Source organism: Ruditapes philippinarum, unplaced genomic scaffold, assembly GCF_026571515.1.
Source record: "Ruditapes philippinarum isolate M1 unplaced genomic scaffold, ASM2657151v2 ctg5775_1_1_1_1, whole genome shotgun sequence".
Taxonomy (NCBI): Eukaryota; Metazoa; Mollusca; class Bivalvia; order Venerida; family Veneridae; genus Ruditapes; species Ruditapes philippinarum.
This window is the reverse complement of record NW_026862971.1, coordinates 1-57,790: the sequence shown is the minus strand read 5'-3', so window position 1 is coordinate 57,790 and position 57,790 is coordinate 1. Positions and strand designations below refer to the sequence as shown.

Here is a 57,790-nt window from a genome sequence, read left to right as displayed (position 1 = left end):
GAAGTCTTTTCTTTTAGATAAAATTTCAAAAACATAAAAAATAGAAAAGAAAACATAGGACCCTTCCGATGAGGTCAATTTTGATACAAGCATCTTAATTTCAAACCATCTTGGACCTGGAGAGGTTTTTGATGATTTATGTCTTATATCTAAGCTTTCCTAAGCCATGTTGTTTCAGTTAAGATTTTACAAATTTTATTCTTTCTGTTTACATGATTGTTTTATTTTTGTTTTGTTTTTTGTAACCATGGACAATATGGACTACAGACACTGGGATCTAATAATACATTCACAGAGGAGCTAAAATATATATGTATAATCAAGTAAGATACACAATCAATTTATAATAATTAGGAACAAGAACGTGTTTGTTAAACACATAATTATGCCCCCAGCTCAGATTCTTGTCAGTAAAAAATATTTCAAAATATGTTAACCCAAGCACTCAGTTATGGGCAAAATTACTGCCAAAAAATTGTCAACACAGTTATACAACTTGATCGAGTCATGGCATTTTGTAATTGTGAAAAATATAAGTAGGCAAGTCATTGCTATGACTCGAGATGATACTGAAAAATATTCAACTTATATACAAATGAAAGACTCCAACTTGAACCCACTGACCCCAAATTCCATGTACAGTGTAACTTCCAAATTCCGGAAATTCTAAAATCCGGAAACTTCTGAAATCCGAACATTTTTAAGGGTCCCAAAATTTCTCCTGCTGTTTTCTATGTAATTAATACCTCTGAATTACAGAACTTCTAAATTCTGAATTCCGAACGATTTTTGAGTAAAATTTGGGTTTTTTTCATTCAAATTTACTTCCAAAATCCGGAAATTGAAAAATGTGTAAAGGAATATTATACGTGTGTTTGTAAGAAATTCTATTGAACAGTTTTAATTTTGCCTATATGTCTATATGAAAACTCCCGAAAACGTCCTTAACCTTAGTTATTATTTCTATTGCCTTTTTTGACATTTTAATTGGGTAATAACGCAAATACGCATGTTATCTGCAGCCCTGACTAGTAATTAGGAATATGCAGCTTCCAATACTCAGTTTGTGCATTCTATTATTACAAATCAGACATAATCAGTAAGAATTTCATAGATTCAATGAAAATATTGTACTCAAAGATGAGCTACTCTAGTAAGTATATCTTGAAAGGACCACCTTCGGTATGTTCCTTGTAAATATGAGACATTGTTAAGAAAAATACAGAGGCTGTATAAACCTAGAACTCCACGAGTCACGTGTGTCGCCTTGTCAACGGTATAGCTGTCAGTTAAGCATTTTCTTCTTAAATATTAATAAACACTGCTCTTGCAATGTACATTTACATTTAAATTTAGTGGCATTTGAACTGTATATATCAGTCCATAATTCTCGAATTGCAGGAGCTAGATCTCAGTACAAAAAGAAAGTATGAAAATTGATAAGGGTCAATAATTAAAACAAAAGGGCCGAGTCACTCACCAGAAACAACTGTTTTTCGGTGTTAGTAATTATTTTTCAAATGAACTTGCCTGAGGCAAGGTCAATTTTGACTCCAATGCTATATTTAAACAATCTTGGTAGAGGACCCCAAAAAGGCTCCTGAGAAGATTTTTTTTATTATCTTAACTACAGTATATAAACATACAAGAGGGCCATGATGGCCCTGAGGTCGCTCACCTGTATAAAGGCACCCGGAGCGGAGCCAGTTTAAACCCCAGGGCTTTTATTTGAACAAACTTGGAAGAAACCCATTAGAAGATGTTTCACGCTGTTAAGTTTTTACTACACACATATAATGAAAAACAACAATCTAACCCCCTCCTTCCGCCCCCCCCCCCTTGGCAGGGCCAATTTTAACCCAAGGCTTTTATTTGAACAAACTTGGTAGACACCCATAAGAAGATGTTTCATGCTAAACATCTAAGCTCTAGCTCATTGGGTTTTTTTAAAAGAAGATTTTTTAAGTTTTTACTATACACATATAGTTAAAAGCAATGACACTCCTAGGGCGGGGCCAATTTTGACCCCAGGTCTTTTATTTGAACAAACTCTGTAGACACTTACTAGAAGATGTTTCATGCTTAATATCTAAACTCTAGCTATTTGGGTTTTTTCAAAGAAGATTTTTAAGTGTTTGCTAAATACATGTAAGGAAAATCAATGACCCCCGGGGCGGGGCCAATTTTGACCCCAGGGCTTTTATTTGAACAAACTTGGTAGACACCAATTAGAACATGTTTCATGCCAAATATCTTAGCTCTAGCTCTTTGAGTTCTTTAAAAGAAGATTTTTAAGTTTTTGCTATACAAATATAAGGAAAATCAATAACACCCGGGGCGGGGCAATTTTGACTCCAGGGCTTTTATTTGAACAAACTTTGTAGACACTTACTAGAAGATATCTCATGCTTAATATCTAAACTCCAGCTATTTGTTTTTTTCAAAGAAGATTTTTTAAGTTTTTGCTAAACACATATAAGGAAAATCAATGACCCCCAGGGCGGGGCCAATTTTGACCCCAGGGCTTTTATTTGAACAAACTTGGTAGACACCAATTAGAACATGTTTCATGCCAAATATCTTAGCTCTATCTCTTTGAGTTCTTTAAAAGAAGAATTTTAAAGTTTTTACTATATGCATATAGGGAAATCAATGACCCCCTGGGGCGGGGCCAATTTTGACCCCCAGGGTTTAATTTGAACAAACTTTGTAGACACTCATTAGTAGATGTTTCATGCTTAATATCTAAACTCTAGCTATTTTGGGTTTTTTTCAAAGAAGATTTTTAAGTTTTTACTATATGGCATATAGGGAAAATAAATGACCCCCTGGGGGCGGGGCCAATTTTTGACCCCAGGGCTTTTATTTGAACAAACTTGGTAGACACCATTAGAACATGTTTCATGCCAAAATATCTTAGCTCTAGCTCTTTGGGTTCTTTAAAAGAAGAATTTTTTTAAGTTTTTACTATATGCATATAGGGAAAATCAAAGACCCCCTGGGGCGGGGCCAATTTTGACCCCTGGGCTTTTATTAGAAACAAACTTGGTAGACACTCACTAGAAGATGTTTCATGCTAAATATTTTAGCTCTAGCTCTTTGGGTTCTTTAAAAGAAAGATTATTTTAGTTTTTACTATATGGCATATAGGGAAAATCAAAGACCCCCTGGGGCGGGGCCAATTTTGGACCCCAGGGCTTTTAAATTTTGAACAAACTTGGTAGACACTTATTAGAAGATGTTTTGTGCCAAATACCTAAGCTCTAGCTCTTGGGGTTTTTAAAGAGAAGATATTTTTAAGTTTTTTCTTTCGGTTGCCATGGCAACAGCAGGTTCTGCATGGAATTTAATTTCTTGAACAATTTTTAAAAGTGTTGACCACCAAAGGAATTATTTCCTGTGAAGTTTGGATGAAATTGGCTTAGTGGTTTATGAGGAGATGTCATTTTGAAAGTAAAAAGTTTACGGGACGGACGGGGACGGCTGGACGAAAAAAAAACGATCACAAAAAAGCTCACCCTGTCACTTTGTGGACAGGTGAGCTAAAAAGTGAAACACCATGAAATTCCTGGGGCTGGGGCCACAGTGAACAGTGATTCATGCAAAACATCTTAGCTCTAGCCCTTGAAATTTTCAAGAGGTACATTAAATGTCACTATATATACATATTGGAAAACACATGACCCTCAGGGTTAGGATAAGTTTGACCCCAGGGCTTTAATTTGAAAATCTTGGTAAAGGCCTATAAGACAATGCCTTGTGCAAAATATATTGACTCTAGGCCATCTGGTTCTTGAGAAGATTTTTTAAAATTTTACTTTATACATATTAGAAAACATGACACCTGGGGCAGGGCCAATTTTGACCCCAGGGCTTTGATTTGCACAATCTTAGTATATTTTTTCAAGATAATGCCTTGTGCAAAAAAAATCCTTTACTTTTGTTTTCATTTTGGTTCTTTGAGAAAATAATTTTTAAAGTTTTACTTTATAATAAAAAACATAGCAAACAGACTTCCCTGGGGCAGGCCCAAAATTTTGGGACCTATTGTAAATTTTAATTTAAACCCCAATTTTTTGGTAAAGGTCCACAAAAGGACAAATTTTTTTTTCAATGGACCTCTAAGTTGTGACCCTGACCTTTGAATTAGGAAAGACCCGGTTCATTGCACGGCAACCATGGGCTTCTATAGTGTAAAAGTTTTTGATTAAGTTTCATTAGGATTAGATATGCTTTGGGACAAAATCTCGAAAATTTTATCTTTCCTTTAGGGGCCCCTGGGCCCTTTGGGCAAATTTTAAACCCTAAAAAACCAATTTTCACACCAGAAAGGTTAAATTAAAATAAAAATTTAAAACCTTTTTTGTTAAAAATTCCCTTAAATTTAAAATTGATAAACAAAAATGGTCCCAATCCATTTTTAAAAATTTTTTTTCTAAAACTTTGACCCAAATTTTTGGGGACCTTGAACCTTTGGGGCCCCCGGGCCCCCTAAATTTTTGCTAACTGGATTTTCCCCCCCTTCACTATAATTGTAAAAAATTTTTGCCAAGGCCTTTAATTAAAACCCCCCTCTATGAAATGAAAAGGAAATTTTTTGTCAGGCCCAAGCTTTTTTTCATAAACCTCTTTTGGGAGGGACCTTACCTTTTAACCTTTTAGAAAAAACAGGGGTTTCTTTAAAGGTAAAACATAAACTTTTTTAGTAGTGACCATTTGTATTTAAAGTTCATTAAGGGAACCCCCTCCTATGGTGAGGAATAATGCCTCTGGACAATATCTTTAATTTTATCTTTTTATTTGACCTTTGAACAATCATCTTTGGGGTGACTTTTGGACCCTTGCATAACATTAAAACCTTTTAAAATTACATGTTTCACACCCAAGTGGTCATGAATAATAACCATTAAAGTGTTTCCAAAACCCTAAAATTACAAAATTTTCATTATTTTAAAATCTTGAACTTTAAAAACCCCCAAATGTGTGACCTTGGACCGGCAGGGGAAACCTAAATTTTTTAAAACCGCAACACTCCCCCTCACAATAAGTTAACATTTGTGCCAAGTTTATATTTAGAAATCCTTTGGTGCATGTTAGAAGTTTTGCCTCCTGAGAAGCGTTTTCAATGACCTCTAATTGTGAAACCTTGCCTTTGACCTATAGGGCCTGTTTATGAGCGCGGGGACACGGGCTTCTTCATAGTGGGGGAAGTTTCATTAAAATTTCCCTTTTGCTTTTGTGCAGGAAGTTTGCTCGGAAAAAATCTCTAAAAATTTATTTTTCTTTTGTGCCCTTTGGGACCTTGCATTTTTAATCAAAATTTAAACATTTTTTCCCCACCAGTAGTCATGAAAATTTTACCATTTGTTATTTAAAATCCCTCAAAAAATTTGAGGACTAAATAATCTCAATACACATTTTAATTTTTTTTATCTGAGATTTTGTCCGAAAAAAAAATCAAAACGCCACTCCCCTTCCGGGGGGGAAAACTTTACTAAAACCCCTTTAAAAAACAGGTGAAATTTTCTGCTGTAAAAAAACCCTGACTTTTAAAGTTTTAAATGCTGTGCCAAAGGGGATTTTACAAATGTTTTTAAAAAGCATTACATGGTTGGTAAATGAAGAAAGAGCTTTTAGGTTTAATTTCTTTGGGTTAGAATTTTTCTTTGAAAGGAGGTCTGGTAGTTTAAAAAAAAGGGAAATAAAGATTTTAATCGAAAAAAAAAAGAAAACTTGTATGCTTTTGTTTTTGTTTATTAAGAAATGTTTAAAAATTAAAAAAAACAAATAAAAAATGCTTTAAAAATGTTACTTTTTTCTCTCCTTTCCCATTTTAAATTTTTCTCTTTTTTTGTGATTCTTCATTTTAAACTTGGAACTTTAAATTTTAAAATTTCGGGCAAATCAGGGGAAACCAATTATGCTAAAAATTTCACTGCCTGATTAGGGTGTTTCTACTTTTCATCTTAAAAAAATAAAGGTTTTTAAAGACAAAATGGGGCAAAATTTCTTTTTTTAGCACGGGTTCCCCTTGACCCATGATCCCTACCTCAATAAAAAGGATTAATATCAAGAAAAGTTATTGGTTTGAAACTTAGAAAATTTTATCATTTCTGAATCTTTTTTTAATTATTTTTCACACTATGCCCAAAATTTAAAATGGTTATCTGGCCTTTTAAAAAGGGGACAGGAGTCAAACCTTCCTTCATATATTTGCGGGGTTGGGTTGGGGTCTTTTAAAGAGTTTTTATCGACCTTCCCTTTTAAAACTGTAAAAAAAAACATTTTAAAAATTTTAAAATTTGATTTGTAGCCCTTTAAGGCCCCCAGAAAATTTTGGGAAAATTTCCTGCTTTAGGAGCATCAAAATATTTTTAGTTGGTCCTGAGCATAAGTATTTTTGTAATTAAAAGACAACCCCAAGTACTTAAAATTGTTTGGGTAGTAAGCTCAAGTTTTCACCAGTAGAAAAAAAAAAGCGGATTTTTTTCTTTTGCAAATTAAGATATCATTTTTCAAAATAAAAAAAAAGTACTGAATTTTTTGCGCTGGTTAAAAAAATAAAAGGGGAAATTAAACAATGGCCATCGGTCAATGAGTGCCTCTGCTTTTGCCCAAAAAAAGATAAGAAAGTTATTGTCTTAGCTAGAGCTTTGGTCTCGTTGTGGGGAAACTGACCCCAAGTCATTAACATTTTTATTTCTTGCTTGTTCTCCAGGACTTATATCTTTCAGGTTTAGAGTAAAAAAAACCTACTCCAATGTCGCAACTAATCTAAATGACATCTAAGGTACGCATGCCAAAACAATCCTTGTTACCTGAAATTCGAAGGCAAAGAACTCATGATTGCATTGTGAACAAAAGCTATGCCACCAACTTTTCCAGTTTTATTGGAAATTTAATTATTTAATTTAAACATAGTTCCTGCAAACGTAAAACTAATTGTGTAATAATTTAAACATGTTTAAAAGATAAATTACCAGCACATTTTTTTGTACCACAGTTTATTTTGCTGGTTATTTTCGATTGTACAATATTTTTAGGCCAGGTCATAATAGAAATTAGGGTTTAAAACTAATTCCTTCAGAAATGTTTTTACTCACATTAAATAAAAGATAAACATTATCTACATTTTGAGAAAAAAAGTTCCTTCAAAAAATTCCTTGCAGGGAATTCTGGAAAAATTTTGTCATAAAGATTAGGGAAAATCAATATTTAAATGTGGTCCTCTTAAAATTACACCATACTTTAATTTTATAACACGTTCGGTGACTCACGTTTATTTATATTTTCGTTGAAAGATTCTGAAGTTACTTCAATTCCACCATTTCCCTAGTGCAAAGGTGAGTAATTTTAGTCATTTTTATATTTCTTCTGTATAAAATTTTAGAGGAAAAATGTCAGTAAGATAGATTTAATTGACCAACCAATCAATCTCGATTATGCAGATGACAAAATGTGTCATATAATTTCGCGATTTTAAAAAACAAATTTTGAAAAAAAAATTTTTTTTTTTTTTTTTTATTTTTTTTTTAAAAGAGATTTTAAATCTTTTACTCACGGGTTCAAATTGTTTTCTTTTGTAAAAATTACTAAAAAGGACAAAATTTAAACCCAAAATCTTACTGAGTATTTAAAAAATGTGTATGCAAAAGTTATGAAATTTTTTTTCTCTGGGAACCCGTGTTGTGCCCAAAAATCACAAAAATTTTTGGGATTTTTTAAAAAAATTTTAAAATTTGATTATTTAAAAGGATTTGGGCTTTTTTTAAAATTGTAAAACCCAAAATTAAAATAAAAATATTTAAAATTGATGAAAACAAATTTTTTTTGAAATTTAAAAATGTTTTTGGGCAAAATGAAAATTTTCCCAGTATTTTTATAAAAAAATAGAAGCGTACCCAATGGGGTGTAATAAAGCAAAAAACAAATTCCTTTTAAATGGGGGAAGTTGTTACAAAACTTTATAACATTACTTTTTACTTCTTAACAGAAGACATGAATTTAAAAACCCAAAATAGAGGATGCTTTTGTAAAAAAGCGCATGTCTCCCCCACTGCTGAGAATAATGTGAATGGAAAACAGGAATGAAAATGGAGATAAAAAAGAACAGAGTATTAAAAAAACCAGACAACTTATATATCACTGATATATCAATAATAGTTAAATGTCCTCACTGATAAGAACTCTAGTTATCATCCGGGAAATGAGGAAAATGACCAATGGTCACTGTGACCTTTAACCTTTTGGACCTACTGACCCCATTAAACAAGAGGGATCAATCTGCTCAATAAAGACCCAATCATCCTATGAAGTTTTGAGGGTTGTATAGGTCTAAAGGAAACTCTAGTTATCATCCGAAAGGAGAAATTAAAAACCAACGGTGCTGTTTGGACCTTGACCTTTGACCTATGAACCATTAAAAACAATAGGGATCATTTGATTAATAAGACCAATCATCCTATGAAGTTGAGGGTTGTAGGTCAAAAGGAACTCTAGTTATCATCCGGAAAATGAGAAATTGACAACGGTCACTGTGACCTTGAACCTTTGACCTACTGACCCAAAAAACAATAGGGTCATCTGCTCTATAAGACCAATCATCCTATGAAGTTTGAGGGCTGTAGGTCAAAAAGGAACTCTAGTTATCATCCGGAAACGAGAAATTGGAACGCAACGGTCACTGTGACCTTGACCTTTGAACTACTGACCCCAAAAACAATAGGGAAATCATCTGCTCAATAAGACCATTCATCCTATGAAAGTTTGAGAGCTGAATAGGTCAAAAGGAACTCTAGTTATCGTCCGGAAACGAAGAATGGACGGACGGACTGACGGACGGACGGACTGACTGACGGACGGACGGACAGGGCAAAAACAATATGTCTCCCCCCGAGGTGGGGGAGACATAATTATTATGACAATTATTTGATTCTTTTGTAGGTTCAATCATATCATATGCATATGAGAGTATGGGGTTATAGCAAATCAAAAGATAATTGAGCGTGTTCACTTGAAGTATTGTAAAAGAATTGAAGTATTGTAAAAGAATTTTAAATGTAAGAGCCAATACAAGCAATGTTCGTATATACGGCGAACTCGGCCGTTACCCATTGTGTATAAATCGATACGTAAGAATAATTAAGTTTTGGTGCTGTAATTTTACGGAAAACATATGAATTAAGTTTATCTGATTGTTATATAGGTAAAAACTTGGTATCAAATGTTAAAGAAATGCTAGTTATACATTGTATATGGTTTATCCGAATACTTTTTTGAAAATAATATCGTAGATAGTAAATTATTTCCAAAAATATTTAAACAAAGAGTAATTGATTATTATATACAAATATGGCATTCATCTGTAGAAAATAATTCTGTTTTAGAACTTGATAAAAATTGTAAAGAATTATATTCATACGAAAACTATCTTAACATATTACCAAAGGATCTTAGATTTTACATCACAAGAATAAGAATGTTTGCACATACACTAAGAGTACAAACGGGTAGATAGGGTCAAAATAGAATCCCATGCAAGGAGTGAAAGATATTGTTTATGTTGTAATACTATAGATTTAGAAGACGAATACCATTTTGTTTTGATATGTCCATGCTATGTTGACATAAGGAAAAAAAAATATGTGAAACGATATTATTACAAATGTCCGTCAATGTGTAAATTTTGGACTGATTTTTCTAATAATAAAATTAAACCACAAAATTTAGAAAATTTTTGGAAAATCGTTAAAAAAAGGAAAAATTAAATTGTTTACTAAAAAACCCTAAAAAAAATTTTTTGATTTTTTTGTTAAAAATTTTTAAAACTAAAATTCAAATTGATTTGTTGTATTTTGCGTAAAAAATTTTTTTTAAAAATGGAAATAGTTTCCCCTTTTAAATTCCATTTTTTTTTCCATTCTCCAGTTTTAAACATAAAATTCAAAAATATATATTAAACCCTATATTTTTTGTTAAAAAAGAAGGGGGAATTTTTTCAAAATTTTGTGAAATTTATATTGAAAGTGAGGGTTTTGCATTTTGAAACAAATCCAAAATAAAATTTTTTTCTGTTCTTTTTTTTAAAAGTTTTATTCTTATTTTTAAAACTATTTTTATTCTTTTCATTTTTAAAAATTTTTTGGAAAAGTCTAAATAATGTAATGTCAAAATGGCAATAGATTTCACTTATCAAAATGGTTTTAAAAACACAAAATTTACTTAAATACTAAGATGACATATTCAAAGAGAAAATTAAAATGAGGTGTTAACAGACCAGACTTTCAAAATTGCATTTGATATAGATTTTAATCATATCTTTTCCGATTCTAAACCATTTTATTCTTAATATTATAACATAATAAATTTGCTCCAATTGTTTTCTTTTAAATGTTGTGTAGCTTGATAATCTACCCTCACGATACCAGTGCCAGTTGTATGTATGTTTTAAGTAATGTTTTGCATGTTGTTGTCAGCATTTATAGAACAGTTGTTGTATAATTAGTTAGAAGATGGATAGACACCTGACTTCTACACAAGGGGTAATGGGATGTGAGAGAAAAATGGCTTTTTACGTAGATATATCTTATTGAATGAATGAAAACAAAACAATTGGGTGTCTTTCAGGTTTGTTAATACAACAGAAAATTGATATATCAACACAAAATATACATTATTGTTTTACAGCATGGTTATAATAAATGCACATACAAAAGAGTTTGCTCATACCAACATTTTCTCAGGCGTAAATCAAAGAAAACCCCTCTATATTTTTAATACACAGTTGGTGTACCAGATTCAATTTTGTGCGCTACTGCATATATAACTGTTCTAAAGGGAATTCACATGTCAGATAATAGATTCCAAAACCCAGACAGGACTCATACCTACATCGTTAATGGTGCCCTCACACATAAACCATGACCTTACTGCGACCTGAAAACTAGTAAAATAGCATTTTTCTTTCGAAAATCGTTGGTTTTTCTTTCAAATTTCTCTCGCAGACGGTCCGGGGCTCTGCAGTCTTGTGTTCAGTACGTTTTCTCTATGTTTCAATACGACCTTTCTACGTCCATGGCGTTTCCACTGCGCACCTGTAATTGGGGTCCCCAAAGGCGACCAACGGCGATCATCGGGACCAGCTGCGGACTGTGGCTATTTCTCTGCGTCCTTTTACGGCGAATTACGACGAAATATTGCGTTTGTCCGGAGACCGTCCTGCGACTGTACGACGACCCTACTTACCGTTTTTGGGGCTACGTCTTAAAAAACAATACTTTTTACAGTTTAAATTTCAATTTGAGTTGACCTTTTAACGGCGGTCCTAGTCGGTGTAACTACGTCTATTGGCATTCTTATTGCGTCCTTATACGATGCTTGCTGGACTAAATGGCGACTCCACGGCGATTCCAACGGCGACCAAACCAGGATCGCAAAGAAACGCAGAGTTTCTGCGATGTTTTGTGGGCATGTTAAAATAGTCGCCGACGGTTGGACCTTGTGGTCCTTGGGGTTCCTCGTGACCTCGCTGTCGGTCCCTGCTGCGCCATGGCGACTGTGGCTTCGTTCTGGGTTTGTGAAGGGTCGCGTAAGGAAACTGTAAGGGTGCGGGTATGGTGGGGGCATTTTAAACTGTAAGAAGGCAAGTGTTTTGAAAGTCCGTGACCAAAACTTTCAATTTAGTTATCTGTATGAAAGTGGTAGGGGCCGTTTTTTGTTCAGTTTTCCCTATTATATGGCCCATTATGATGTTTTAAGTTAGCGTTTTTTCAGCGTAGGCCAATTTAACACTTTTAAATTTGTTATAACATTCATGAAACAATTTTTCTAAAGAAGAAATAGCACGTTTTTGCTGAGGCTAAACGTCCCTCATTAATGTATGAATTTTTATAGGATAATTCAAATATAAATCTAAAAGCACAATCCTATCTTGCTTTTCATAGTACCTACATTTTCAGTTTGACATAAAATTGTTTTATTTTAAAAGCAGAATGCAAAGTTCGCATTTTTTATTTATCATATTATGTTGTAACAATTTTACAGATGCGAAACAATGTGTCTCTGTGAAAAAGGCAGGCTAAAGGTTTCAACAGCACCGGCCGAAAAAGTGGAGATATAATTTCAGCATTGAACAAGGGCAGGGCAATATGTATATATACATGTGTAGCGTTGTCAGACTATATGGATAGTCGGGCCTCGGTGACAAAAATAATGAAATAACATCGTGTTTTTTCAGTGTCTTAACATTCAGAAGATTCATTTTATTTTAAAATGTCTTTTTACAATATTTTTTTACAAAACTTCCATGGTAAAGTAAGTGCAATTTGGCATTGGTAAGATATTTACTTGAAGGATTGATTTTCAGAAAAAGAAATGCAAATACAATGTATATTATAAATAATAATTATTTGTGTAAGATGTATTGCAATTTTGAATTATAATATGAATTCAGATAGATTCATACAACTTTAATCTTGGTAGAGCTAATTTGTAAGAATATTTAAATGGAATCTGACTTAAAGTAAAAAAAAAATTATCATTAGTGGGTGGGTAATGTTTATACCAGTCTAAATGATGATGTATAGATTATGCAGTGTGTTGCGACTTTTTGAATGTAATCAACATTGGTTGGAAGTGTTTTGGATTAAATAAAGCATGTTTGTGTATTAATGTTTTACTTTGTTAATGACCAAATTTTCGTAGAATATCTGGGTTATTTAATTTTTCTAATTGAAAACACATGATTTCAAAACATGACATTTTTAGCATTTTATACTTCGAATTTTTTTGAGGACTTTTTTCCTGTAGCTACACATATATAGTAGATAATAAATATGCAAATATCTTTTCTGAAGGAATTTGTTTGAGGTTGGGTCTTATTTTTGGCTAAAATGCCTAGCCTATTTAGACATATTCATAGTTCAAAATTTCTCTTGACATGTGAAATATTTGGCAATGTACCATGCATAAAAAATTAAACCAGCCTGCAAAATTAAAAAAAATAGTTTGCCAAATTTAAACTTTTGGAAAAAAAATCCATCTTTTATGAAAAGTTTTTCCATTTTTTTCTTTAAATTCCAAAGAATTCCTATTTTTTCCTTAAAAATTTTTTGTAATTTCAACAATTTTTAATGGTTAATGTCTGGGAAAATCATTTTAATCTAATTGTTTAAGGGCCACATTTTTTGCAAAATTTCTGAATAATTAAATTTCCCATTGTTTAAATCACTCTAAAACACGTAAACTTGTTACTAAAAGTTGTAAACTTTACACATGACCGCCATGTTAAAAGCTGCGTTATGGGATATTTCTGTCTGCATTCGCAAACCTGTGATTTAAGTGAGGTAGAGTTTGCTACCATTGCCTAGTATAAAAGCAGCGAATTTTTTGTCACAAAAAATATTTAAAATTTTTTAAAAAACTCTTAAGTGTAGGCTTCCGTTAATAATTCTGCTAAAATTAATTCAAAACTAAAGTTTAAATAGTTTTTCAAATAAATTTATATATAATTAATTAAAAATTAACTAAGTTAAAATTCAAAGCCAAGATAATAATTTTTTTATATAAATTTAATATTAAAAATTTTATGTAACTTTAACAGTCAAACACTTTTAAATAAGTATTTTAAAAAATAATTTACTACACTGCTATTTATTATAGTAAATCTAGTAACTGTTGTCATTTGGGTAAAATTATTGTGCAAAATTATTTCAAAATATTTTCAGCGGTTCAAAATGTATAACACGAAATTGTTACAGACTGACAGACCGCCAGACAGATGGAGGCATGATTCCTATAATCTCCACTCTGCTTTGCAGAAGGGAGTTAAAAGTCAATCTCTGCATGGATGATCATTTTTATTCCAAGAATAAAGCCGCAATTAGTATTAAGTCTGACTTACCAATTGACGTGTCACCAAAATAATCCAAGAAGTCATTCTCTGAATTCCAACAAGAGCATTTTCTTCCTTTATCGGATGCATTCTTATCCATGATAAAACTTTTTGACACTGACAGCTTTGAGAAGTAATGAGTAGCCAGTCTTATCATCACTTGTGTCTCATTCTCATCACTGTGATTTGCTATTAGACACTCCTGAGACTCTGGAATGCAAAAAGATACAACTATTACCCTGTTTATTTGCTGAAAACTATATTTACTGAGGATGTGACTTTGCCCCGTTTGCGCTACATAAATTCAAAATGGCACGACAAAAATTGTGTTATGGTTAGTGATTTTTCTCACTTAATTGGGAAGAGGCTTGATTTTGGGAACAATTATTGCTATAATTGCTAATTTGGGAAGAAAAAAAGCAGATTTAAGTTCAGATTTTTAGGAAAACTGCATGATTTTAAAGAAAATTTCAATTGGGAAAAGGCCTTTGTTCGGAGTCTGTTATATAAACAGGAAAAATCACTGAAGGCGTAAAAAAAATTGTTCGTTTCCAGTGTTCTGATATTTTGAATGTGGAGCCTAAACTTTTTGAGGAAAACAGGCCGCATTTTTGTCTGACGCAGCATAATAAACTTTGTGCCGCATAAAAATATTTCCGTCAAATACACTCCATAATAATGGGATCCAAGATGACAGAAATCGGAAGGTACTGGTAAAAACAAGAACGTGTTTGTAAACACAAATGCCCCTGGGTCAGATTCTTGTCAGTAACAATATTTCAAAACCTATTTACCCATTCACTCAGTTAAGGACAGAAAATAGTAAAAACTAGAACTTCGCGAGTCTGATGTGTCGCCTTGTTGATATAAAAGCTTTCAAATAGGCATTCTTATCTGAAGTACATGTATATAGGTTATTTATAAACCATGTTTTTTCTATGTACATGTATTTTTAACTTTATTGACATTTGAACTCTGTATTATCAGAAATAAATATACCACATGTGTAAAAGCTTAGATGGAGGAGTCTGTGATGGGTAATTTCACAATCCTTATGTAAAGGACAGATTTACTGTGGTTGTTTTTAATTATTATACATATCATGAACAAGAGCTGTCACCCAAGTGACGAATGCCCCTGAAAATATTTCTTAAGCATGCAGGTATGAAAAGAAAAGAGAATGAAAGTAACTAATTGATGAATATTGTTCTTTGTATTATTGTACCTGTAATCTCTAATTGTGATAGCATGAACCTTCAAAATATAAGTGTGACCTTGGCCTTTGAAGAAGGTACGTGGTTCCTGGACATGACAAAATGTTGTTATGAGATAGACATTTGTGCCAAATTATTTCAAAATCCCTCAATGCAAGAAAAAGTTAAATACTGGGCATGATTGTTGTGTAATTTGGGACACATGGACATGAGCCTTAGCCGTGTCTTGATGTGGTAGACATTTGTGCAAAGTTATTTTATAAATCCTTCCATGCATGACAAAGTAACAGTCCCAACATGAATGTGTATCTTCAAACTCTTCTAGAGTACCTTCAAACTATAAGTGTGACCTTGACCTTGAAGATAGGGACTTGGGTCTTTGTAGCCACACATTGTCTTGATGTGGTCGACTTTTATGCCTAGTTATTTTAAAATCCTTTGATACATGACAAAGTTACAGCCCGGACACAAATGTGTGTACCTATAAACTAATGTAAATTTGAATATAGAAATCAACTCCAGTTTCAATTAAAAAATGTCATTATTTTTTTTTAAACATAATACCACGTTTCGACTCAAATGTCTTCATCAGGTATACTTTGTTAACAGGAAATGACGTCAACGTCATATGACGTCTAAGGACAACAATGTCAAAATGTATTACATAATTTGGTGTATAATTTGTACCTATAAACTCTAATTGTGATAAAGTGAACTTCAAAATGGTAGTGTGACCTTGACCTTTGAGGTAGGAACGTGACTATTGGACGCTACATACCATCTTGATGTTGTAGACATTTTTGCCAAGTTATTTTAAAATCCTTACATGCATGACAAAGTTACAGCCCAGACACGATTTTGATAGTGTGACCTTGACCTTTGAGGAGGGACGTAATTCTTGGACGCGACACATCGTCTTAATGTAGTTGACATTTATGCCTAGTTATTTTAAAATCATTCAATGCATGACAAAGTTACAGTTCTCACACGAATGTGTGTACCTATTTACTCTAATTGCAATAATGTGAAACTTCAAAATGATAGTGTGACCTTGACCACAACCACTTTTCAATCATCCCTAGAAATTCTTTATTTTTGACCTTATTTGTCATGTAACCAAACTGTAAGCACATCTTGTATTTACCTTGACTACATTTATCAGCAGCAATGTCAATTATGGTGTTAAAAAAGAAAATAACAGTATTTTAGTTCAAAATATGTAAAATGTGTGTTTTCCACTAATCCTTTATTTACCCAGTTACAAATCACAATAATTTTCTAAAAATAATTGATTTACAGACTCAGTATTTTGTTAGTCTGCAGAAATAGATATTAAGTTGGACAACTGTTGCAATATCATTAAGTCATAATGTATACTGCACTTCAAAAGCTATAATTTTAATATGTACATATTTTACTATACAATTCTTAATTGGAAGGTAATACGTCAGTAAAGTTACAGTCACTTAACCAAGGAAAAGCATTCTCTGATAACTTTTCAGAAAGCAGTCACTAGAATGGGGTCAAATAGACCCTAAGACCTTAAAAAATTCAAAAGAACAGGCTTTTTCTGTTATGCACATTGAGATGTACATCCATACCCCAATTGTGACAGCTTTACTACTGCAATAGATATCTGTTAGCTGATCGGAAAGAGGCAGTACGGGGATATCAAGATTGAACAAGAGCCACCGCCGGGCGGGGGCAACGCCCGACTTTTTACTTTTTCTAAACGCAAACATAGAAAGGTTTGAACATATATTGATGTTTCCTTTTTACATGGGTGCAAGTTAAAAATTTTGAAAAACCTGAACTATTTGTTTGGGGTCCAGGGGGCCGCCAGGGCCCCCGGTGGGTCCAGGGCAACGCCCGGCTAGGGGTCCAGGGGGCCGGAGGCCCCCGGAAGCTCCTGCATTATAGCTAATTTGAAGGCCTAAAATGCAATTCCCTTGAATGATTACATGCCAGATAACATACATACTGTAGTATAGTATTTTCACTTAAATATTGCTCACATAATTATTTTTTTCTTTTCTCTCTCTTTTTCTTAATTATATAAACAAAAACATTTCAACACAAAAAGAAATGTGCATTCATATATTGGTTCCATTATTTAATATTGTGGTTCAAACAGTAAAGAGTGATAAAACAAACCAATATATAAATAAATTGAAAATTGAGTTGATTTGTACCGAGTTTACGTTTTAATTAGGGCTGAGCTGACCCTGATTCCATACAAACAATAAATTGTTTTCAAAAAAGATAATTAAAACAAGCCTGGTTATGTTTCACAGTAAGTTTGTTTTTCATATGGTTTGGATCGTCTGCGTGCATTTAATTCTTTTTTCCCCTGGATCCATACTTGATGGATTTTCTACCAGAGACATAGATCTATGTCTCTGTTTCTACAGTGCAGAAAGCTACGCCGGGAACGTCTGGCTTTTCCAGCCAGTTTCCGTAGTTATCCCCGTTTCGATCACATACAAACAACCATTCCCATCTCCATTTATTTTTATGAGGTCTTCTCGATATCTTTTGTATTAAATCCTTCGTGTAGAAACTTCATTTTGACTAACAAATTGTACAATTACTTTCTGTTTACATATTACTCTGTAGCCGAATCGGTAACGAAGCCGCTTTTTTATTGGATGATTATAATTAGCGCGCCAATCTAAATCGTTGTAATAAATTCACGGATAAAATTGCATGCCGGGATTAATAATACATGTTTTCGTAAACATCTCGTATATCTTCGGAAACTATCGGCAGTTTCCGCGAAAGTTTACTATTGACGCTTCGAGAACAACCGTGAGCATCCGTATGTTATATAGCGTTCTCGATTATGAACTTCTAATCGGTGGTACTTCTCAGTTTGAAAGAGTAGACCCGCACCATACCCCTCCAAATATCTCAACGGATTTACGTGATTTGCAAAAATGATCCCTCCGGCACGTGAAAAACCGGAACTTCCGGCACATGCCGGAAAACTTGCACCCATGTTTTTATAAATTTAGTTGGTCTGTCTTGTCACATTAGTTTTGTTTATATATTTTGTATATATATGAATAGAAACATTAAGCATATTTCTAAAAATAGCAACAGTACGCAATTTCTAAAAATAGTAACAATGACGCAATTTCTAAAAATAGCAACAATGACGCAATTTCTAAAAATAGAAAAAATGACGCAAATTATAAAAATAGAAAAAAATGACACAATTTCTAAAAATAGAAACAATGACGCAATTTCTAAAAATAGAAAAAAAATGACGCAATTTCTAAAAATAGCAACAATGACGCAATTTCTAAAAATAGAAAAAAATGACGCAGTTACTAAAAATAGCAACAATGACGCAATTTCTAAAAATAGAAAAAAATGACGCAATTTCTAAAAATAGAAAAAAATGACGCAATTACTAAAAATAGCAACAATGACGCAATTTCTAAAAATAGAAAAAATGACGCAATTTCTAAAAATAGAACAAAAATGACGCAATTTCTAAAAATAGAAAAAATGACGCAATTTCTAAAAATAGGAAAAAATGACGCAAATTCTAAAAATAGCAACAATGACGCAATTTCTAAAAATAGAAAAACATGACGCAATTTCTAAAAATAGAAAAAAAATGAAGCAATTTCTAAAAATAGAAAAAAAAATGACGCAATTTCTAAAAATAGAAAAAAATGACGCAATTTCTAAAAATAGAAAAACATGACGCAATTTCTAAAAATAGAAAAAAATGACGCAATTTCTAAAAATAGAAAAAAAATGACGCAATTTCTAAAAATAGAAACAATGACGCAATTTCTAAAAATAGAAACAATGACGCAATTTCTAAAAATACGAGGGATGTCCGGAAAGTTTATATACATCTTCATTTTTTTATTGTAAAACAATACATACGCTGTACAAATTTTGTCAGCATAAAAATACATATCTAGCGAACACATTTATCAAAAATTACTGAACTGTGACTAACGTTTGTATTTGAAAAGTATTTACATACAACATATATACATAATCATGGAGCACTTTGACAACGTCAACGGCGTCAAATTAAATTCATGTTTACCAACTATTTAATTTCTTCCGATTTCAAAAGCCATCATGGTACCTGTCTGACGTATACTTAATACATGTTATTGCTTCATACATTTCATATTAAAAAATTATTATTTAAAAATAAAGATTTCACTGGTTCCCATACTGTGTGTAAGATGTCTGCCTTTTTCAAAAAATGTTGTAACGCAATCTACGATATTTCAGCCATGCTACTTTTGGTCACTTCTGGAGCATTTCTTATACAATATCCTGTCATCACCGCTTCTTTATCTTGTTTGACATTTATTCATTTAAACACAAGTTGCCTTTAACATTTCATGGTTAATTTTGTTTTAAAGGTAAAGATTATAATCTCAGTTGGCGCCATATTAGCGTTGCTATGAAGTTAATATCATTATGTTGCTCCGTCCGTTAATTGACGTCATTTTTGCAACACAAAATGTACGCACCTTCATTGCCTATAATCTACGGAATGCCGTTAGGGCCATTGCCTATGAATGTGTTGATCTGAAACGCGATAGTCGATAGTACGATGGTGAAAACGCGAAATCACGAAACTACGATGGTGAAAACGCGAAAGTACGATGATGAAAACGCGAAAGTACGATGATGAAAACGCGACAGTACGATACTACGATGATGAAAACGCGATAAACTATCGTGTTTTCACCATCGTATTGTCGCGTTTTCACCATCGTAGTTTCGTCATTTCGCGTTTTCATCATCGTACTGTCGTGTTTTCATCATCGTACTATCGCGTTTTCACCATCGTACTATCGCGTTTTCATCATCGTACTGTCGTGTTTTCATCATCGTACTATCGCGTTTTCAACATCGTACCGTCGTGTTTTCATCATCGTACTATCGCATTTTCATCATCGTACTATCGCGTTTTCATCATCGTACTATCGTGTTTTCACCATCGTAGTTTCGTGATTTCGTGTTTTCACCATCGTACTATCGACTATCGAGTTTCAGATTAACACATTCATAGGCGATGGCCCTAACGGCATTCCGGAATGCCGTTAGGGCCATCGCCTATGAATGGTTTGATCTGAAACGCGATACTCGACAGTACGATGATGAAAACGCGAAATCACGAAACTACGATGGTGAAAACGCGACAGTACGATGGTGAAAACACGATAGTTTGTCGCGTTTTCATCATCGTAGTATCGTACTGTCGCGTTTTCATCATCGTACTATCGCGTTTTCATCATCGTACTTTCGCGTTTTCACCATCGTAGTTTCGTGATTTCGTGTTTTCACCATCGTACTATCGACTATCGCGTTTCAGATCAACACATTCATAGGCGATGGCCCTAACGGCATTCCGTAATAATCGCCGTAAACAAGCTGTTTATTTACGTATGACATCATAATTTACACTGAATATCATGTTATACTATCCTATGATGTCACAAAATTAAAACGAGAGATTGCAGTAAAATTACATCTTTTAGCAACTTTTTATTCGAGTAGCTATCATCATGAAATCAAAGTGCTCCGTGGTTCGTTGATCATGTTGCCATGGTGATCGACGCTTTGCGAATATTACTTTTATCATGTTTTTTAATTTAGAAATATGTAGCAGATAAATACTTAAGTAAAGTATTAAATCATCATATTGATATGTCTGCTTAAAATAATTTTATAGCCTTGTCTACGAACTTTCCGGACAGCCCTCGTAGAACAAAAATGACGAAATTTCTAAAAATAGAAAAAAATGACGCAATTTCTAAAAATAGCAACAATGACGCAATTTCTAAAATAGAAAAAAATGACGCAATTTTTCTAAAAATAGAAAAACATATATATATATATATATATATATATATATATATATATATATATATATATATATATATATATATATATATACCTGCATATATGTATATATATACACACACACATTTATATATATATTTATATATAATACATATACTATACATACACACACACCGATAAATACACAATCTGAGAAAATTCAGTAATATAACCTTCAAGGTCAAGGTCATTAAAGAGCCCAAGCAAATTTGGGTTTGATGAACAACAAGGTCTGGTCCTTAAGAATGTTCTGTTATAATATGAAGTTTATCCCTTCAAAAATAGCAAAGTTACAGTCAGTTACTGCCAAAACAATGAAAATTTCAATAATTTGACCTTCAAAGGCAATGTCATTAATGAGTGAAGGTCAAGGTCTTTCGGTATATTTTAACAGTTATCTTTTGAAGATTATTATGTTCAAGTTTGAAGACAATCCATTCAAAAATAACAAAGTTACAGCCAATAATAGCCAAAAAAATGAAAATTTCAATAATTTGACCTTCAAAAGTCAAGGTCATTGATGAGTGAATGTCAAGGTCTGACTGGTTATTTTTAAGGGATATCCTTGAAGATTATTATGTTCAAGTTTGAAGACAACCCATTCAAAAATAACAAAGTAACAGCCAATAACAGCATGAACAAGCAAAAATTGGACTTTTAACCTTGAAGGTCAAGGTCATTTATGGATGAAGGTCAAGGTTAGTGTGGTCTACTGAAAGGTCTTGTCCCAAGGGTTGTTGTGGCCAAGTATGAAGACAATACACCAAGAAATAAAAAAGTTATGATCCAGGTACAAGTTTTCGGACGGCAACGGCAATGGCAACGCCGACCTGACTATAACAATACCTCTCCTTTTTTTTTCAAAAAAAAAAAAGTCGAGCTAAAAATGGCATTATAAATAGGTTAAAATTGTTTATTACCATTTATCTGAGATTGAGTTTGTCAAAATTTCTTCAAAATACATAACTGGTTATATTTTAACATTGTATGACAATTTTTATGTGGTACAGTTTATATTTTGTTAATAACTGATTGAAAAGTGGTTGTGAAATTTTGAAGAACTAGAAAATGGGTGGTGAGTAATGATTTGTCCACGATTCATAATAATAATTCAGGTAAAATTTTAAAAAGTTTTTGCATTTATTAGCTGAAATGATAATATTTGCAGAAGTGTAAGAGAAATTTTATTTTTATAATTTCACTGTCAGTTATCATAGAAAAATCTGTTAGCTGATCGGAAAAAGGCAGTACTGGGATATTTCTTTTATTTAATAGAGGGCAATGGCCCCTTCTTCTATTGTTACGGGCGCAGTCTAAAACGCGGACGCCTTAAGCTGACAATATAAACATATAGGGAAAACGCTGACGATATAGACAAAGAGGAAAAAAGCGGACGATATAGATATATAGTGTAAAATGACTGAGCATAGTTAAATTCACATTAAAGGCTAATAATTGGCTTTTATAAAGTAATATCTGAAAGGTGTAATTATTATAATAATTAACAAGAGCTGTAAGTAAGACAGCACGCTCGACTATTCTAAGTGCTTGATAGTAAAAGAGCCTTGATAATGTTAAATTTTTTAAGTTCACAAAAGGGCTATTTTTTTTTTTATAAATTCATGATATAGGTAATGTCACAAGGGTGTTTTATTGAGTATAATAATACTAATTACCTATGAATACATAAAATTGACAGAAAAGGTACAAAGGCTTGTTATTTAGATGTTTTATCAAGTAAATCACTGCTTTATTATTATGAATACATAAAATTGTTCCAAAAAAAGCACAAACCCTTCAGTAGTTATTGAGATAACAGCTTACAAGCAAAACTTTACCATGAATTTTTAAGTTGAAAAAGGGGAGAAAAATCAGCCTAAATGCAAGATAGAATTATGGATCTTTGTCAGTGAAATACAATTATGACCCTAAATGCATATGTGAAGTTTTAAATAAATATCTTTAATAGTTATTGAGATATATAAAACTTGCATGTAAACATTAACCAAGAGACTAAGTAGAAAAGGGGATATGAATCAGCCTTAATGCAAGATAGAGTTATGGAACTTGGTCAGTGACATACAATTATGACCCTCCAATTATGACCCTAAGTGCATGTGTAAAGTTTCAAGTAAATATCTTTGAAGACCTTTAACCTTTAACCAAAATTTCTAAGTTTCAAAGGGGCAAATAATTTTGCAAATATTGCAGGCAGAGTTATGCAATTTTGCAAACTGATGTACATTGTTACTATAAAAAAGTGGTTTAAATTTCAATTGAATATCTCGAGCAATAATTGAGATATTTGACTTTACAAAAAAACTTTAACCAAAATTTCTAAGTTCCAAAGGGGCATAATTCTGTCAATATTGTAGGCAGGGTTATCCAACTTGTCAATCTGATGTACCTTGTTACTATAAATAAGTATTGTAAGTTTCAATTGAATATCTCAAGCAATAATTGAGATATTTGACTTTACAAAAAACTTTAACCAAAATTTCTAAGTTAAAAAGGGGCATAATTCTGTCAATATTGTAGGCAGAGTTATCCAACTTGTCAATCTGATGTACCTTGTTACTATAAATAAGTATTTGTAAGTTTCAATTGAATATCTCAAGCAATAATTGAGATATTTGACTTTACAAAAAACTTTAACCAAAATTTCTAAGTTAAAAAGGGGCATAATTCTGTCAATATTGTAGGCAGAGTTATCCAACTTGTCAATCTGATGTACCTTGTTACTATAAATAAGTATTGTAAGTTTCAATTGAATATCTCAAGTAATAATTGAGATATTTGACTTTACAAAAAACTTTAACCAACGCAGACGCCGACGCGGACGCTGACGCCGACGCCGACGCCGGGGCGACTACAATAGCTCTCATATTCTTCGAATAGTCGAGCTAAAAAAGACTTTAGTTTATTTATTTGTTCAAATTAATCAATGTTATTCCCCATTGTAATCTTTATCAACCTGAATAAGATATGAATTTTCTTGAACAATAATGTTATGTTCTACCAGACAATAAAACAGTAAGAAATGTATAAATTATATATTTATGTATATACTGATTCCATTTTTTTTTAATTTAAATAAAGTGTCCACGTGTCACTTGTATATTTGATATAATCCTGCACGTGTTTAATTTCATCATACACATGATACTTTATACCATATTTCATCAAGTCGAAATAGAAAACGCGGACAATATAGACATATAGTGAAAAAGCGGACGATATAGATATAGAAGGAAAACGCTGACGAAATAAATGTTTAAAACGGGAGAATAGAAAACTGTTATAAATAAAAAAATATCTGGCTTCTACCATGTATATAATCAATTTATATCAATTAACTTTCTTTAATTCATAATATTTTTTAGTTTTATTTACATTTTATCCATTAAGTAAATAAAAGAAACTTTCTGCTATAAATACCAATCAACTAATTAAAGTATCCACGTGTCACCTGTGTATTTGACTTAATCACGCACCGACACTTGTATATTTCAAGTAATCACACATCTCACCCTTGTACAATTAATAAAGTGGCTACAGAAAATGCGGACAATACATGTATAGACATATCGTGAAAAGGCGGACGATATAGATATAGAAGGAAAACGCTGACGAAATAAATGTATAAAACGGGAGAATAGAAAACTGTTATGAATAAAAATATATCTGGCTTCTACCATGTATATAATTAATTTATGTCAATTTACTTTCTTTAATTCATAATATTTTTTAGTTTTATTTATATTTTATCCATTAAGTAGATAAAAGAAACTTTCTGCTATGTGATAAATGTAATAAATGGTTCCATAAAAATTGTATTAATGCCCCCATTGATGTGTCATCCATTGATAATGACTTTGATTGTGGTTTATGTTCTTAAAGGAAAAACGAACTTTTTGATAATATATTTTACATTTATTAAGATTCACTTTAAGATCAATGTTATTTGCAGTCTGAAAATACAATTTTTGATTTTATAATTTTTAATTAAAAAAATTAAATTAATTTGATTAAAGTTATTATTTTAAAACAATACTTATTATAAATTAAATGTAATATATTTTTGGACAGCATTTTTTTCCGCTTTGTATATATTGCCATCGTTTTTCCTATAAACGTGTATTACATTGTCTTTTAATATTGTTGTCTTAAGTAAGGGATTTTGTTAAAATATGTGATTGTTATATTCTTTATAGCTATATACATATATTAAGTTGTTACATTGATATTATTATTTGTATGTGTAAAATAAATTCATGTACCAGAACAGAACAGAACATATCTCTTTATTTCTTTCCCAGGGTATATGGTAATACAATGTGTTATATTGCTTAAATAAAATTGCAATGAAGTTCATTCTTAATCTTCGTTTTTATTACTGCACAATATTACTATACACTATCATTATCTATTTTATTATAATTTTATCTCACACATCATTCTACACTATATCTATAGCGCCCGCTTTTTTCCTCTATATCTATATCGTCCGCTTTTTCTCTATATATTTATATTGTCCGCAAAAATAGGGCAAAGAGCGGACAGGTTCAATCAGGTAGCATGTTGTTGACACTTAATTGTCGTTAATTTGCAACACGTGTCCGTCACAAGAGTATACGTGCATGCCTTTTTCTTTTTATCAACGACCATTAAACTTTAAAATAACCTTAAAAACATGAATTTATAAATAAGCGTGTTTTTGTCCAAAAATCATTGTACAAATGTGAATGAAAGTTTTTATCCTTATTTTTTTTAATGTGGTCAATTTAGTATCATTCGTAATTTGAAAAAAATATATTATCTTATTTGCCATTAAGTTTTACGTATATGAATATATTATTTTATTATACAGCATTTCTATAAAGTTCATCGATTCCCACCTCATCATCAATAAGTCTACTCTAAATTTCATTATCGTCCGCTTTTTTCCTCTATATCTATATCCTCAGCGTTTTCCCTATATTGTCCGCAAAATGCGTATCATGTTATCTCTAGCTAAGTGCCGACACGATTAATCAGTAGCGTGTTGTTCACACTTATATAATTACCGTTAATTTGCAGCACGCTTCTGCTTATATTGTATCAATAAAAAACAACAGCATGTCATTACTTATTTATATCAATAATTTATGATTAAAAAATACTCTTACAAACTTTTGATTTTGAAAAATCAAGGCTTTCTTTATTTTGCTAACAAAAATTTTGTCCGCCTAATGCACATAAAGACAGACAAAAACAATGCCAAAATGAAATACATATCCTTAATTACATATCAGCTGTTGCCAATTTAGTACCATCATTGTAATTCTAAAGACATTCATTTGATCCATTTGTTTCATATATTAGTTTTCAATATTTAGAAATTCCGAAAATGTGTCATATAAATATAATATAAAATTCATTGACATTCAATCATAAATTACTTTAATATTTCTCCCAATTTGCTAATTTATTATACTTTTTTATATAGTAAAGTATAAATCCAATTACACATCATTTTTATAAACTTCATCAATGCCCAAAATCATCACCAATTAGTCTACACTATATATCTATATCGTCCGCTTTTTTCCTCTTTGTCTATATTGTCAGCGTTTTCCCTATATATTTATATTGTCCGCTTAAGGCGTCCGCGTTTTAGACAGGCCCTATTGTTACAGAATGAACTCTATATTGTTCTCTTTTGTTCTGTTTACAGTAAGATGGCCCCCTACTTCTCTTAAATAGCCTTGACTGACGGACGGACAGACGGCGAAGGCAAAAACAATATGTATCCCAGAAATTTGTTCCCATAGGCTCCTAAGTACCTATTTTTCCGGTCGGACAGACGATAGAGAAGTTATCCCACCAGTTAATCTAAAATAACTTGCACACCCGACTTGTTAAACTCTTGCAAAATAATGGTGTACTCTCGTTTTCGACAAAAATGGCCGGTCATCAACGTTATTTTGCAAGATTTTAATAAGTGTCGGGACAATATCACTGAATATTTAATTTGCTTACTTTCATCAAAGAGATATTTCAACAATGGAGTCAGCAGCTTTTGGCCTACATCTTCTTCATTGCAAGGCGTGTGATAATCATCTTTTAAAATGCTTTTTAAAGTTCTAACACCTCTTAGGAAGATACTTGCAAAGGGATAAAGCTCTTTAATAACTGGCTTTCCATGGCACGTTGCCCTAGAAAATGGCTTTCCAAATTCAGCAGCTGCATCGCAGTAGCTAATTTCAAGAGATACAAGAGAATTAATACGATCATCACAAAGTTGTCTAAACGACTTGCAAAGGAATGATTTATCAGCTGATGAATGGAACTTATTGAATATTGTGTCGTGTCGTGATTTTTTCCGCTGTGGTTCATCCCATCTTTCGGCCATCTTAATAATGTTTAGGATTTCGAGTCATTTCGGTAACAAAAGACGTTTCGGCGGGAAGTACTATTCGTCGGTCTCCTATCGGTAATTCCCGGTCTCTTCCGGTCTATTTTGACCGAGATTTACCAGAGACCGGCGAATAGTATCACACGTTTATTGTCCGGTCTCTCCCAGTTTTGGAGTAGATATTTTATTTGAAATCGTAACAAATAAATATGTTTTTCTCCCAAAAACGAATGTTTGTCACTTACTTTGGTAACAATGATTACTTAACACAGATCATCTCTAAAATTAATTAATTTATTATTATTATTATGAATACACAAACATACAATTCTAAAAAACAACAGCATGTTTCATTTTATTTATATGAGATTAAACAATAATCGTGTACAATAATTAGATAAAAAAGATATAGAGGATATTTGTTTGTTTGTGTGTAAGATATGAAATTTTATTTCATCGAGTGGGCTTTAAAAACAGTATTCTCACGAGTGGCGTAGCCACGAGTGAGAATACTGTTTTTAAAGTTCACTCGATGAAATAAAATTTCATCTTACACAACAAACAGACAAATTTTCTTTTTATTTTATGCTTAAAAACAAGTTAAAACGAAATTTCCATAATTTTAACGTTAATATTACAACTGTTTCCCCCCATTGAGAGCCCCATTTAGTCTGAATTTCTCATTAAAAACAAGAAGTCTTGAGCTGAAAAATAAGTCCGCCAATCAGCATTAAATGACGGTGATATTCATTTTATTAAAAAAATATGAATGATCGCTTGTTTAATAATAAAAAGTCCAACCAAAAAGAGAAAAAGTCCAACTATCCATCCATATTTCTGTTACTTACTGCGAATTTATATTAGACCTGGCTTTGTAAATTATAAGCGGCAGCCATTTTTAAAGTTGTGTATTTCATGGGATGAAAATAATTGTGTAAAATTCAGAGGGATATAATTTGGATTTGTTAGTCGTACACCTTTTTAAAAGAAAGAAAACTTATTTGAGGATTGTAACAGACAAAAATAAGTGTTGACAGATGTGAAAACATTCAGAAAAGGAGCTAGGAAACAGGAAAACTTGAAAGCTCAAGAACGCTGGGTTGTTTTACTTATTTTTCGAGTGATGGCTGTCAATGCTTTTCAATTTTTCATAAAGCATACGGCAGTTATTGCTCGTAGGATACTTTAATATGCCAAAATGTCATCAAGAGCATTTTAATTTGCATGGGGAAGGAATGTTTTTTTCAGACTGTAAAAATGAAACAAAAAAAAATTTAGAGACGAAATTTGGTGATTTGAATGAATAGATCTAGAAGTAAGTTTTCTTCTTTTTATTACTTTAGACATTAAGTTATTTATCAATTTCAGCTTTTCTTTTTCTTTAAATAGCCTGACATTGTCAGAATTGTCAGCAAAAATAAAATTGAGGTACCACATGGGTAAAATCTTAAAAAAGTAGTTTCGTCATTGAAAAAAGTGAAATTATATTTTGATAATTTTCACTGTGAAATTACCAAATATAATTTTCACGGATAAATCAGTAATCCACTGAAAAACATTAAAATTAACATTTTCATTGTATTAATATGACAAAATCAACTTTGAAACATTTTATTTAATTCGTTGTTCGTGTTTAGTAAAGATTCTGAGGAATTATTCTAAATTACATTTATGAATTATTCAATTGATTGATAATTTAAAAAAATAATAAAGTAAAATACTCATGGTTAAAGAATAATCGATATAATACACTTTACAAAAGTTATAACCGATCACTTTTAAAATTTTGATTATTTTATAACGGGTCAATAGATCCTTAAAAAAAATTGCAGAGGTGATTTGTGTGTCATTTTCTAGCGATGTGTGGAAAAAAAAAATTAATACGGTTCCATGCACTTACGCGGGAGACCGGGCGCGGTTTACACATTTTGGCACGAAATGTCCGTGCAGAAGGTGGTGAGTATTAAATTTTACATTGCATAAATCCCTGTTAACATTATAAGTGAAAAACATAAAACATGACACGAATGTCGATGCAGGATCGTGCCGTAGTAGTTGGAATGTTTAATGCTGGAGCCTCTATCTGACAGGGAAGTGGCTGTTCATATTTTTCTTTTAAATATCGATAAAGTATAATTTAAATAGAAAAATGTTATAATTTTATTATTCTCAATGTGTTCATTCTCTTCGAAATAAAATAAAAGTCGGATCTATTGGTATTATTCTTTTTCATATATAAGCGAAAATGCAGAGTGGTCGGTTAGAACTTTTGTTCAGTGTATATTAAAAAATTTACTATAATTTACTGACATTTTCCTGTTAATTTTAGAGTTGTATTCGTCGGTCAATATGACAATTGCATTTTCAAAATTTATTTTACAATATTTATAAAAAATAGTAAACATAATAACTCGGTATTAAAATGGCACATAAAACTCAAACAAGAAAATGGAAAACATTATTCATAAAGATGTAAAAAAAGTATTTAAGTAATAGAAAGAGCACCGAAACACGAGGCTATCTGATTTGTACGAGGGGGCGTAGCCCCCGAGTATTAATCAGATTGCCGAGTGTTTTCGTGTTCTTTCTCTTTTGTATCATAGTCAAACATAAAAGCACGTTCCCTGCTGTCACAATATGAAACCCCGGCAAAAATGAACCAATGAACGAACATCTGAATATGACATTTCTGTCGCTTTCCCTTTCTCTTTCGTCACAATATGTAAACCCCAGCAAAAATGAGCCAATCAATGGGAATGCTCTGGAGTGCGGGTAACTAATACCCGCACTCCAGTTAACGCACTGTGCATGTATATGTAAACGATTTAACCCTGACACATTTTCAACAGAAAGGTCTCCAAACTATGATACAAATATATATCATATTGAGTGATAACAGATGATCAACATGGTAATATATTCAATGTCATATTTTTTGTAAGTCTTAAGAGGGGGTCTTCGCTAATAGCGATTACATAATAAGGGACAATACACAAGTGTGCTGTTGACCATGCGTTACACAAATGGTTTATAAATGTTGGCATTGATAATCACGATATTACATTTATGACCATAAGAAACTAACTATTATAATATAACATTATACTGTATTACATGTATTTTATTATATATATAATGTAAATAAAAAAAGCCACGTAACTTGCAAATAGTAATTTACTATTCTTTTAACGAAATAGATATTTACAAAACAATATATTGCAATATAATAACCACAAAAAACAACAACAAAAACAACAAGATTAAAATCATACACGGTTCAAATTGTGTATTTACATAAAAATGACAAAAATTAAAACAATTGTAAAAGGTAGGGTGGTTAAGTACCATTATATAGAATACAATTTTATATCATGTAATTTTTTATTGATGTGCGTTTACTTGTACATCTTTGATTTAAATAAATTACCCTTTTTACAAATAATTATGAGAAGACCTGCACAGACCGGGTCAGTAAATGTGATACTATTCACCGGTCTCTAGTAAATCCCGGTCAAAACAGACCGGGGGAGACCGGAAGCGACCGGACTGGAGAATACAATCGCAACTACTCGGCCCTTTCCGTCAGTTATTACAGATAATCATTTGGAACTGCCTCGGCTATTATCTACAATATTTACTTCAATCGTAACAAGTCGGCAATCTCCGTCAAGTTCGGAGAGCGAATTCTTGAAGTCGCCCGAGGAGTTCCGATTGTATTAACTTATCCGAAGACTGACGGAAAGGACCGAGTAGTTGCGATTGACAGATAATAGCCCAATCGTAACAACTCGGCAATCTCCGTCAAGTTCGGAGATCGAATTCTTGAAGTCGCCCGAGGTGTTCCGAATGATAATAGCCGAGACAGTTCCGAATGCCGGAGAATAGTATTCCCGTTTCGGCTCCAAATAACCCCAGTCAAATCGGCCTCACTATCGTTTACTCTGAAATTAAATGGATAATGTCACCTTTTTGATTTAGAAATAATAGCCTTTGTATTATATGAACCACAAATATGCTAAAGAAAAAGATGTTATACCTTGTATTTTTTATTTTTATTTTCGTGGTGTTTTTGAGTCATTTTTCAAAAAAAGAAAAAAAAAAGAAAAGAAATGGAACATAATTGCATTGTAATTGATCACTTTTTACTACCAGTACTATAAAGAACAAGATATGTTTGTAAAACATATATGCCCCCTATCAGCAACCAATTAGTCATGTGATAAGGTTATTATGCATGACTCCTGGGCCAGTGATCAAACAATTAATAAGGGTTATCAAGTATCTACTGGTCATGACCTTAACCTTTGACCCCTTGACCCAAAACTCAATAGGGGTCATCTGCTGGTCACGATCAATCATCATACAAAGTTTGAAGTTCCTATGGCTAAGCGTTTTTAATTAATTGATCGGAAACCGTTTTTACCTTCAAGGTCAATGTGACCTTGACCTTTGACCCCTTGACCCCAAAATCAATAGGTCATCTGCTGGTCATGACCAATCACCATGCCAATTTTGAAGTTCCTAGGCCTAAGCATTCTTAAGTTATTGATCAGAAACCGTTTTTACTTACAAGGTCAATGTGACCTTGACCTTTGACCCCTTGACCCAAAACTCAATAGGGGTCATCTGCTGGTCACGACCAATCATCATACAAAGTTTGAAGTTCCTAGGCCTAAGCGTTTTTATTTAATTAATTGGAAACCGTTTTTACCTACGAGGTCAATGTGACCTTGACCTTTAACCCCTTGACCCCAAAATCAATAGGTCATATGCTGGTCATGACAAATCACCATACCAAGTTTGAAGTTCCTAGGCCTAAGCGTTTTTATTTAATTGATTGGAAACCGTTTTTACCTACAAGGTCAAGGTGACCTTGCCCTTTGACCCCTTGACCCCAAAATCAATAGGGGTCATCTGCTGGTCATGACAAATCACCATACCAAGTTTGAAGTTCCTAAGCCTTAGGGTTCTTTCGTTATTGATTAAAACCGTTTTTACCCAAGAGGTCAATGTGACCCTGACCTTTGACCCAAAAATCAATAGGGGTCATCTACTGATCATGACCAATCACCATATCAAGTTTGAAATCCCTAGGCCTAAGGGTTCTTTCGTTATTGATCGGAAACAGTTTTTACCTACAAGATCAATGTGACCTTGACCTTTGACCCCTTGACCCCAAAATCAATAGGGGTCATTTGCTGGTCATGACCAATCACCATACCAAGTTTGAAGTTCCTATGCCTTAGGGTTCTTCCGTTATTGATCAGAACTCGTTTTTACCCAAGAGGTCAATATGACCTTGACCTTTGACCCCATGACCCCAATATCAATAGGGGTCATCTACTGATCATGATCAATCACCATACCATGTTTGAAGTTCCTAGGCCTTCAAGTTCTTTAGTTATTGATCTGAAACCGTTTTTGCTTACAATGTCATTGTGACCTTGACCTTTGACCCCTTGACCCCAAAATCAATAGGGCTCATCTACTGATCCTGACTTATCACCATACCAAGTTTGAAGTTCCTAGGCCTTAAGGTTCTTTAGTTATTGATCGGAAACCGTTTTTGCTTACAAGGTCAATGTGACCTTGACCTTTGACCCCTTGACCCCAAAATCAATAGGGGTCATCTACTGATCATGATCAATCACCATACCATGTTTGAAGTTCCTAGGCCTTCAACTTCTTTAGTTATTGATCTGAAACCGTTTTTGCTTACAAGGTCAATGTGACCTTGACCTTTAACCCCTTGACCCCAAAATCAATAGGTCATCTGCTGGTCATGACCAATCACCATACCAAGTTTGAAGTTCCTAGGCCTAAGCGTTTTTATTTAATTGATTGGAAACCGTTTTTACCTACAAGGTCAAGGTGACCTTGCCCTTTAACCCCTTGACCCCAAAATCAATAGGGCTCATCTACTGATCCTGACTAATCACCATACCAAGTTTGAAGTTCCTAGGCCTTAAGGTTCTTTAGTTATTGATCGGAAACCGTTTTTGCTTACAAGGTCAATGTGATCTTGACCTTTGACCCCTTGACCCCAAAATCAATAGGGGTCATCTACTGATCATGACCAATTACCATACCAAGTTTGAAGTTCCTAGGCCTTCAAGTTCTTTAGTTATTGATCGGAAACCGTTTTGACTTACAAGGTCAATGTGACCTTGACACCAAAATCAATAGGGGTCATTTACTTGAAGTTCCTAGGCCTTAAGGTTCTTTAGTTATTGATCGGAAATGTTTTGCTTACAAGGTCAATGTGACCTTGACCTTTGACCCCTTGACCCCAATATCAATAGGGGTCATCTACTGGTCATGATCAATCACCATACCAAGTTTGAAGTTCCTACGCCTAAGGGTTCTTTAGTTATCACTCGGAAACCATTTGGTCTACAGACCGACGGACCGACGGACCGACAAGTGCAAAGATATACCCCCTTTTCTTCGAAATGGGGGCATAATAAGGTTAACTAGTATCTACTGGTCATGACTAGTCACAAGGTAATAATTATTGTGACCCTATAGGTTGTGTTCAGCAATTTAAGTTATTACAAATCTTACCAAATAATATATGCATAAATTTTATGAATCATGTAGGCCACATTAATGACAGCCAAGTTGTTGACCCCTTGACCCCAAAATCAATAGGTCATCTGCTGGCAATGACCAATCATCATACCAAGTATGAAGTTGCTAGGCCTAAGCGTTCTTTAGTTATTGATTGGAAACCGTTTTTACCTACAAGGTCAATGTGACCTTGACCTTTGACTCCTTGACCCAAAAATCAAAAGGGGTCATCTGCTTATCATGACCAATCACCATACCAAGTTTGAAGTTCCTAGGCCTAAGCGTTCTTTAGTTATTGATCGGAAACCGTTTTTGCTTACAAGGTTAATGTGACCTTGACCTTTGACCCCTTGACCGAAAATCAATAGGGGTCATCTGCTGATCATGACCAATCACCATACCAAGTTTAAAGTTCCTAGGCCTAAGGGTTCTTTAGTTATTGATCGGAAACCGTTTTTGCTTACAAGGTCAATGTGATCTTGACCTTTGACCCCTTGACCCCAAAATCAATAGGGGTCATCTACTGATCATGACCAATTACCATACCAAGTTTGAAGTTCCTAGGCCTTCAAGTTCTTTAGTTATTGATCGGAAACCGTTTTGACTTACAAGGTCAATGTGACCTTGACCCCAAAATCAATAGGGATCATTTACTTGAAGTTCCTAGGCCTTAAGGTTCTTTAGTTATTGATCGGAAATGTTTTGCTTACAAGGTCAATGTGACCTTGACCTTTGACCCCTTGACCCCAATATCAATAGGGGTCATCTACTGGTCATGATCAATCACCATACCAAGTTTGAAGTTCCTACGCCTAAGGGTTCTTTAGTTATCACTCGGAAACCATTTGGTCTACAGACCGACGGACCGACAAGTGCAAAGATATACCCCCTTTTCTTCGAAATGGGGGCATAATAAGGTTAACTAGTATCTACTGGTCATGACTAGTCACAAAGTAATAATTATTGTGACCCTATAGGTTGTGTTCAGCAATTTAAGTTATTACAAATCTTACCAAATAATATATGCATAAATTTTATGAATCATGTAGGCCACATTAATGACAGCCAAGTTGTTGACCCCTTGACCCCAAAATCAATAGGTCATCTGCTGGCAATGACCAATCATCATACCAAGTATGAAGTTGCTAGGCCTAAGCGTTCTTTAGTTATTGATTGGAAACCGTTTTTACCTACAAGGTCAATGTGACCTTGACCTTTGACTCCTTGACCCCAAAATCAAAAGGGGTCATCTGCTTATCATGACCAATCACCATACCAAGTTTTAAGTTCCTAGGCCTAAGCGTTCTTTAGTTATTGATCGGAAACCGTTTTTGCTTACAAGGTTAATGTGACCTTGACCTTTGACCCCTTGACCGAAAATCAATAGGGGTCATCTGCTGATCATGACCAATCACCATACCAAGTTTAAAGTTCCTAGGCCTAAGGGTTCTTTAGTTATTGATCGGAAACCGTTTTTGCTTACAAGGTCAATGTGACCTTGACCTTTGACCCCTTGACCCCAAAATCAATAGGGGTCTTCTGCTGATCATGATCAATCACCATACCAAGTTTGAAGTTCCTAGGCCTTAGGGTTCTTTAGTTATTGATCGGAAACCGTTTTTGCTTACAAGGTCAATGTGACCTTGACCTTTGACCCCTTGACCCCAAAATCAATAGGGGTCATCTTCTGATCATGACCAATCACCATACCAAGTTTGAAGTTCCTAGGCCTAAGGGTTCTTTAGTTATTGATCGGAAACCGTTTTTGCTTACAAGGTCAATGTGACCTTGACCTTTGACCCCTTGACCCCAAAATCAATAGGGGTCTTCTGCTGATCATGATCAATCACCATACCAAGTTTGAAGTTCCTAGGCCTTAGGGTTCTTTAGTTATTGATCGGAAACCGTTTTTGCTTACAAGGTCAATGTGACCTTGACCTTTGACCCCTTGACCCCAAAATCAATAGGGGTCATCTTCTGATCATGACCAATCACCATACCAAGTTTGAAGTTCCTAGGCCTAAGGGTTCTTTAGTTATTGATCGGAAACCGTTTTTGCTTACAAGGTCAATGTGACCTTGACCTTTAACCCCTTGACCCCAAAATCAATAGGGGTCATATGCTGATCATGACCAATCAACATACCAAGTTTGAAGTTCCTAGACCTAAGGATTCTTAAGTTATTGATCGGAAACCGTTTTTGCTTACAAGGTCAATGTGACCTTGACCTTAGAAGACCGAAATTTAAATGCGTCACTATGCGGCAATAAGTTAAAATATGATTCAAATTCTAATGTGGATTTAAATGAGTTATATATTTTGCCTTTATTAGAAGATTGCAAATTCCCGTACCATTGTTGCTTGTACTGATCTATAAACGTGAGTTTTACCAATGCACGTGTATTTAACGGTAAATTTGTATAAAATTGATTTAACCACAGGTATGAACGGCCAGCTAAAACAAGTATTCTCTTAACGTACTCGTGAGGTCCATTTAAAAGTTGCAGTTTGACGATTTACCATATATGTATAAAGTTTAAACGATAACTTGTTATGGTCACCAGATAGTAAGCGTGTCCAAAATCCTATCATCCTGCTTTTAACTACAACTGAGATAGGATACCTTCCCAATTCACCTTGTAATATATAAATAGGTGTACTTCTACGGGCGTTTAATAGTTTGCGCAAAAAATCGTTATGAACTGATTCTAACATATCTAAGTTTTCGAAGCCAAAATTTCTGAGCCATATATGTTAGAATCGGTAAGACAGTGTGATCGAATAATTTTATGCTCAAGTCAATTTGTAAGTCAGCTTTTCTAATTTTAGAGAAAAGTAAAAACATTGCTTTTTTGACTGCTCAACTATGTGTTTGCGGGCATTTAGAAATGACCCGGAACTTGAAAATTTAACCCCTAGATAATGATATGTATCAGAAAAATCGAGAATGTTATCACCAAGTTTGAATTCGTAGTTACAAACAGACCGACAACCGAACACAATAACTTTTGTTTTGTTCAGGTTCACTGTAACATCCCATTCTCTTCAATAAGAATTAAAAGCGTTAAAACGTATTTGGAAATCCGTTTGGTCCTCTGAAATAATAACGGTGTCATCAGCATTAAAAAAACACTAAAAGTTTAAGCCAATTAGATTCATTTACTTCGTCTTCAAGTTTTACACCGATGCCACCTGAATCTTCAATACATGTCTGTTAATCATTAAGAAAAAGAGCGAACAAAAGAGGCGACAGATTCTCACCTTGACGGACTCCATTCATGCATGCAAAAAGAGGGACAATTCACCATTAAGGGAAACACAAGATTTAATTTTGAATGACTTTTAGAACCTTACCATTGATGTTAGAATTTAACAACTTTAGCCAAAGACTAGTCCTATTTACTATAACAAATGCCGCAGAAAAATCTATAAATATTTTGTTAATCTGCAGTTAAGTATTGAGGTAAACAATTTCCTAAGACAACTAAGTAAAGTAATGGGCCAGTAATTGGATGGTTCTTTTGGATCACCTTTGTTTTTGAATAATGGAACGATAACTCCATTAAGCCATGATGACCTGTGTCTATAACAATGTGAAAAGGTTTTGTGTAAATCGGTAAAAAATATCCTGTGTATTTTTTATGTATTCGTTAAGAATATTATCGACAGGACTGCAGGCTTTACCATTCTTAAGGCAATTTATGTTTCTTATTATTTCGTTCGTGGTAATTTGGGAATTTATTTCTTCGTTAAAATTATTTTGTTGCATTGGATTTGCACTAGAGGACAAGGAGCCTGTATTTGCATCGTTAAAATAATTATAAAAATCGTGCATGCTTGGCATCTTGTTGTTAGAAGGCTTTGGATTTAATCTATTCAAAAAGTTCCAGTAGGACTTAGGATTATTTGTTTGCAAAGATCTTAGATAAATTGACATTTTATGTTTATATTGTTGCACAAAACGATATATAATACGTTTATAAGACTTGCTAGCCTCATTTAATAGACGCTTAATTTAATCACTAAGGTATTGTTGATACCTTTTCTTAACGCGGTGATAATGTTTCCTAGCTCGATGACACTCGGGACCAAACCAAGGCCTTTTATTATAAAATTTACTACGCGCACGAGAAAATAGTGTTTGCCGCAGTAGAAAGTAGGTCGCTTACCTGATGTGTAATATAGTCAACTGTTTGTTGTGACTGTGGGGAGGAGTTAAGCTGTTCAGTAATACGTTGCAAGCGTCTCAAGTCTATGTTATTACGGTATTGTGTAAGTTTATCATTTTGCCAATGTATATGTTGTGTTTCACTTTTAGTTTGTTGAATCGGTTCAGGTAGGACGAAACACCAATTACTAAACTTAATAAACTATGTCCGTCTCAAAGTAAAGTTTCCGTTTCAATAACATTAAAATACTCAAAACAATAAGCCGATGAAATAACGTAATCAATGACAGACTTGTGCACCATTTTGATCGTTTCCAATTTGACCATTTAAAATAAACATATTATTATTTCGACATATATCTATCAAGCGTAAACCATGAGAATTTATTCTACGATCTTGGGATTTCCTGTCTAATGGCACGGACAAATTCTCTAAAATTAAATGCTTATCAAAATACGATTGCGTTTATATATCTACGTCAAAGAAATCGCATAAAAATGGGTCAGATGGTACGAATTCTCTTAACTCGGACGTCCTTGAGTTAAAGTCGCAAATGAAGTATACCTATTTAAATTTACAACACATATTAACAACATTGTTTTCAAACATATCAAATTCGTCAATAGTAAAAAAGCGGGAATTCTCTGGTGGCAAATAAATAGCACCAATTAAGACATTTTCAAGGAATTGGTAATAGCAGTATCTAACGACAACCATAGGACATAATCTATACAGTTCATTTCTAAATTAACATACTGAGATAAGACTGAACGATACAGAATAGGGCAATGCGTTTTTATCTGGGGGTAGGGCGGTATACACCTACAGCAGCTTTATTTGGAGAATTAGCTTGGCAGCCTACACATGTGAAACAATGGAGATCTGTATGTCAACAAGGCATAGATTTTTAGAATGAATGTAAATAGAGTTAATTATAAAATTTTTTTTACTTGTTTGCGCCAAGAGCAGCAATAGGTTGTAAAAACTGGCAATTTATATTTATAATTATATGGAAAAGTTGAATTTAATAGAGTATGCACGTGGTTCTGCAACAGTCTCATCTAAGTCTTTTTGTGAAAAGTTGTTCAAAAATGTATGTCATTATTAAAGATGAATGGATAGCGTAAGCTTAATAGGAATGTAAGTCTAAATGGGAATGGTGGTAATAAATTATGAACCTATTAAGTTGTTAAAAAATGATTATAAAACTGAAATTATTGTAAAACGATATTTGCCACGTAAACACATGTCTGCACTAGCAAAATTCAGATGTGGAGTAGATCCATAAAGCTTGAAACTGGTAGATATGAAAAACATTGCTGTTGACAGTAGAATATGTCCAATATGTAAAATTACAGTTGAATGTAAAAAACATGTATTATTATCTTGTAATGCATATGAGCACATTAGGTTACCTATGTTCGAAAAAGCACGTAACATAAGACCAGAATTTGTTGACCTCTCTGATGAAGATAAACTTGTATTTATTCTCTCCAACATTGATATTGTTAAAGTCACAGCCAAAACATGTTACAATATTCTTCAACTCCGCTACAATATATTGTACAAGTAAGCTTTTTCAGACCACATAGTGTTCTAGTTTCTTTTTTAAATTAATTTAAGTATAGTCTTTTAACATCTTTTTCAGATGATCGGTGCTTATAGTACATGATAGTAAATTTTTATTGTACAAATGTGATGATAGTAATTTGTATGATACAAATGAAACATATCTGTTTTAAACATGATAAGTTGTTTTACCTACTAATGTATAGAATATCACCACTGACCAATCATCCATGGTCTGACCATGGGTGATATAGTTTTATTAAATTTGTGGAATAGTGTCACTTTTTAGAACACTTAGAGATTTATTATCAAAATATCTTACAGCATTTCTTCATTTATTTTTTATTGAAGGTCAGTGGGGATAATCTAACTTTTATGATGTAAAATGTTCTTATAATGTATCTTTACTGTTAACAATAGGAACTAAATATCAATTGTAAATGGATAATGATAAGTATATGCATGATATAGTCTCTTATAATTCTATTGTAGAATGGTCATATGTATTTTTTTATCAAATTTTAATATGTTTTATGTATATATGTATGCATATGAAAGAGACTGAAATAAACTAATAAACTACATAAACACCGATACCTCCAGATTTACCATAATTACGTCTATATTCCTTTGATCTAGGTAATGAAAAGAATACATATTCCGGAATGTCAACTTTATCCAACTGGAAAATATATTTTGTAATTAACAATAAAATATGTATATTGTTCAATGACAATGTTCGATTAATCATTTAAAGTTATATTATGTTATTCATTTATCATAATTTATTTGTAGTTTCTTATTTATTTCAAAGTCGTTATATAGTATTTATTTCTGAGTAATTAAACCGTTTCATTATTGTTAATTGATACGCGGGTCAAAATACCACAGTTAGTGGTAAGCATATCAAACTGCTATATATTAAAGTGTCAGAATACTTATTTTTTCATTGTCAAGTTGAGCTAACTTAACTATTTTTTTCAAAAGACTGACTGATATACATGTGATGTTGCATAAATGACCAATAGTTGATGCTGGAAATTGTTTAAGTCTACCTTAATATAAAAAAGACTGTCCCACTCTTTTTATAAACAGAACGTTACAGATACATTTCGACGGGTTTAAAAAATTTATCGGGTTAAATGAGTTATTACAATTTTAACGAAAACATTTTTGAATTGTGAAATTATACAAAATTTAAAATTATTTTTACTTTCTTTATAACCTTAAAGCCAATACCGCTTAATTTATTTCCGAAACTCCCAAGGCCCATTTTGCCTTGGGGCCTTTTTTTTAATCCGTCAGTCAAACGTGGCTGGAAAATATAAAATGACCACCCCCCCTTATTTTTACTTTTTTTTAAATACAAAAATACATCCAACCACCACCCACTCCTTGTTTCAGCATAAATTTACCAATTTAAAAATAAACTCATTTTTCCATATTGTCAAAAAATTTCATTGTAATTTTTTTCATCACTGTTTAACTATTTTCAATCATTTTTTAAACCGAATGTAGGGAATGGTGAGGGTTCCGAATGAACAAACCTTTTAACAAAAAGAAAAACTTGTTTAATTTAGCACTTTCTTCTAATAAAAAGTATAATAAATTTTGGTTATACTTCCTTTTTGTACATTTTTTTGGGTTTCACGACTTACCGGACTCGACCTTAATTCCGGAATCGACCGGAATCGATGTTGAATTACTGAAAATGTGTGTAAAAAGACAAATCGCTTTAAGTATTTTAGTTCAATCATTTTCAAGTATGACATGAATCCTAGGAAACGTTTTGTTTGTTTGTTCCTGTTTCCTTTATAACGGTATTTTTTTAATTTATATATTTAAGAATATTCTACATCTTTATTAGGAAGAATTCAAAATCAAATTCTATATATAAAAAAAAAAAAAAAAAAAAAAAAAAAAAAAAACAACAACAACAACAACAAAAATCAGAAGAAAAAAAAAACAGAAAAGAAAGGCAATTTTACGTTCGAAAACATAGTTTTATAACAAAAAAAAGCTTGAAACTTTACAAGTTCCTTAATGTCCGAAATGAGGGGGTTCACAGAAAGTACAATCCTTAAATAATATCCCAACATTGGTCAAGATATTTTTATACATCTGATTAATGTCAGAATTTTTGAATTGCTTCATCATTATGAGGTAACTATCTTTGGTACTTACAAAACAGTTGTAAATGTGCAGACAGACATGTTTGCTGAGTTCTTATTAAAATCATAAAACTTATAGTATTATTATATATATATAACATGCAATTTTATTTTGAAATTAATTTTAAACTACATACTATACCACCTGTACAGCAGGATTAATTTTCACATCTGCCTTTTGATCAATACTTCAGTATTTCAGTCTCTACCTTTAATGTATTTCACAAACGTTCACCAAATATCCAAAACAATTGATATTCTGCAAGCAGTTTTTAGACGAAAGTCCTTCAATCGTCATTTATTTGTTCTGAATTTTCTGCGACTCATTTTTTTAATAATATCAAAATGTAAAAACATTTTACACATAATTAAATAAAAGTTAGTAAATTCCTCTTTGTTTGTGTGTTCATGTATATTAAAATCTAATTTTCTTTTCGTTCGAATATATAACATGCATAATTGTTAATGCGATGTTAGGTGATGAGTGCATAATTTTTTTATGAAATATATATTAATTTAAAGATGACTGTTCAGAGTAATCTTTCTGGGTCTTTTTTCAAAAAGCAATCGGCGTATTCGACAGATTAAATTTTGAAAAATTGTTCGTTTTTAGAGAAATAAAACATTTTGCATTTAATAACTCTGTTTCATTTCGTTATTTAGCAACATCATCATCTTGATTTCGATGTTAATACTCAAACATTGCTTTAATACAATGTATAGACTTAAAAAGTTCAATAAATGCAATAATCGTTTACAGTATTTTCAGTTTCGTCCTTCTATCACTATATCATATTTACAAACGTTCAACAGAATATTCCACCAAAGCAGTGTTTATAGAAATTCCTTCAATCGTCATTTATGTGTGACTCCTTTCTTAATGATATCACAATTTTTCAAACATGTAACAATAGCAAATTAATTCGTATATGAACTGCTCTGTTTGGTGTTTGATCATGATATTATAAAAGGAATCGAACATATAACATGTATAATGTTAATGCGATATCTAGAGCGATGGTGATTAATGTTAATGAAATAAATATATATATTTGAAAGTTGACAATACAGAGGTTCTGTTGGCTCTTTCCTTAAAAAAGCAATCGTATGCTGAATTTAACAAAAAAAAAAACAAAACAAAAAACACAAAAAAAAAAACCAAACAAACAAACAAAAAAAATAAATATTTATTTTTAGAGAAATAAAACATTTTGCACTTAATATATTATTTTCTCATTTCCTTTTTTAGCAACATTCAGACATCTTGAATTTCGATTTTCTTTATTCAGGTTAAGCAAAATAATTGAACATATAATGAAACTTCAATGAAATGCAATGGTTAAGTCTTTTAGGTCAATCATTTCAAGCATGAAATGACTCTCAGGAAACGCTTTTTGTTTCCTTTATAACGGTTAAAATCATTTCATATATTAAAGAATATGTGTACATCTTTAAATGTAGTACTAGGGGGAATTCCAAACATCAGCTCTAATTAATGCAGAAAAGAAAGTCATTTTTAAATATAATGTAAAACATTTTTGTTTGTTTCATTTTACGCCTTTTCCCAACAGTATTTCAGTCATATAGGCGGGTAGTTTCCTAACCATCGTTCCTGGAGAGTTACACCAGCACTAGACTACCTTCCTCCGCGCTAAACTACCAAAGCATCTCCCGATGATCGAACCGATGATCGAACCCACGCCAGAGAGGTAACTGGATTAGAAGTCATCGACTCTAACGTCTCGACTTCGGAGTAAATTGAGTTAGTAAATGTCGTGCTCTGTTTGTGTTGATAATGATATAAAGGATCTAATCTTTTCATTCGAACATATTACATACATAATTGTTAATGCGATATTAGGGCGATGGTGCATAATTGATCACGAAATATATATAAATTTAAAGATGACCGTACAGAGTGTTCTTGCTTGCTCTTTTCCTTCAAAATAGCAATCGTAAATGATGCGACAAAAAACATGTTCATTTGTAGAAAAATAAAACATTTTGCATTTAATATACGAAACAGTATATTATATTTCGTTATTTCTTTTTTAGCAACATTCAGTCATCTTGAAATTCGTTGTAAATTACTTAGGTTAAGCAGCATAATTGAACATAAAGAGAAAGTTCAATCATTTCAAGTATGGCATGACTCTCGGGAAACGCTTTTTTGGTTTGTTTCCTTTAAGGTAGACCATGGGTAATGCATTACCTCCGCTTTGAAGAGTATTCAAATAGGCTAGAATCGCTTGAAAACTACATTGGAATTGAGGGGCGTGGGTTCAAACCCCAGAAGGGGCAATTTTATTTTCTTTCATTTTTTCTTTTTAACATTATTTATGTATCTCTCTGATCCCTTATGGAAGAAAAAAAGTTTGATTTAAATTATATAATTATTTTAGGTATTTTTTTTTTGCTAAATAATGCCAATATTTATAGCAAATATGATACCAGATATTTTCAAAGTTCGATAAAATAAAAACTACACGGTAAAAGTATTTTATATTTCGCATGATCAACTAATATACCTTTGAGAAAATTTAGGCAAACTTTGAAAACAGACCCTCATTTCGATAAATTTTAGGGATATTTTGAATAAGGCATTTTAGATAGGGAAATGGTAAAATTAGTGTTAAAAGTGGGTGGGGTAGGGTAACATTTTTATATGTATTAAGAACATTTTGTTTAGAAACAAACATTTTGCTTGTGTAATGTGTTACCTGAATATTATTTTTTGTTTCTTAACATTGAGCAATAGAAAAACGTTTTTTATAATGATGATATTACAAACTATTTACAGTTTCCTAATTTCTGAAAATAAGCCCTTCTAATGGCAAAGTCTTAGTTCAGAAATATATCCATAACTCATAAACCACACGGTAAATTTTATTTAAATTTTGCATACAGGTGACCTTGAAGACATATAACTGTCCTAAGTTGTCAATTTTACAGTTCCTTATGGTGCCAATTACCCATGGTCTACCTTAATTACAGTGAAAATTGTTTCATATACTGTAAATCACTTTATATTTGCGTGATCTTTATTTCGCGAAAACCTCATCCCCGGATTATTTCGCGTATTCATGAATTCGCGATGGCAGGGTCAGAAATTTATGTTCGCAATTATTTGAATTTTATTTCTGCAATATAACAGGGTAGTAAAGAATATGTTTGCATCTTTAAATGTAGTAGTAAGGGGAAATTCAAACATCAATTGTAATTAATGCAGAAAAGCTAGGCATTTTTACGTGAGAAAACATATACTATTATAACAAAATGTAAGCTTGAAAGTGTACAAGTCTTTAATTGCAGCTATAAGTTGGTTTCTCGGGGGTTACAATCCTTTATTATAGTTCAACATTTGTCAAGATATTTTTATAAATGTGATTAATGTGATTAATGTCAGATCATTTTTAATCACTTCATAATATTGGTACATACAAAACAGTTGTTAAGGTGCTTGTAGACATGTTTCCTAAGTTCTTAAGAAAATTCTTCACTTTTAAAAGTATATTTTACCTATTGTGCCTATTGATAAATACGTGACAGTATTTCAGTTTCTTCTATTCTATCACTTAATGTATTTCACAAGCGTTCACCAAATATCCAAGACAATTGATATTCTGAAAGCAGTATTTAGACGAAAGTCATTCAATTGTAGTTGACGTGTTTTGATTCTTCTGTGACTTATTTGTATTTATGATATGTTAAACATGTTACGTTAGTAAATGCCGTGCTTTGTGTTTGTCATGATATAAAAGATCTCATCGTTTCGTTCGGAGAGGGAGATTAACCAGTTTAGCTTAAAAAGTGAAATACTTATTTGTTGAGACACCAATGCGAGAACTGGTGTATTTTGTGAGGCATTAAATGGCAATTGTGATCATTTACCAATTCTCTCTGATAAATATCAAAACACTATTCATGTGAAAAAATAGTAGAGACTCTGTCTGTAATACACATTGGGGAGAGTTAATTGAATGTGTCCATTATTTCCATAACATGTTTTCTTGAATTTCTTAGAATTATGGGCATGTTATATCAGTATTTGACGTTCTAAATAGTTCTTAAAATAATTATCTTTTGTTGTTCACGTTGAATTATAAGAATCAAAGCTAAGGCATCTATATAATTATGTTATTCATACATGCTTGTTATATAATATGATTGTAATGCCTGAAAAGGTCCATATTTGGAAAATAAACTTATTCTGTTCCATTGTCAGCGTCATATGACGTCAATAGCGATGACCTCTAAACGTAAACCATGCTGAAAAAGCTTGAAATGATGAAAAATTGTTGTTTTGCATAAAATTTAATTTAATTTCATTCCACTTGTAAACACCAACTGTAACACCACTCATGTAAATACTAATTTTTTTGTTTACTCTGTGAAATATATTATATAATTAACGCTTTCTGGATATTCATAAACATGTATAATTTTGTTGTCTGGCTGTTTTAATCATAAAAAGTGCTTTAAAAATGAACATAAAATAAATAAGTATTGCATATTCTAAATATATATAAATTATTATCACCATTATTATCACCATTATACACTACATTCTTTGTAAGCTACAGTTTTATATACACCGTACATTTCAGGTCAGAGATGCCTTTCATATATCTCCTCGATACAAAACAAGACTTTGTCTAAAATTCAATAAATGGTTGGTCTTCGTTTCTCAACAAACATGTACATTCCATTTTGTGTTCTCATGACAGTCGATATTTTACGTTTTACTGTATGTGATGTGTCAAGACGAAATGTAAAACTGAAATGTAAAATTTCAAAACATTTCAACATCATCATTTTAAATTAAACATATTTTTTAAAAAATAGACCCAGTAGTCTTAACAACAGCAGAAATGTGTCGTGATCGCCGCGAACTTTACAGTGTTGTTATATTTTTTCCTGTCTATCAGGATCATATCAACGAACATTTTCATTGTTGAGAATTGGGTACCGCTTCAAATATGGATAAAAACAACAACAACAACAATAACAAAAGATCAACAAGGAAGGGCGACGTTCAATGAACAGAACCAAGTCATTCAATAGGTGTGAGAGATGTTGCACTCAAAACATTGCAAGGTTCAACTATTATTGTTCTTGAATGTTCTCTTCTTTCAAGAATATTTAGTATAAATATAAAAATGAAAAAATTCTCTAGCAAGTACTTGTACGTTTACTTTTACCCACGTATATTGAAGCAAATATTTGATACTGTTTCCTATTTAAACGATATATTAATAAAATTTACTTACTTTCTAAGAAGCTTTGTAAGGACTACTTTTTCTTCATTCATGGCAAATATTTGTCCGATACAGTTTCTAAAAAAGACAGTCAAAAGGCAATGCTTTGTTCAAAAAAGTAAATAGAACAAACTATTTTCTTCTTCCTTACTAAGTATAGTCACAAGAACAAAATAAAGTTCATATTCCGATTTTGCAAGCTTTTTTTCCCTTTTTTGACTGCAGACATCAATATTTCAGACACGAGTGGGTGCCCGAGTAAAAACCACCGGATGTTCAATATCAGCTGGAAAGCTTCCTCATTTTAAAGAATCCAAAAGTACCCAGTAAAAAAATATCATACAGGGATTCAAGTTCAGCTAACTTAAACGACCGCCCACAGAGACCCCAAATCCTTGATCTTGAATAAAAAATATAATATCATAAAGTAAATATGAGAATACATTTTACAGTTATGTTAGTGCATAAGAATTCGGAACTTAAAAAATCTCATCATTTTTTTTAATTTTAGAGCAAGAACAAATTACGCTTGTATTCAAAAGTCCATCGAAAACATTTTAAATATTTTCATCAGGTGCTTATTACTTCAAAAAAAGAGTGTTTTTTTAGCAAATATGACAAAAATACAAAAATGTTCCTATGACGTTGGCAATATAACAGTTTTACTTTCGTCATCGTAGATATAAGTTATACCTTAAACATCCACACATGTTTATATGTAAATAAATTTCAATATATTCTTTAGGCATTCCGTTTTTTCCCCTTCTATTTACATCTATAAAACCCACCTTGGTCCTGCAGAGAATGGCACATACTGGAAATGTTCAATTTGGTCAATTCTTTCCTTCGAAAATCGTTCTGGTTTAAACTTCATGTGATCAGGGCCCCAAATATTTTCCATGTGGTTTAATACCCAAATATTAACAATGACTTGTGTTCCTTTAGGAGCAACTCTGTCGTCTAGATCAAAGTCTTGAGTGGTGTCTCGTGTTATACCCGGGACCGGAGCATGTAGGCGCATTCCTTCTTTTATACACATAGTAAGATATTCTAAGTGACTCAAGTCAGACCTATAATTATATAATGATATTTTTTACTATTTAAAAATCCATCTTAAGAGTTATTGGACTTTGAATGATATTTATGCCCTCAAATAACTGTTTGGATCCATTTCCTTAAGTAGTTTTGGAGATACCAACGCAATAAAATGTGCCGCGTCACGACAAAACCAACATAATGGTTTTGCGACCAGCATGGGTCCAGACCAGCCTGCGCATCCGCGCGGTCTGATCAGGATCCATGCTGTTCGCTTACCAACTCTATTACAAGTAGAGAAACTGATAGCGAACAGCATGGATCCTGATCAGACTGTAACACGTGTCCCTCATTAATGCCATAATTTTGAACAGGTTCTTTAGAAAATATATGCTTTTAAGAAATATTCTTCTACATTCCATGAAAAACATTCATCGATAATTTTAAGGGAAACTTTTTTAAAAGAAACATTCCATCCAGCACGATGTAAGAAGTCACAAATTTAAAATAATGTCACGATAAAGGGAACAATTTTTATACCACTCCAGCTCATCTGTTTCCCTGCCTGCAAGTATCTCATCTATCTCAGTCTGACATTTTTGTTGACATTCAGGGTGCTCTGCCAAAGAATACAAGATCCATGATATTGCACTGGCTGTTGTGTCGTGACCTAAAAAACAATTTGTCATACGTTATCATAATTTATATAAATGTTTATGTAACGGAAACATATAAGAATAATGTATGGACCACAATATCAAGTAATTTGTGGTTTACAATATTATGTGGCTATTAGCAGCAAAAGTGTAAAAGTCAATTAAATAAAGCCAGTCCTTGATAACTTATAATCATTTTATACATATCTTGATTCAAATTTAATACCAGAAAAATATGATGCTTTTATTTTGTAACATAAAAAACAATCATCTTTTCCTTATAAACGTCACCTTCGAACAAGAAAGTATCCACTTCATTCCGTATCTCTAGTTTTGTAAGACCCTGTCCGTCTTCATCACGTGCTGTCAGAAGAATATCAAGAAAGTCGGTGTAACTGCTACTCTTGGTACTGTCTTGTTTATTCTGATATTAGACAAAAACTTTAAAAAAATTGTTGCAGTATGTGTGCCACACGGATGCATGTGCAGTCCCTTTATAGCTTTATTTTAAGGAGAGATTTTAAACTTTTTAGTGTTCTCAAAAGTGTGGCTTGGGGGTGTTGCACGTATTCATTATCCATCATGTACAGACTCAATCAATCTGGGTCTGTAATTCTCTTGTAATTTTGGTGCGATTAATGCTTCCGAGGGATCACTTTAATTGTTTCGAGATTTTTTTATATTATTTTTTTCTTATTAATTAAATTATATTTTTGAAATTTAAAAGCTACATTTATCTTTAGTTAAACAGGAGTTACCAGTCATTTAATTAAAATTACCAAAGCATCTCTCCTTTTGTCAATTACTTCCTCGGCTACTGCATGAACAAAATCACAATCTTTTTTAAACTGTCGTCCGGTTGAACTCAGGTTCCAAATGACATCAAAGTGCATCAATGGATTGCTAGGAATTTGTAAAATCAATAAAAATATTGTATAAACAAAGACTTTAAAAAGCTTAATTTTACGAATAATGCCATTTTGAAAAGCGTCCTGCAAAGATATTTGTCATGCTATTTGATATGTTGTAAGCCTTTTAGGCACGGGTCATATTGCAATTAACCAAATATAGACAGTTATGAAATCTTTATTACTAATTTTCTAACAAATAAAAATAATTAAAAACATATATGCTGAGGAGCCATATAATTATATAAATAATATCAACTTTTTGCTTATCTAATAGAATTTCACGTTAGAAACGTTGTTATAAATTTCACTACATTTTCACAAAAACTCAAATTTAGAACACCGATATTTACTAGGAAATATGTATAAGGAGTGCAGGCAATACTGAATATTGCAAAAATAACATAATTTGTCAAAACGACAAACAGACACAAGAAAAAAAATAACAAGAAAGTATAACTCACAGGAACCTGTATGTAAGAGCGTCGGTTATTCTACTCACTGTATTCGCATATTCGTTAGAATCACTGAAATTTAAATTTTCAACAGTTACTCGAGATTCAGCATGTAATATAAATTTAATTTTTAAAGGAAAAATATCATGACTTTTGACCGTAAAGACAGCATGTCTTCCGTGATTAATTGGTCTATAATTTAAATCGTCCTCCTGGCATTGTTAACAGTTAAGTTTGTTTTTACAAAGGCCTTTGCTCTTTTTGTATGTTTAAGGTAGACCATGGGTAATGGGCACCATAAGGAACTGTAAAATTGACAACATAGGACAGTTATATGTCTTCAAGGTCACCTTTATGCAAAATTTGACTAAAATTTCCCGTGTGGTTTATGAGTTATGGATATATTTCTGAACTAAGACTTTGCCATTAGAAGGGCTTATTTTCAGAAATGAGGAAACTGTAAATAATCTGTAATATCATCATTATAAAAAATGTTTTTCTATTGCTCATTGTTAAGCAATAAATAGTAACATTCAGGCAACACATTACACAAGCAAAATGTTTGTTTCTAAACAAAATGTTCTTAATATGTATAACAAGAGGGCCATGATGGCCCTGAGGTCGCTCACCTGTATATAGGCCCACCCAACCCTCACCCCAACGTTGCAGGGCCAATTTAACCCAAGGGCTTTTATTTGCACAAACTTGGTAGACACCCATCAGAAGATGTTTCATGCTAAACATCTAAGCTCTAGCTCATTGGGCTTTTTAAAAGAAGTTTTTTTAAGTTTTTACTATACACATATAGCTAAAAACAATGACACCCCTGGGGCGGGGCCAGTTTTGACCCCAGGGCTTTTATTTGAACAAACTTTGTAGACACTTACTAGAAGATGTTTCATGCTTAATATCTAAACTCTAGCTATTTGGGTTTTTTCAAAGAAGATTTTAAGTTTTTGCTATACACATATAAAGAAAATCAATGACCCCGGGGCGGGGCCAATTTTGACCCCAGGTCTTTTATTTGAACAAACTTTGTAGACACTCACTAAAAGATGTTTCATGCTTAATATCTTAACTCTAGGTATTTTGGTTTTTTCAAAGATTTTTTAAGTTTTTGCTATACACATATAAGGAAAATCAATAACCCCGGGGCGGTGCCAATTTTGACCCCAGGGCTTTTATTTGAACAATCTTGGTAGACACCTATTTGAAAATGTTTGATGCTAAATATCTTAGCCATAGCTCTTTGAGTTCTTTAAAAGAAGATTTTTCAAGTTTTTACTATATGTATATAGGGAAAATCAATGACCCCCCCCCGGGCGGGGCCCATTTTGACCCCAGGGCTTTTATTTGAACAAACTTGGTAGACACTTATTAGAACATGTTTCATGCTAAATATCTTAGCTCTAACTCTTTTGGTTCTTTAAAAGAAGATTTTTTAAGTTTTTACTATATATGCATATAGGGAAAAATCAATGACCCCCTAGGGCGGGGCCAATTTTGACCCCAGGGCTTTTATTTGAACAAACTTGGTAGACACCTATTAGAAAATGTTTGATGCTCAATATCTTAGCCATAGCTCTTTGAGTTCTTTAAAAGAATATTTTTTAAGTTTTTACTATATGCATATAAGGAAAATCAATGACCCCCCGGGGCGGGGCCAATTTTGACCCCAGGGCTTTTTTTTAACAAACTTGGTAGACACCCATTAGAACATGTTTCATGCTAAATATCTTAGCTCTTGTTCTTTGGGTTCTTTAAAAGAAGATTTTTAAGTTTTTACTATATGCATATAGGGAAAATCAATGACCCCCGGGGCGGGGCCAATTTTGACCCCAGGGATTTTATTTGAACAAACTTGGTAGACACTCACTAGAAGATGTTTCATGCCAAATATCTAAGCTCTATCTCTTATGATTTTTAAAAGAAGATATTTAAAGTTCTTTCTTTCGGTTGCCATGGCAACCAGAGTTCTGCATGGAATTTAATTCTTTGAACAATTTTTAAAGGTGACCACCAAAGGAACATTCCTGTGAAGTTTGGATGAAATTGGCTTAGTGGTTTATGAGGAGATGTCATTTAAAGTAAAAGTTTACGGACGGACGACGGACGGACGGACGGACGCCGGACGAAAAGCGATCACAAAAGAAAAATGTTACCCTACCCCACCCACTTTTAACACTAAATTTACCATTTCCCTATCTAAAATGCCTTATTCAAAATATCCCTTAAATCTATCAAAATGAGGGTCTGGTATCAAAGCTTGTCTAAATTTTTTCAAAGGTATATTAGTTGATCCTGCGAAATATAAAATACTTTTACCGTGTAGTTTTTACTTTATCGAAATTTGAAAATATCTGGTATCATATTTGCTATAAATTTTGGCATTATTTAGCACAATAAATACCTAAAATAATTATATAATTTTAATCAAACATTTTTTCTTCCATACAGACAGATACATAAATAATGTTAAAAAAAAATAAAGAAAAAAAAGTTGTCCCTTCCGGGGTTTGAACCCACGCCCCTCACTTTCAATGTAGTTTACAAGCGATTCTAGCCTTTTTGAATACTCTTCAAAGTGGAGGTAATGCATTACCCATGGTCTACCTTAAATTTTAAACAAAATGTTATTCCAAATCTAATTAAGCAAGACTCAAATCATTACCCCGCTGTTTGAACGTCTTCGCTGTATGAGAAAGCACATTTCAATATAACCTCCAATGTATACATACTGACGTACTGGAACACTTCAAATCTTTCACTGGTTTTTGCTTTAGCTGCAAGTTTTTTCTGCGAGAGAAGAAATATTAACAATATCTAAACATAGTACTAGAAATATTAAATAGAATTAATTATTTCAGATATTTTTGCATAATTAAATAATATACAGTGCTTAAACTAAATAAAATTCTTTGGCAATTTCACCGTTATGAAAATGAGGCACATTAGCTCGGACATCTAGAAGTTATAAATTCTAACGAGACATTAATGTGTGACTGTTCTCTAAACATAGAAAGGAAAAACTTTGCTTTAATAAAATATAAAATCCTAAGACCAGATGCTAAAGTCAAATATTGAGTAGGGGCAAAGTTGATTGTGTACACTTTGATTTCTATTTTTATGAGTACTAGGAAAACTTACAACAAACACATCTGCAGACTGGTTATTAACATTTATGTACGGCTTCAGAATCTCAAAGTGAAAGGCGGGAGTCAGTAGACGTCTGTTTCGCGCCCATTTTTCACCGTTAGCTACAAGCAAACCTTCTCCTAGCCACGGTAATAAATGTTTGTAACCTCCATCTAATCCCCTCGACTTGGGTTCTGTTCAAACGAAAAATTACATATCATAAAGGAAAATGTATTTTCATGATAAACTGTTGGTCTATATGCCAATCAAATATTTCAAAGCAAAATAAATAAAATACAAATACGCTTTTCACGTTTCTTGATCTATTAGCACTGTATGTTTATGTCAGCACATCAGAAACCACTGACAATATCCGGTCTAAACAGACTTGTTTAACTATATTCATCAGACAAATTAAGCTGGAAACAATGTAGGTTCCAAAACATTTTACATGACCATCATTTAATATCACGGAAAAATGGCTCGTTACCGATTTAAATGATAATATTAAGTTAAAGAACAATACATTTAACCCCTTGTTTTTTTTTCTTTTCTGTTTATCACTGAAATATGCATCTTCTATCTATTCAAACAAACATAAATTTTATAAAAAAATACTGACCATTGCCTTTTAACAGTTTTGCAGTAACACGTGGACATGTTGGAAACAAAACAGGTTTTCCCAGCAGTCCCCAGAGTACAACATAGCCTTGTTCACTTCCATATTTATTACCCATTTCCATCAAATACTTTGTTAGCTCGTGCAAATCTGTCGGAAACTACGAAAAACAATAATAAGAAAATATTGAGCGACAACAAACTAGATTTTCGTGATTCTATTTATGATCTCACTATATATAAATATTCTTCTTTTTCTTCTTCATATCATTTTTTCTTCTTCCTCGTACTCTTTTCATTATCATCATAATTATCAATATCATAATACATGTAATGATGACAATTGTATTTGTTATTCATTATCATAATTATCATCATTATTTTTACTATTATTATAAAGTATTATTTTTTTCATAATTATTATTCTATATATTACCAGTGACTAATAGCTTTGTTTTATGGCATAGTGTTTGTAAATAAGAATGTTCAAAATTATAATAACAAATTGAATAAGAAAATTATTTGTTATTATGTACAAAACAATGTGTGTATTGAAATTCTTTTCTAATATAATCTAAATAAAATTCCTCATTAGGTGAATAGTCAATACAGAAATTTCTACGACGACGATTCAATAAATTACCAGCCAAACCTAGTCGGGTTGAGGCTACCTCTTCTTTTTCAATATAATTTTCCTCCAGGTCTATGCACTTGGACCAAACTTAATAAATTATAAAATTAATTATTACCAAAATCAAGTTAAAATCATGTCACATATGTGTCAATTTTTGTATAATAATATCGGAGTTAACCAATATGTTAGTGAAAAGTATAACGTTTTGTCATTTTCAAAAAATAACTCGACAAAATATGAAAGAGTTAAAAAAATTGCTTTCAAAATGTGTGTCACGGGTTCCCGTTTATAAAAAGGATTAAAATACCAATATTTGACGCGAGAGGCTACGTTATCTTGAAGCCGGACTGATTCACAATATTTACATTCTAAACATAATAAATTCATATCATTACATGCATTGTTAACTGTTATGCATTAAAAAAGAAACATGTGAATAAAATAATTCTACTGTCCATCTAAAATTATGCTCCAAATATTTTTTCATTCCAAAAATGACCATTTAACCTTATGCATCTAGGTATTTCAGTGATATCGCTTAACAGAAGATATACCATTATTCTTACCTATTTTCTTTTTACCTTCAAAGTACAAGTGTCAAATTATTTGACAATTGAATAGAACGAATACAAAGTACTTAAGAGCATTCACAACGGAACTACTAGAATATTGCTTTCCATTTGTATGGTTTACATGGATTGTTTTTACAACTGTGCAATATTTAACAAATAAAACATGGCCTTTCGGGCAATATGCAAGTTTACGGATTGGTTGGTCAGACTGAGGATGGTATATGACCAGAAACGCAACATGTAATAAATTTATGTGAAACATAACGATAAATTCAGTAAAAGAATCATTTCACAGTAAAATGAAATATTTTACCTCATTTGCATACACCCTTCTATATTTAATATGACATCATCCAATCGATATAAGAATTATAGACTGGGTAGCCGGTTTGTATGCGATTTATGGACCGGATGACGTCATATTAAATAACAAGAATGGCGTATGCAAATTAGGTATAATATAGAATATATAATACATAATTTAAGTAATAGAAACTACACAAACTGTCCATTGTGTGAAAATATATACAAATCTATACGGAACTCAACTAAACGCACATAAAAGACAGTTTTTAGCCATTCTCCATTTCTCAATTTAAACTCTTTTTTAGAAATAGTTTTAACCTATAAATTAATCTAGAATAATTTATTGTCAATAACTTCAGAAAAAAAAACAACAATATTTTACTTCCATACAAAATGGTTATGATTTTTAGGCACATAGACTATGAAAGCATATAATTAAAGGCGTATTCTGTAGTGACATAAATATGTATAGGCAGAATGAAAACAGTATAGTAGAATTCATTTAAACTTTGTATGCTTAAGAATATGACAACAAAGTCGTTTTAGAATACAACCACCGAACTCGTTTTCGGGTTTCTATCCTTGAATTTTAAAATGTTGCTTACTTCAAAACAATGAGGGGGGCGTCCGTGGCCGAGTGGTTAAGGTCGTTGACTGATTAACCACTTGCCCCTCACCGCTGTGGGTTCGAATCCCGACAGGGACTTTGGATTCTTTCATGTGAGGAAGCTATCCAGCTAGCTTACGGAACGTCGGTGGTTTTACTCAGGTGCCCGTTCTTCCTCCACCAGTAAAGCTGGAACGTCGCGATATGACCTATACTGTGTCGATGTGACGTTAACCCAAAAAACAAACAAACCAACAAAACAATGAGAGGAAAATATTTCTTTATAATTGTGTACCATCAAAATTTTAATATCGTAGTTATTAAAAAAATTATTGTGTTTTTTTTTCGTGATAACGTGATAGCGACAAATGGTTCTTATACTTTAAATCATCCTCCTTATAGTTTCTTTCACTCGTAAAATAGCTAGCTATACTAACAAAATAGTGAACAACAGAATCCCTACAAAAGTCCAACACGGCAAAATTGACAAAGTTGCAGACTCGGTTCATATGAACGGTTTATAGTACGTCAAATCAGGAGAGAGCAAGCATTTAAGATCAACTATTTACAAAATTTTCTTAAACCCGAATTTGCTGTACCTAAATAGTGATTATAGTGCATTTAATGAAAACATATAAACAATTTCGTCAGATAAAATATGTGACATATCATAACCCCTAAAATTTTATCTGTAAATATCACGAATAAGGTCATTTTAAATAAAACAGTTGGTAATATAACGGATTGATTTTATATTTTTTACGGTACATCGTCTTGACACTTTAACAATATATTTGTTAAATTTTTCCCGTTTTGACATAATAAAAAATAAAAAACTTACATAGAAGAAACTGCCAAACAACCAGTGATGTTTTTCTGGACCCTTAGCTCCATTAAATATTTTCTTGTTTTGTCGATAATTGATGAATATCGAAACAGCATGATAAAAGATGTATGTTCCTATAATTAACAAAACTGTTTGTAAGATCACATAAAATGTTGGAAACATGTTTAATTTCTGTCAGAATATGGGTAAACAATACACGACTCGTCCGTTAGCGGTGTCGACACAGATTATACGCATTTGACCTACTGCTGCGACTTTAGATAATGTAGAGCAATATAATGTAGAGCAATATCGTTTAAACCACCCACTTTCATTTCGGTGTGCACATTAAACACAAATTAATGATCAACATTATTTTTTGTCCAATCACATTGTAGTATTTTTCAAATTTGTGCTAAGTCTAACTTTGGTTAATGTGTACTAACTAAATAAAATTTACCTAATCTGTCGTCTAACCAGTCTAACAAATTGCATTATATTAGGGAGGAGTTAGCTCTGAGTTGTAAAATATCTTGGTTAGCAAAACATTACCAACGTAAAAAAATAGAAGAGGCCAGGTGTTTCTAAATGTGAGGATACAACCAATTAATTTATTACATAGATAATACATGTGGGGCACGCAGAGACTAATGATTACATGGTAACTTTTTTTATATCCTTTGAACTCTAAGAAAATGACTGTTATAAATTGCTGACTGAATTAAACTTTATATTTTCTATAAAAAGTAACCAAAACATTATTTTCTTTCATTTGATAGGAATGAACTGCATTAACAATCATTGATATCAAGAATACAATGATTACATTGTTTGGCTGGAAAACTCATTGAAAATGGACCCCTTCACACAGAAAAAAATAAACTGTTTTTCAGATGAGCAAATCAATAGG

At 32.4% G+C, this 57,790-nt stretch overlaps 2 protein-coding genes across 2 annotated transcripts; both read right to left on the bottom strand.

Annotated features, from left to right (window-relative positions):
• Positions 1–13,841: 13,841 nt before the first annotated feature.
• On the bottom strand, positions 13,842–27,472 carry LOC132720815 (uncharacterized). Its single transcript, XM_060705037.1, has 2 exons — positions 27,016–27,472; positions 13,842–14,101 (listed from the first exon to the last, which is right to left on the bottom strand). Exons 1-2 carry the CDS (start codon positions 27,386–27,388, stop codon positions 13,857–13,859), a joined length of 618 nt encoding a protein of 205 aa, XP_060561020.1. The 5' UTR covers positions 27,389–27,472; the 3' UTR covers positions 13,842–13,856.
• An 18,750-nt stretch (positions 27,473–46,222) lies between these two features.
• Positions 46,223–57,138, bottom strand: LOC132720816 (ultra-long-chain fatty acid omega-hydroxylase-like). Its single transcript, XM_060705038.1, has 11 exons — positions 56,896–57,138; positions 53,940–54,096; positions 53,330–53,511; positions 52,854–52,978; positions 50,192–50,254; positions 49,599–49,722; positions 49,111–49,243; positions 48,704–48,833; positions 47,917–48,198; positions 47,141–47,206; positions 46,223–46,647 (listed from the first exon to the last, which is right to left on the bottom strand). Exons 1-11 carry the CDS (start codon positions 57,061–57,063, stop codon positions 46,533–46,535), a joined length of 1,545 nt encoding a protein of 514 aa, XP_060561021.1. The 5' UTR covers positions 57,064–57,138; the 3' UTR covers positions 46,223–46,532.
• Positions 57,139–57,790: the final 652 nt, after the last annotated feature.

Bases quoted from the DNA above. Each gene is read 5' to 3' on its own strand.
- LOC132720815 (XM_060705037.1), bottom strand. From the start codon at position 27,388: ATGGCCGAAAGATGGGATGAACCACAGCGGAAAAAATCACGACACGAC. The intron at 14,102-27,015 runs GTAAGCAAATTA...TTTGCATTCCAG, and splicing joins GAAATATCTCTTTGATGAAA to AGTCTCAGGAGTGTCTAATA.
- LOC132720816 (XM_060705038.1), bottom strand. From the start codon at position 57,063: ATGTTTCCAACATTTTATGTGATCTTACAAACAGTTTTGTTAATTATA. The intron at 54,097-56,895 runs GTAAGTTTTTTA...TGTTTTTCGTAG, and splicing joins TGTTTGGCAGTTTCTTCTAT to TTTCCGACAGATTTGCACGA. The intron at 50,255-52,853 runs GTAATGATTTGA...TTTAAATTTCAG, and splicing joins GAAGACGTTCAAACAGCGGG to TGATTCTAACGAATATGCGA.